The 72089-nt window shown below is 34.3% G+C and overlaps 4 protein-coding genes across 4 annotated transcripts; 2 read left to right on the top strand and 2 right to left on the bottom strand.

The window, feature by feature from the left end:
* Positions 1 to 21872: 21872 nt before the first annotated feature.
* On the top strand, positions 21873 to 27820 carry LOC123713292 (allatostatin-A receptor). The gene is made up of 7 exons (XM_045666895.1): positions 21873 to 21950; positions 23026 to 23329; positions 24814 to 24992; positions 25368 to 25490; positions 25766 to 25960; positions 26533 to 26706; positions 27608 to 27820. Exons 1-7 carry the CDS (start codon positions 21873 to 21875, stop codon positions 27818 to 27820), a joined length of 1266 nt encoding a protein of 421 aa, XP_045522851.1.
* Positions 27821 to 29714: 1894 nt separating this feature from the next.
* On the bottom strand, positions 29715 to 33358 carry LOC123713783 (SET domain-containing protein SmydA-8-like). The gene is made up of 3 exons (XM_045667628.1): positions 32011 to 33358; positions 31692 to 31876; positions 29715 to 29900 (listed from the first exon to the last, which is right to left on the bottom strand). The coding sequence occupies exons 1-3, from the start codon at positions 33314 to 33316 to the stop codon at positions 29760 to 29762; spliced, it is 1632 nt and encodes a 543-aa protein (XP_045523584.1). The 5' UTR covers positions 33317 to 33358; the 3' UTR covers positions 29715 to 29759.
* Positions 33359 to 34180: 822 nt separating this feature from the next.
* LOC123713569 lies at positions 34181 to 57567 on the top strand. Its single transcript, XM_045667294.1, has 6 exons — positions 34181 to 34240; positions 35937 to 35967; positions 37090 to 37274; positions 37851 to 37976; positions 42516 to 42638; positions 57353 to 57567. Exons 1-6 carry the CDS (start codon positions 34233 to 34235, stop codon positions 57384 to 57386), a joined length of 507 nt encoding a protein of 168 aa, XP_045523250.1. The 5' UTR covers positions 34181 to 34232; the 3' UTR covers positions 57387 to 57567.
* LOC123713568 (transmembrane protease serine 9-like) lies at positions 44649 to 51595 on the bottom strand. The gene is made up of 6 exons (XM_045667293.1): positions 51454 to 51595; positions 47963 to 48140; positions 47260 to 47376; positions 46489 to 46655; positions 45694 to 45845; positions 44649 to 45186 (listed from the first exon to the last, which is right to left on the bottom strand). Exons 1-6 carry the CDS (start codon positions 51515 to 51517, stop codon positions 44983 to 44985), a joined length of 882 nt encoding a protein of 293 aa, XP_045523249.1. The 5' UTR covers positions 51518 to 51595; the 3' UTR covers positions 44649 to 44982.
* Positions 57568 to 72089: the final 14522 nt, after the last annotated feature.

Here is a 72089-nt window from a genome sequence, read left to right as displayed (position 1 = left end):
TGTTGTACATCCTTGATTTAATGGGACAGGATAGTGTCCAATAAACAATGTCCGGACAAGTCACGCTGTTCACCCATCACACACGGTGGCCGGAGGCGCACATGACTGCATGGATAAACCAGGAGTTAAACACGAAACACATTTTTAATCGCAATTTCAATTAATGCAACAAGATATTTTTTTTAAATTACAATGATATATTCATTAGTATTCAATATTGTTTCGTGTCATACATTTTGGTAGTTATTTTCAGTATTTTAGAGAATAATAACTCTTAGACTATAACTAAGAACTGTCGTACAAGTGCTTCGTGCCGCATGCCTGAGGCGGATCGCAAACGCAATCTTTATAAGGTGGTAAAACATATATTTAATGCTAAACGCCTTACACGAACGTTTTGAACGCAAGTATTATCTAAAACTGTGAAAGTCGTTTATACATTATCTAATCTACTGCATGGAAAAACTAAACTTTTTAAATTTTTTAATAATTATTTTTACTATCTAGGTTAACATAATAATAAAATATGTTTATTCATTCCAAGTTCAATTTCATTACAATGTGTAAGATTTGGTAAAAAATATACCTGTGTCAGGGTTTCCAGCTCTTTCATAACAAACTTAGTTATACATTCCTTAAAATATTTAATTTATATATAATTTAGTTACATCTTCTATTAACTTTTTTTTGTTATTGATTTTTAACTGTTATCAACACACTGGAGTGCATAAGTGAGTGTGTGAGTGCAAATGTGTGAGTGAGTGAGTGATTGAGTGAGTCAGTGAGAGAATGAATAAAGTCTGTACTACATACTAGGCCTCAGAAGAAGCTCTAACTCTGCGTAGGGTATGTTCATGAGCCAGTCCTTTAGTCGTATTTTTAGATTGTAGACGGTAAGCGGGTAGATGTTAAGCAGCCTATTTAATTTATTATAGATGTAGTCTGCTTGCATATTGCGTCTCGCAAAGTCAGTCCTAACGGTCTGACCGACGACAACATCCCCCCCCAACAATATTGTAAAAACTGATTATTTGGATGGTTAGTTACTATAACCAGAGAATTTCTACATATTTATGGCCTATTTTTGACCTAAAATGTACCTAAATTTCTAGGATGACTGAATAGTATAATAGTTTTTTCTTGCAACTGAGGCAAATGTAACCTGCTAGATGCACTGTAATTGATTTCACGTTCTTGACTTGCTTAGAATTTAGATGGATTAAATCCGGGAGAAACATTATAATCCTGTAATCAGTAAGAACAGTATGTCTGCCCAATACCATATACTCTGGGACATCATGGTACCAGATTTTGGAAGAGACTGGTCTTACGAGTATTTTGAAGATGAATATTGAAATGGAAAGCGCATACTGGCTGGGAGAGATTATGAGTATGTTCCAGCCAATTATCACCGCTGCTGATAACTTCGTCTGAACTCGCAGTATCCAGCATCAACAAGCTCTTAAGAACGCCCCATTTTTGAGGCGTATGGCAATATACTGTAATTTATTTATTCAAGTTTATCACATCATACATAATACTATACTACAGTATATACGTATATTACATACTTTGTTATCTATAATATATGACAATTAATGAAAATATATACAATTTTAATATATACAAGAAAAAATAAAACTACCCGAAATTTTTGTTAAGCAGAAAAACAATTACTAGCAACAGCACATTAGGTATGATTATAGGCACTTAACAATGTTTACTTTAACATTGATCAGCCCACTACCGAATATATTCAGCTTCGGATATGTTCTGTTAAATCCGATACAATCGCGAAGAATTCGAAAGAGTCGATGGCTGAACTCCAAGGTTGGTTTTTGCAGACGGAATTTGGAAAAGTTTGCTAATTTAAGACACTTAGTTTTATATTATTTTATGTTAAAATTGGCTATACATAAATAAATAAACTGTTATTAAATAGGTTTTAACAGAGAGTCGAAAGGAACGGTAATAAATATTTGTATTTATGGATTATTGATTATGTATTTATTGGTTGATTATTTTATAATTATATAACATAATGTATCACATATACATATATATAATACTAAAATATTTGAGTACCATGTGTCTACATAATAATTTAGTTATCTGCTGCATTGTTTTTTATAACACCATGTGCCTTTTTGTTTTAGTATAAGAAGTTTTTTTCTAGGTCCTAACATAGGTATAATTATTAAATCAAAGTACACAAAACACTGTAAAAATTATTTTGAATAAGTAAGTATGAAGTTTCTTGTCCAGTCTCCATATAAACCTTTTGGAACTAGTCAACTAATCATATTTTATTTTTATTTTTAACCTGAAATTATTACTTTCAAAAATGCCTATTATACAGGTCTAATTGAAATAAATGATTTATCTTTGACATTATTAGAAGTCAAATTACAGGCGAACAATACATCAGCATTATTAATAATGGACATTGCTTTATTAATAGACACTTAATTGCATTCTAGCGTACTATTTCCTCTCTTTTTATCAAATTGTTTTTACGCTACGATGAAAAGAGACTAGTTTAATGGTAGGCCTAAAGCTTTTGACAAAAATGCAGTCAATTCAAACAAATATTTTTCATTATACACCTCTATTGAGACAGAGTATATGAAAATGACGCATACTTGGCTGAAACAGGAAATGTGCTGTACAGATAAGCCAAGCGGACTCTGCGATGTTCACTGTCCGCGTGTCTCCGCTTACGATGGCACAGTATGGACTCGTAGCCGACTGTGTAGATTAGTTATTGAATACAATTCCAATGTGTATATTAAAGCATTCTATTTTCACTTACAAAAATAGAAAACGTATGTATATATATTTATTTTAGTATTATCTTTATCGTCTCACTGTGAAAGTTGAAGTTGACACATGACAATCAAATGTGTGACGGTTAATGAATTTGATTAAATTTAAATGAGTGTAATAATTAATAAGGGATTTATTAGTACTTAATAATCTTTTAATAATTTACTAGGAATAGGAAATTGTTCTATTAAGAACGTGCGTTGCTGAAAACAGATATTCAGATCAGTCAAACAAATTAACACATCCAAACCGAATCCAATTAATTAACTGTATAGCTGTTACTAAGTCTTGATTGCCAGGTATCAACATCAACTTTCAAATACAGACTATACTAAAATAAATAAAAGTAATTAAAAAAATCTTTACTTGTACGAGAAAAGTTTTTTTAAATTTAGAATTCTGGCAGAAATTTTTTAAAAAATAACATGTTACTGTACGAGATTTTATGACGTACAATAACAGTGTTACTAATGACGTCATAATAAAAACATGTTAATAAAAATTACAAACAATTTGTCGTTTTTAACAGTGTTCACAAATAGATTTCTTATAGAGGATATATTCAGTCGAAATATTTTTATTATATTCGCAAAAAAATCATATCCATACAAACCTATCCCCAGCAAATTGCATCTAGAGAGCGCATTGTTGCACTGATTTAGAACGGCAGACATCTCCAAACTAACTCGAGCCGTTCACGTATTAATATATTCTATTCGATTCTATAATTCGCAGACGATGTATCGATTGCGATTAGAGTTTTGAGGCTTTGTTTCAAAACTGTTTGAAATCGAATAATAATCTAGTTGTCTAGATAATAGTAGTCTGTGACATAGGACAAGGCCACAGATTAAGTACATTTCTTCATTTTAATTCGTTTTCCGCACGTATTTTAAATTTGGAAGACTTACATTAAATTTGGAACCTGGTAATTATTTTTTACAAAACACACATTTCATTGAAGTCTAATCTGATAGAGAGAATATAAAATATAAAAAAATAGAGATAGAAGGGACTTAAGACAAAATCACTCTTCGACTGTGATCGACATTACCACGTGTGCATTTTTATACAAATTCGTGAGTACCGTCGTGGGTTCACTGACATAAACATAAACATTGACGGGTGATCTGGCTCAAACCCAAGTACGGATACCGGCAAACATCGTGAACAAATGTCCTTGCCTGCGCAGATGCGTTTTTAAGGTATCACTGGGAAGGGGCGGCGGGAGGCGGCGGAAGAGTGACATGTGGATCGCGTGATTTTTGTGTTTGACATTTGACGTTTGTGTCCCGCGCTAAGTACGATGCGCAAACTTTCTTCCACTCCCTTGTTTAATGCTCAAGAAGTTTTACGGTATCTGTATGCAGAGCTACATTTCTTTTAGTACGATATAAAGTTACAGTGACTGATGTTCTAGTTCTTCGTCCAAATACGAACCAAAAAGCTCATAATTAAATAGAGCTCAAAGTCGTATAGCAAAGTGATTAACATTTCACTCTTGTCCTAGATATTGTCTTCCAATATAAATCAATATGACATAGGTACCATTTGTTGACTTGACATTTTCTTTACATTCCTCATAATATACTTTCATGCCGTTTGCGATAACCCTTAATACGTTAGCTTAAGAATCAACATGGTATAAATATGAAAGGTCTGAATCTGTCAGATAACATCGTGTGAGGTTTGGTTTCAATATATTACGATTACTTTGTATTAATATTAGTAATCAGTTATCGCGTTGATAGCATAAAGACTCATTAAATATTTTTTTAAATTTTGATTCTCCTAACAGTATATTTCACAAAATTGAAAAAATATATAATCATATAAAACTTTGAAATAAAAATATTTCTTATTTGCATTGATTAATTTGATATTAACCAAAAGTTTAATATGAAGATATAAGGTACCTTGTAACCTATAAAAATGAAAAATATGTTCCTAAGCGCAGGCAGCCAATTCAAGTCTTTTTTTTATTATTCCTTGAATTCTGAGGCTTTTTTGAAGAGAAAAATTTGAAAAGTATAAAAATAAATTGTTTCATTCGTACTTAGATATATGTTGGTATATGTATAACTACTAAAAGTAAGGCTAAGTATAAACTAATAAAATACATAAAAACCCCGCGCTTTAGGCCTGGGTCATCTATTTCGGTATCATTTGTTTTTTTGTCAATAGGCAACCTTCAGTGCCTGACCTACGCCGTCGAGCTTTTGGTAAGATTTCCTCAGGATGTTTTTCTTCATCGTATGAGTCTCAAGTGCGCACGAAGACAAAAAAAATGGTGATTTAATTAATATCATATTATACCGTATATGGTATACGGTGTACAGTACGGTATACGGTATACAGATTCTTTTGGGTATGTTTTTCGAAGTCTGAGCCAAAAATCAGCCATCGTCAAGCGTTTAGTAATACATTTAAGTATTGCCTCACAGTTGAAGTATGTGCATGATCATTTATAGTCTGTACCATTAATTATATATCCATAAAGATTTAGTCTGTGGTCTGACATTAGTATATGAATAGTGAAGCGCGTGGGAACAATCAGGAGCGAAGCGCGCGTGAACGAACGATCTTTGATATGAAAATGTGGTTTGTTTGCAAAATGGTGTTTCATGTGATTAGTACCAGTTCATATTTTAACAATATTATGAATTTAAAATGAAATCAGTCATTAAGTCTGGGGCTTTCTCTTTCAATAATTGAACACGAGAAAGACTATAAACAAAATGCTTAAATCAGGTTCCACAGATAAAAAAACACTGTTGCACATCAAGGCAAACGTCTTGAATATGCATAAGTTAGTAATTACATAGTGTAACTAAAATAAGTCACTAATAGCTTAAATTGTATAATATAAAAACTAAAATGATCTATATTTTCAATTTTCTACAATTAAAAAATCTCTTCAAAATCGTTGCATTTTGAGATTCGACTCCATTATTTATAAATACTACCTATTGTCAATTGAGACTCTTGGGCCATGGGGTTCAAGTGCACAGGCGCTAAGTAAAGATTTAATTTGGCGCTTGGTAGATAGTAACCCCAGAGCTGGTGCTTTCCTCGCTCAACGAATAAGTATCGCAATGCAACGAGAAAATGCTGCCACAGAGACCAAACCTAATTGTTTTATGTTATCTATAAATTTTTAATTATTATTTTTCACCATATTGGCGAAGAATATTATAAAAACTGTATATTAACAGTGGGAGATAAATTATTTCTATAACTTTTTGTCGAACTAATTTATTTGAAATCATTTGTGTCCATTTATTTTTCTCTTTGTCTATTCCATTTACTATGTACGCCAATATAGAATTAAAAGGAATGTTATATTCACTATAAAATGTTTATTTTATAATAACTAAAGCAGGTGACTTGGTAACTTTTACAATAATACCAAATAAACGTGTTTAATCAGGCAAAACATTTTATCACACATTCCACGGTACATCTACCTTGTTTTTAATTAGGACTATGATCTTGATTTGAGTCGGTAATAAGACGTCATCACCTTCACAACATTAATAAGAGGTATTGTTCTGCAATCGTGATAAAATGATAAACGGACAGATGTTAATTGGCTCTATATATAATTGGAATTTAGATTGATATCAAAAGTATTTATACGTTTGTAACGTCATCCGCATTTGGAGGAAAATGTTAAGTGTCAGTTGACAATGACATTGCCATGTCAAAAAACATATGTTATCTGTGGTCTGTGCGAGTATTATTTCATGACAAACGTCAATGTTAATCGCGTATTACATTATTAAAATTCTAGTCTGACATCCCGCCATTTAGTTTTAAAGCATATTATCTTAATATCAGATTTAATAAGTATGTAATTGGAGTTTACAAACGTAAAGAAAAATTTAAAGCAGATATCTCGAATAATGAACAGATTTTTATATCGAAATACGAAACATACCTGGATACCTGTAGATATTGAAATTGATAGCAAATTTGAATGCCTTTGTTTTAGAAAAATGTTCGAGGTTTTTCAGGTTGTATTTGTAATATCCCCGATTATTAATATCATTTTGTACATAATAGACGAGGAATTCTTGTTAACTTTATTCGTAAAAGCGTTACATTTTGATATAGGAGTAAGAATTTTTTTTTAAATTAGTAACATAATAATCATCTATCGTAATAAAAAAGGAGTTGTATCGAATGAACTACGGGTCCAATTCGTACTCATTAACTATTAAAATGCCATATTCTATTAGTAGACAATACTTTATTAAAAATATCAATAAGCAGTCGTGTGAGGTCGGAGGCAAAAAATATAGGTAATTGATTCTGGAGGTAATAATTAATTGATTCTGGTATGTACATTGATCGCGTTGTTAAATTTGTATATTGACCAATCTTTTATATAAGATACTAAAATAATTAATAAAATTAATTATATAATACTCATTCGAAGGGCTTAACAAAAAAATCCATAAAGCTTTAAGCATTATGGATTAACTGGCTCCATCTAGCGTCGAGTAGCGTAAATACAAAACGGTAAATTTTTCTGTGACAAAAAACGAATTAGAATTCTATTGTTGTAATGTTAGTACTTTAATGAAACTCCATTTTACGGTGTAATGTAATGCATGTATCACTTTTGTTTTCCGATTTGAATTTTATGTATTTTTATTACGTTTCCTTCCATTGCTTTCTGGCATGCTACTTGTTTGGTTTTTATTTGGTGGTTCACGTTTGGCAGCCGTGTGTCAGAGTAGGTAAGATACAAGTGTCCAAGACAATTTTGTTTAGGTGAAGGGCCTTTTGCCCTTTTAAGATTACCTTCTTGGACCAAATTTTTTAATAAAAAATTACTATTCTAAAATAAAATAGAATGTCCAATAGGTCGCCTTGACTTATATTTTTTATAGCTAACAGTAGTGTCACTTATATTTACGAACTCTTCAATAGGTCAAGTTCTTTTTTTTTTGTTAATCAAGTGTTGCAACTCCACTACTTATGTTATCGTAGTTATAAGCTCGTGTTTGAAACAATTAAAGCCAGTTATTACCTAGCTTCAAACAATGTGTTTCATTTAACATATATTTGAAGATCCTTACAACATCCGCCACCAAACTCTTGTAATCTCCTTAATAATATTAAATTTATTTAACATAATAATTATATTACTTATTAGCCATAATTATTGTAATTCATGTAACATCGCACTCTCGTTTGTGTTTCATTCTAGGAAACGAAAACAATTAACCTTGTCGAATTTTATATAATCTCTATAATTCCATAAATTCATATCCAACACACAAATACAGTATGTACAATATTCTTAACCTACATTGCGATACTTATTCGTTGAGCGAGGAAATCACCAGCTCTGCGGTCACAGTGACTATCCACCAGGCGCCAACTTAAATCTTTAATTAGCGCCTGTGCACATCACGGCCGAAAGGAAACAAAATAATATAATTACTGTTTGTTCTATAAATTTGTTAGAATACATTCAATGCGTTTGGATGATTGTTTCCTAATAATATAATAATATATAAGCAAGCAACAATATTTTTACGAACTTTAAAAAGCTTTGTTAGTGATTATTATATAACCTTTTTAGGTTTGGGTCTCAGATTTACGTATCTTATTCATGATCATTTGTCAATCTAATAGGCAAGTATGTAGTCCTTTGCCTGACACACGCATTCGTATTTTGGGTCTAAGGTAACCCTTTTCCTTTACCGTTCAAGCAAATGTGAAATTCGCATATACGCAAAAAATCCATTGGTGCATAGCCGGGGATCGAAACTACGATCTCATGTACTAGAGGCGCACTTGGCTAATTCTGCTCTATAAAATCAGAAAATTTCAAATAAATATGTATGTTAACAATTGAAATCTAAATTATATTTTGTCGGTTCGATATTCTATTGTTATAATTCTCAAGAACTCTTCGTAATTCCACCACAAATTGTGACGGTTAGATGTGCGCTCACCCGTTTTGAATACATCTTTGATTCGCGATTAATATACACAGGCTGTTCTAAAATAGATTTAACTAGTATTAGTATTATATCTTAATATAAATACATCTTATTAATTAATAGTGGTACTGAACTACAAAATGAATACCCAACAATCATGACTGATTTTAGGAACCATAGGTCAATTACTTTTTAGTTTTTCAATCAATACACTCTGAATATAAATTGTAAAACACAAACGCATACATAGATACATATATTTAAAATGTAAAAAAAACATTCTTAAAAGGAAATTTATAGACATTACCATTGTAAAATTGAACATAAAGTACAGAACAAACTGAAACAAATTTTCCTCCAAAGCCTTCTGAAAAATATGTGGAAGCGGAAAATACGTTATTTATTTGTTTAACGGAATGAATTTAGATCACCCTGGAGCGGGTGTTTTCTCAGCATTAGCGTGAGACTTTAAATCGCGTCTACGTATGATAGGGTTGCCATAACGTGTTTAATATCAAGAAATTATTGATATAGCAATTATGATAAAAATATTAAAACTAGCTATTCCATTTACGATTATGTGAAATGAAGATGAAACAGGTATATGATTAGAGATAAAGGGAGTTTAATCGTAGTCTTTTGTGAAGACGTGACCACCATAATAAAAAGACTGCTGGAGCTCACGAACGTGGTGGAGCCAACCTGAATGTCGACGCTATTCCACTCTTTGACACCACGGGCCTAGTAAGAAGACTGATACGGACAATTGAACTAGTGAATTAGTGTCAGTGCACGTTCGTCGTAAGTGATAAACAGTGGTAAGTGACAAACAAAATAGAACACAAAAACTAAGTGTCTTCCATTTATTAGAGAGTAGTGTTATTTTACACTTTCTTATGTTAATGATGTTAATAAGCATTTATTAGTAACTAAGTTCGACTTACTTATTAGTTTTAAGTTAGGATAGATCGTAATGATGTCTTAGTAAAGACACATGTATTAAAAGTAAATTGAGGGTGGTGCGTGACAGAGAGAGAAAGTCTATGCCAAATGCTACATTGTACAATGCAATCTTCAATATGTGGTACTAACTGATATGAATTCTGCTAATCATAAAGCTTCTCACTGTACTGTGTTCTGTTATTAACACTATTTATTTCCGAATTACATCTTTCACATCGAAAATCAGTCAAATTGCGTTTTAAAATACTCATCTGTCAATTTTTAACACAATTTGTCAGAGAGAGACAAAGAGATAAGACTATTATTAATTAAAACAGTGCAATAAGTAACATTGTTTCACTATTGTTAACTTTAGTTATTATTAAAATAAAGCTTCTGAAACATTAACGTTATATATGAAAATATGATATAGACAACCCTAGTGAAACTCAAATTTCGCCACTTATTCCGCGTCGCCTCCCCTCACAATACCACTGTATGTTATAATTTTTGCTTTCCCCAAATATATTTGAACAAAAGAGGGCTTAATGAATGTATCGCGAAAACCATGATTAAGCATTCTATTGAACGCGTCTACTAAGATACTTTTATTTGTCTTTTCTTATCTCTACGTATACAATACAAATCGTAATCGTACAATACAAGTTTTCGTAACTACGATGGTTTTGTGTTTCGATATTAATATATGCTTTTGTATTATAATATGTGTCTGTTATTATTTTTTACTAATCACACACTTTGATTCATATATTTGAAATGGAGAAAAAAACGCAACTCGAATCTGATTCCTGGTGAAGATATTTGCCATGCGCCGTTGGGAGGTTACGGAAGTTCAGAAAAAAAATCCTCGCTGTTGAAAACATAACAATTAATCACTCACACATCCGCGTCTCTGTCGGTACCTCTTTCTTCACTCAACAAAACTCGGTAAGAGTAATACACGTCCGTAACTTGCGATTAGGGTGAGTATAGTTTATGAAAATCTAATTTCCAATATGTCAACTAAATTGTTGCAAAAATAATACTTAACTCATCAACTTTTGGACGTGAAGGCATATGGGATATTATGTCAACATCCGTCGTTCCACAACTGAGCATTTTTAGGGCATTTTTGGCTCACTAAGCTCCTCACTAACGTATTTCTGAACCAATTCGACTTACGGTCCATCAAGAAAAGAGTGTACCTATACTTAAAAGGCCGGCAAAGCACTTGCGAGACTTTTAGCAATATGGGTGTCCATTGGCGGTCACTTAACGTCACTTAATTAACAAGTTAAAAATTATCTAACCTTAATTCATCACCATTAGCACCAGCTACAACGCTTTGACTTTTGGCGTCAGATTTTCGTATCTGTTACGTTTCGTATTTAATTTTCATATCAGTGAGGTAACTTCTTCAATCGATTTTGGTGTCCAAGACATTCCAGCTTCCCTGCCATATTTTCCTTCACCATGCGGGCTTAGCTGTGATTTGAGAGCAACACTGCGTCATTCATCATACTTATCGTAAATGTTTATTCGAATTTTTTAGAACCATGGTAACCCTAGCCGAAGAAGGCAATTGTTCTCAAGATTGGTTTAAGCCTCCGCATGTGATCTTAATTAATGAATACGAACGAATGACTAAGCTTATTTCGTTTTATTTAGAGCGAATGGAAGGGAACCCACACAATGTGTTAAATAATTATGTACGGTTTGAGATTTTGATAAGATTTTAGGCGGTTTCGTTATGGTAATAATAAATCAATTTATGTTGTGAAGGTAATTTCAAATATGAAGATTTTGGTTTGTTTCAACGCACGCTCAGTAACCATTGGTTAGAATTAGCTGTGTTGGAAAGTCCATTTATCGATAAATTCGAAATAAGAGTAATATCTAATAACTAGGTAACACTGAAAATGTTTAAGAATGAAAAACGGCTTCATATAGAAAGTTGCCAATACTTTTATTGTTTTTCGAAGTAATCTCCGTTCCTCTCTAAACATCGTCGCATTCGATGGAACCACTGAGAAAAGCAGTTGGCCCATTCTGCCATAGAGGTCTCTTTTATGAATTTTTCGTACGCTTTCACCGCATCTTCAGGGCTGGATCTCGACCCTGACATAGTCAAATATTCACCAGTCTATGCGAAGGTGCTTCTGGTCGTCGGTTAAAGTATGGCGAATCCATCTGGTACAAAGTTTGTGTAATATTTTTTGAACTTGACTCATACCAATGCCTAGGCCTGCCCGTATCTGCTGTTAGGTCACTCTCTTATCTACCTCTATCATACATCGCACAGCACTCATGTTATCTTCAGTAGTCGCTGTTAAAGGACCTCCTTCGCGCGGATCATCCTTGAGATTGCTACGTCCACGCTTTAACTCGTTAAACCAATTATTGTAAATAGTGGCACGAGATAGGGCTTCATTAAGAAATGCTTATCGTAGCCTATCATAGCTTTCTTGTTGAGTAAGCTCAAAACGAAAGTCATAATAAGTTATTGACCGAAAATTTTCTCGCGTTAGATTCATTTTCTCGGATAACAAGATTTGCCGCCAATTCACAAAAACAAATGACAAATGAATGCAATATACTATATTAGGTTACCAAAGAGTTCTAAATGCATCATTAGCAATGTTTCTAACTGGCCCGTTCTAAACATTTTCAGTGTTAGACGAAGAACCAGACAACGCTTTAATATTGGTCGTTATATGTCCGGCGCGATACAAAACTGAGTTTTTTGCATAGTTAGCGTTGATGTGAAACATAAAACAAAGCACGACTATGGGTATTCTAGACAGGAACATGGTAGGTCAATTTTTCTAGAAGGAAGTAGCAATAATTTTAAATTGAGATGGTGTCATGTTGTAGTAATAAATCTAATTGTTTTCGTTGAGAATCAAAGTATCAATTTGAAAATGTTCAGACGCGTCCTTATAGGTATTAAACTTATTATAAGTTTTACGGAGATAAATTTAATAAAGTAGTTTTTGATATTTTCAATTTCATCTTTGTGTACTGTGTAACTAGATGACCAAACCGAGCAACCATATTCGAGAAAACTTCTCAAATATGTGTATATATATAGCACTTTCATATAGACACGTCTTTACAAAAAGCGTTAGAGTTATAAGATCCTTATTATGCGGTTTTGAATGAGGCTTAGTGTCCTCTCATCTCTATAAAATCAACTTGTATCTATAACAGTAATCAATACAACAATCGCTCAGCTTATCTCTATAATAGTTTAAATAAAACCCTTAGCTTTCATAATCTTACATACCATAAATGTAAAATAACTTTAAACCATTGGCTCGGTACACTTAACTACAACAATACAGAAGCATTGTTAAATCATCTAATATAATTTTTTCCTTAATCCATCTTTTCATGCAACACGCGCACACATTTGTTTCGTCTTTCACAAACACATTACATAGTCATCATAATATATTCATATATTTGTTTTTTTTTATTTATTTATTTATATTTTTTAAACCAATTGTGTTGGTTGATTTAAAGAAGAGCGAAGCTTCCCTGTCACAGGTCTCTGACTTACTAGGGAGGCCTCTATCTGAATTGTATTGTACATATATCTGAACAAATAAAGAATTTTGAATTTTTTTTTTGAGTAATAAATGGGAACCTAGTCTACAATCACAATTCTTCAATATGATTATACTCCGAGGAACGCTAATGCTCTGTACTTACGTATGAATATTTCAAATGAACCTGATGTGCCGATAATATGAACCATTTTGTAACGACAGCATAAAAAACATTAATACCTGCATTAATGTTTAGCGACACTAACACGGCCTTCGGAAATCGAGAGCAGGCCTAAAGATGACTGCCGTATGTCCAAATACAATCACCAGAGTCAGTCTTAGTGCTATGTATGTTTCTGAATCTTACCCTAGGATCCCAAAGTTGCGACATCAGCACGGGTCAGAAATCTGAACAGTGAAGTTAAAACTATACTTTGGGTAACTAATTTAATTTTTTTATAGAGCAAACGGGCTCACGTGAGCCGGTGGATACCCTCAATGCCAGAGGGCTCGCGAGTGCGTTTCCGGCATTTTAATAATTGTACGCTCTTTTCTTGAATAACCCCAAGTCGAATTGGTATTATTATTTATCAGGTTCTACATTCATGCTGGTCGATATTGGAAATACGATGGATCCACTATTACACACATTTTTAATAATAAACTATACGAATAGTTTTTTTTGCTGTTCGTACTTTGGCCAGACTGCGCGTCTGTCGATAAGAACTGCACATACTCACAATCCGCTAATATTCAAATATTACTTAGTTTATGTTTTATATCTAAGATGTATACAAAGAATATCACATTGTTCCTTTACGCGCCATATTTTTCTGGTCCGTACCACAGTTAATTCAAAGCCATTAATAACAAAAATATATAATAACGATAACAATGATAGTAATAATTCTATTAAAATTCATGAAATTCTGTTATAATCTTAGTAATAACCAATTTTTGTTAAGTTGCATATAGTAGATCATTTTTCGAAAAATAAGGTCATAAAGAAGATTCACTTCTTACGTGTGTACACTCACACATTTATTTTTATTTTTTATTGTAGTTGCCTGCAAAAAATCGCTCGAAAGCAACAAGTTGCCATTCTCTCCATTTAATTATGTCAGTTGTATTATATTTCTGTATGCATGGAAGTGTAAATGAATTAATAAACAACGTTTTTGCCGTGTATTCGACTCGCAACATTATAGTTTTCTCGTCTCTTCGGAAGACCACCAATTTGTAAAGAGTATAGGGATTTTACTTGATTTAAAAATGTACTTAGAAACGATAAATGGAAAGCAAATGTAATTGTATATTGATTACGTAGAAATAAACAAACACGCTACACCGTTACAAGTAAAATACTATCAATCTCTTTTCGTCACAGCGTAAACATAATTTATCAGAAAGAGACGAAAAAGTACCTTAGTTAAAATGATTAATGTAAATATATATATATATATTAATTTAACTACTAATTTTAATATTAATTTAACTCAGTCTACAAGTCATCTTTCTTTTTACTTTACTTATTACAAGTAAATAGTGCTTATCAAATTAATCGCGTACTGAGAGAGCAAATCTGACTATCTCGTACCTAATAATGTATAATAAACACTTATTCAAAAGGTGATCAAATTGTAGTTACGCTAAAGAATTTTTTTTTAAATTATTATAAAATTAATATCTAATAATGATATTGTGTTATCTTCTAAGCGGACTAGATTTTGACTTTGTCTATGAACACTACAATGAGGGTTAATTAAATTTGTATATAGAATATTGTTATTAATATATAGTTTATTATAAGAGCTTTTGGCACAGATTAAAAAACTCGAAGTTTATAACGAAATAAGGCACACAAAATTCCGTCGTAGAATTAAGAAAACTATCACAAATAATCACCATTCGCAAATATACTATACTAATCATTGGAGTCGGTAAAATTTTGTAATCACGTATCCTTATATAACAGCTCCATATTTAATATTAAGGATGCGCATGCGCTTAACTAAATTAAAAAAAAAACCGATCATAATATATGCATGTTGTAAATTATATTCTGTCAGTTTCCAGTGGGTCAAAGCAAATGTGAAATGAAATGAAAAAAATTGTACCTTTGATTTGTAATTCTTTCTTTAATTTCACTAATCATAACGTTTTAATCATGCACCACATTATTGCATGTAACACCATTGCCGAGTGATGAATATACGTAGAAAAACATTTCGAGCTGTTTTAAGGGAACCATGATTCGACAAAATTACCAATAAGTCAAATTGGCAAGAATCTAAACAATTTTAAATGCTAAATGCAATAAAAGTTTTATCAAAAGCACAACGAAATGCAAAGTTATGTCATATAATGTGGCGATCGTGTCATAAATTATGCATCACCCTCAACAAAATAAAACAAAAATATTAATTTCAAACAATCGCCATGTGTCCGTGAATGAGTGATAATCATATTTCAAATATTCGTTCATGACATGGCTAGAAAAAAATAGATTAATTATCAAAAGTAACGACAAATTAACATAAATTCATACTTATACGTATATATCATCAATACTGCGTCAAAAACATCGCCACACCTGTCAGACAACAATTAAAATATCTATTTTTAACAATAATTGCTATATGAGTGACAATCATATTTCAAAGAATAATGCATAAACATGTGCCTAGAAAAAAAATAGATAAGTAATCCAGTGTAATGATAAATTTATAATATTTCGTTACTTATATATAACTTCGATACTGCGTCAAAAACATCCCCACACCTGTCAGGCAATTTCAAAAATCGAACTCTTGAAAATCAATTCAGAGCCAGTCTTCAATCGTACATCATTTCATTCAATTAGCTTTAATTTCTCGTTCCGTGTGTCTCAAGATTTTTCCATTATTAGATTCCAGTCTGTGGCTCCGGGAAATGTATGTGCATAAATATTACGCCGCGATTCATATTTTATTGTCATGCTTCATTTGTTTAAGTCTTTCTGGCGCGTGGCTAGGTTCGAATTGAGTTTGAACGTATTGAGCGGTTTTAAAGTAACATTTTTAAATTTCAATGAATATACAAATGAAAGGGCTGAAACATAATTTACATTTATTCTTCACTTCGTAAGTTTTATGCAAATGTTATGTATCGAGCATTAATAAATAAAATATACTAAAAAATAAGTCTTTGACAAATTAATTTTTTAGAATCAATGCTACCACTTTGACAGCCTTTTGTTACTAACTGCATGATAGTTACCATCTCATTAATGGCGCTACAACCCTTGGTCTTAAATTTCAATATCTGAATAGTATAAAACTTTGTCTTAATAGTTAGTTACGTGCCTGACACACGCCATTGATTTCTGCAAACATAAGTAATAATTACGCGCCATTGATTTCTGCAAACATAATTAAAACATTGGTGCATATCCGTGATAAGAACACAAGCCCCCGGAGTCACACGATAAGTCGAACACTGCTCAAATTTTGGAAAAAATCACGTGAAATATACCTGAAGGAAGCTTGCCATGAAATTTTCATCAAAGTGTTTGCCTGATCCAGCTGAATGTTTTTATAGTTAAAGGAGTTATTTTAGTACTTTTTAATTATTCTAATAAAGGTTTTTTTTAAAGTATTAGTTTGTGTTATATTTTTAAAAACATTAGTTTGGTCTGAATGGAGTTTTGTGTTTCAAGTATTTTCACTTGAGGCACAGTTGACGCATGAAGCGTTACCTATATTTATGTCTATATAAATCTGTGTATTTGTATTTATAAATTTGTTTAATGGCGTAAACATTATGTTTAGTCAGTTAGTTAGGAGCTGTAAATCTTTCTCTATAAATAAAATATAACATGAAACTCCTCCTAAACTCCAGGTCGGTCCAATTGATGTTTTTTATTCAAGTAAAAGTAAAAAAGTTACAATTATATATTTTTTCGTAAAGTTCATTTGTGCACAGCCGGGGTTCGAACCTACGACCTCAGGGATGTGAGTCCCACACTGTTAGTATATATATACTGAAAATAACTCGTTATACAATTAATTTGCGTGTTGCATATGCGTTGCATTTGATGTGTGGAAGAAGAAAGGTGTTCCTTTTTCTTCATCCTAAAGAGAAGATTATCGACCAGTCTAACCCCTCAACTCGAGTACAATCCTTAGTAATCAGCATTATATTTTGTATAAATTAAACTATATTTAGTGCCTCACATTTGAGCCACTGTCTTCGATTTCAATGTACTGTGTAACAATATGTAGATGTTGAAGCTGAATCCCAACCACTTTGCTCACAAAGAAATGGAAATCACGACATGCTGAATACATTTAACGATTATAATGTATAGACTCATGTAAATTGCAGAATGCAGACAGCTGCGGTTTGTACGGGCTTATTCTGGTTTAATATAATATCTATTTTACTTACTTTTTCTAACTTTACGGACCGAATGAGCGTCTAAGTGCGGAAATGGGGTTTACTTTTCTATTATATCTATGTAAATCTAAGTGAGTGAGAGCAGTGACCAGTGTTGGCCTAGTGGCTTCAGCGTGCGTCTCTCATCCCTGAGGTCGTAGGTTCGATCCCCGGCTGTGCACCAATAGATTTTCTTTCTATGTACGCATTTAACATTAGCTCGAACGGTGAAGGAAAACATCGTGAGGAACGGTTTCCTTAAGGCAACTTTTTGGGTTTAAACCCAAAAAGTTTACGGCGTCAGACACAGAAGGCTGACCTACTTGCCTATTACTTTAACAAATGATCATGAAACAGATACAGAAATGTGAGGCCAAGTCCTAAAAAGTTGGTAGCGCCATTGATTTATTTTATTTTTATTTTAAATCTAAGCTAATCTAATCTATTTAATATTTTTTTTTCTTTACTCACAGTGGTTGCCTGGAAGAGATCGCTCGAAAGCGATAAGGCCAGTTGCCCTCCTTTTGATTTAATTATGTTCAATTTTTTTGTATTGTAATGTAAGTGTTAATAAATAAATAAATAATAATAAATCTATATTCTGATAATGAGTTGAGAGACTCTGTGCATCTTCTACCGCATTTACGATGGAGAGTGTTCAGAGGAGTTGTTCGGACTAATACCTGAGCAGATGAGTTTCATCATCGGACGTCAACCAGCTGCCCACTGAAGAACTTTCGAAACATTTCGCTTTGGGTAAAAATAATTTTAGTTCAGTATTTGTCCACATTTGATTTACACTTTCAAAGATCTCCTATTATAAAAAAGAGACATTTTCAATGCACCAAGCTATATTAAAAATGAGTGTTTCCACAAAGATCTTAATGTGGATTCGGTCGTTATTGCGGTGAAACGGTTTGGCATTTATCCAATCTAACTTCTTGATAAAGGAACAAGACGCCTAAATAGAACTATTTTTTTTGAGTTATTAACTTAGTGTAGTGAATATAAGTGCAAGTGCGGTATCTCGTACACACGGACATAGTGTCAAAACATTACAGAACACTAAGGTTGTTAATGAACATTACCTTAGTTTAAAATATTCACTAGTGTTGTAGAAAATTAAATCAAAATATTACTTATTAGCCATAATTATTGTATAAGGATTGTAATTCTTATACAGTCGCATTTTGTTTTGTGAACTGTATTGTAGGAGAAAAAAAAATATAAGGAGGAAACTTTTGTTTTGACTACTATACGTATTTAACTTTACTGTAATCAACCAAATATTCTTTTTAAACTTAGTTAATACATCAAAGATAGTTTTAATTAATTAATCTGGGCTCAGAATGTGTATTTTTCGAGCTCATCTGATATTAAGTAACCGCCGCCCATGAGCACTCAATCCCAATGACTCGCGACAGCCGGCCTTTTAAGGATTGGTACGCTCTTTTCTTAAAGGTCTATAAGTCGAATTGGTTCGTAAATAATGTGTATCTATAATGCCCTTCTAAACTTATTAATATAATCCAAAATTTAGCCATAGCATTTAGCCATTTAGTCGTTTTGGAGATTAACTTTTATTGCAGTCAAAATATTGATAGATTCAATTAATAACAAAATTTCTTTACAGAATAGGATTTCTGTCAGAATTACCCACAGCGTGTGTTTTATTAAATTACAAGGTAGAAAAATTAATAAAGCAAAATAATATTCACACCGTTAGTGGTGAGCGTGTGAGATTACGGCTGTCGCAAATTAGCTCTGTGATTACCAAGTGAAACATTATTTAAACCGACAACAAAAGAATGGTTCATAGACTCAAGAAATCAAGTTTAATACTTCGTTTTTTAGAGCACGTTCAACATTTTATTAAACGATGACTTTTAGTCTCGACAATGTTAATGGTGGTTATTAGTATTGATAATAAACAATATCACAAACGTAGACAAAGAATTTCAATTTCGGCTACGAGTGGTTCTTCTACACATTGATGCAGGATGTTGCAAGGCCTGGGTCTCGTGTTGCTCCATAACCGCTACCACTTCCTTTAGATATATGATGGGTAAAACCCAGTCTAAAGGGCGTGATGTTGGAAGACTGTGTAAGATTAGGGAATGGAAGGGAAATGCGACTGCAGAAGAGTTGCGGCTTCTGGCACAAGAAAGATTGTTCAGATCTTCTCGAACTCTTACCATTCAATGTTCCTACCAGATATCTACGGTCGCACAGAACCTTTAACCTTAGAAAATTCACAATAGCTGATTGTATTACCCCCTAACGTGCTAACCACGTATTGACCGTCCTAAAAACAAAAGAAAGTTACTTAGATCAACCAATATTTGATTATAATTTAAGTGGTGATGCGTAAAAATGGTGTCATAACAAAAACATTAAAACCGTTGGCTTTAAAATCACGTCAAATGTGACACGATGTGATTAAAAATTAAAGAAAATGTTTTGTAATTTATTGTTAACCGCTGTGTTGTTAAGTGTTTTTATTTATTGGCTTTTAATTATAATATACACACAAAATATTGATTTTATTGTATCCTATACATATAATGTATATTTATAGTCAGTAAAGTTGAACATTACTGTACAAAAATATCCAACTTTTTGTTGTATAAGTATAAAGTTGAAAGACCGGCTAAATAGGTAAGATTGAACATGCGAACAATAGATCTTTTAAAAACAGTTTAAGTAAATTATAACTCATAGATTACAGATACGTTACTCATACGAAATTAAATAGACATTAACTTAAATTTACCGGACATAAGGCATTTTGATTTTTATCTATGATAATGTATCACTATTGTTTACAGTCTGATAAAGGTGCTTACAACAGCGTGATCCTTATATTAAATTTAATGGTATTAATATAAACGCTGAGAGGTTTGTTTGGCGCTAATTTCAGGTCAGAACTTGTTTTTATAGTCAATTTATTGACGAATGCGTCACGTTACCGCGGACCACAGTATCTCCAATGATTTACAAAATATAATATTACAAGGAATAAAAAAGTATTATCCAAGACCAACAACATTGGTCAAGACGTTATAAGAAGACGTCATCGTACTTTAAAACTAAAAATGTAATAATTTAATTGTCTTTCTTGTCCGTTACAGTGTCATCCGCCATGCAAAATTGGTAGTGTAAATTTACGCAAAACTAATACCAGTTCCAGTTAATGTAGCTTCCTTTATTTTACAAAAAATTATACTGTACATTTTAAATTAGGGCCATCTAGTTTCCTATTGCAACAATTTGTAATGTTCATACTTACGGTTTTTGTTCTTTCAGGAATAAGTAAGCAGTACCGCTCTACCCTAACAGATGGCAGTATTCACAATTATTAATAAAAATAATAAAAAACTTTATTCATAACAATATATTTACTTATTTCTGCAATTTTATGTTTTTGTATATAAAAACTCTATTTGGCTTATCAGATATTCGATCTAAAGTTGAACTTAATATAAAAATTCTTACCTTAACCTTCCAAGTCTTAGGACCATATAATTTATATCTCAAGTCACAATATCGCCTTTAGGGCTGTCAATTTTCTAAGAAATCACTTAGGATTATTCGACCAAAATCTTTTAATTCCTGATTGTAATATAGTAAATGTATTATGTGTTCTACCATCTGTGGTGAGTACGTTTTCAAACGCTTATTTTTCAAATAGGGCTTCATAAATAATTCATAATCAAACCAAAATAAATTTCAGAACAAAAACTTAATTGTTGTCACCGAACCACCTCAAACACACCGATCAGTGTCCGTCCCGATGTTTCATAAAAAAACTACCCTCAAAATATTATATACAAATTTTTCGTTGATGTAAAAAAAGAGAAATAAAGCTTTCCAATTCCGGAAAGACCGGCAACGCACTTGCGAGCCGTCTGGATTCCCTCTGTACCTTGGGGATATAGGAATTGATGTTACAGTGAGTTAAGGGTAGACCATAGGAGGAAAGATTATTAACCTTCAGTTGTTATCTTCATAAAGGCAAAAGATTAACTATTTTAGCATAAAGTTATCAATATTTGGATGTTGCAATAACACTGTCAACATAATCCCACAGATAAAGCCTTTCATGCTAATGGACTTCTGTTTTATCTGAAGTGATTTTCACTTATGCGTTTTATTTTCGAGGCCAGTCTGTTTGGAAATGTTTCGTGCGGACTTGTATAACATTGACGAGAAATATTTAACCAATTGTACGGATCTAACAGCAGACTGTTTGGATGTAAGTAACTTATTTACACTAACTGAGAACTATATATATCAAACTATTTATCAGACTTGCACATAAAGAATGTCTTTTTTAGATATAAGGTATGCTTTGAAAGAAAGTTGAGTGTGGTCGTTACTGGTTGTTCTATCCAAAGCCGTGAAATTGTTTTGATTTTTATATATTAGAGTACTTATTATTTTGGTTTTCTTTTTTAATTTTAAATAACTTTCATAACGGTATGAGAGCAGAAGTACACTTTAAGGCAGTGTTTCCCATCTTTATTCTGTAGTGTTATCACCCACCTTAGCCTTTCTAAAATTCTTAGGTATACCCTTCTTCTCCTGTGTTGTTACACTTAAGAAACTCTTACTCGATCTCTTGTTAAATGATAGGACACAGTAAGTAATTTTTCAATGATGTGAATTTCAAATACCAAATAACTTTAAGAAATTCGATTAGCCGCCTTCACAATCAAATTGCCTCAATGCGGGGTGTGGGCCCCACATTCGGAAACACTCCTTTATGACGTATGTATATTTTGATATATTTACTTTTCACTGTTTTTTATTAATGGAGTTGCGTGGAAGAGATTGCATGACAGTGATTAGTACTCCCGTTTCACAATGTTATTTTTAGGTTTCCAAATTTTATTATGTGAAAGAAACTTTGAGACATATAAATAAATATTCGTCATAAATCTCGGTATCAGACAGAATTAGAACCTACAAATCTTAACCTGGATATTATAAAATATTTCCTTAAAATTGATTTCACCATGGAACTCGACACTCAATGTCTATTCTATATAAATTTTTTTGTATTCTAGTTAGGTATATCAACAACAGGGAGCAGTGTTGTCCAAATGGCTTCAGCGTGCGACTCACATCCCTAAGGTCGTAGGTTCGATCCCCGGCTGTGCACCAAATGACTTTCTATGTGCGCACTTAACATTTGCTCGAACGATGAAGGGAAACATCGTGAGAAAACCGGCGTTCTTTAGACCCAAAAATGATCATGAAACAGATACAGAAATCTGAGGCCCAGACCTAAAGAGGCTGTAGCACCACTGATTTTTATTTTATTTTAGTTAGACACATCACAATACCCATTCCCGAACACACTATGGCTTCTAAAACCAGCTCGAGAAATCGCCTTCAAAAGCTCAGCCATGGTCGTCGTTGGAATTATTGGTATCTTTCTGAACTCCATAATTTTCATAATTCTGATGAGGAATCGCTGGTTATGGACGCCCAGCAATATTTTGGTTGGGAATATGGCACTTGTGGACATGCTGACGTTGCTGATCTGCCCCTGGTTCATGCTTGTTAGAGATTTCTACCAGAATTACGTATTGAGAAATTTCGGGTGTAAATTTGAAGGGTTTTTGCAAGGTAATATAACTATATATAATCTAATATGTAAAACTCTTACGTCACTGTGTTTGTAATTAAACTCGTCTGAAATGGCTCGACCGAATTTTCGTAAAATTTTGTGTGCATATAGGTTTGCATATCAGGCATCATCTATTTTTCATCTCCTACTATCTGGTCGGGACGAGTGGTCGGTTCAACCCTAAATATTTTTTTTAGGATGCAGTATACGAAAATACATACAACCCTTAATTTTCACCCCTCTACGACCAACCTCTATTTTTATTATATTAGTATTATATCTTTACAAATGTTAACAATTCACGGTTTAAATTTGTTATAATCATTTTTTTCTTTGTTACTCGCTATCCTAACCTCCTTCTGTACTATTGATCGGAACTTTCCAAATTTCTCTATGCTTGGCTTTCTTACTCCATTCGCTTCCTGCTAACGCTTCTAGATCTTCTATTATTTTTCTATGGCCTCTGCTTCACCTTGGTCCCTTCCAAATAGTTCTTTTGCAAGGTTCGCAAGATGAAAATAAACTGAACATATATATAATTCGTATAAATTGCTGGATTAGTGATAAGTCTCTGTCTAGTGAAATGCTTAACAAATGTCAGTAACGATTGCTTCCAACGTTACTGACCCTGCATACAGCGCATTTGTCAGTCGCTATTTTCTATAATAGAATCTACTACTTGTAACAGTTGCGACTGGAAATTTCAGGGTTGAAATTGTAATTTTACTTTTGTTGCTATTTACTCTATGTTTCTGTTTAGTTTTTTGGAAGTGAAACTTCTTTATCGGCGCTGGAAAAAGTTTAGGTCACATTTTTGGGTTACGCGTCACATTTTACTGTTATGCGCCAAGTTTTTCTTGTTGATTTGAAGAGATTCAAACCCATTAAGAACAAAAATATATAATAACGATATCTATGATATTAATAAATCAATTACAATCAATGAAATTCTGGAATAATCTTTGTAGTAATAAGGTTAAACTGAAATAAATGTATTATTTGTATTCATATCTATGATAATACAAGCCTTTAGTTATAGTTTATCTAATTTAACTTTATTTTACTAATTTATGTATAGTTACAGTAGATCATTTTTCCAAAAATAGGGTCATAAAGAAGTTTTACTTCTTACGTGTGTACACTAGTACATGCACACTTTTTTTCTTTCCTACTAGGGTTGCGTATAATACATAGCTTGTTAGCTATAAAGCTGCCCATTGCATCCTTAATCATGCATATTATTTGTTATCATTTTATTGTAACGAAATAAATAAAATAAAGAACTCTGGAACTGCAGGGTTTATTAATAAACAATAGATATGGAAAACACAAGAACTAATCAAAAACTTTTTGTGTGTTTTAACGGAAATTACTGGATAATAATTAATTTCTATTGTAAAACGATATTCCAGCTATTGTGTGCGTAATTTATCTGTTGTTCTATTCCCTTATTGAAAACTAAATGTAATTTTAAAATTTTTAGCAACTCTTCTCTTAGCCAGTGTTGGATCAATAATGCTGGTGTCATACGACAGACTGGCAGCTGCTTGCTTAACTGCAGAGGCAAGAGTAACTAAGCACTGTGCACCGAAGCTTATTCTGATTACCTGGGTTGCAGCAATGGGTCTTTCCCTACCTTGGATTATTAAGAGGCAGTATAAAGTGAGCAATTATAAATCAGTAACACAGATAGTAATGGCTGTATGTGTGTGTGTGACCGTGTTTTTTAGTATATTTTTAGAAAAATATTAGGTTTTTTAATATTTGCTTTAAAGGATTTTTTTAGGGTTTTTATATATTTGCTACCTAGAATTTAGAAGCTTCTAAGATTGCCAACTCAGGCTAAACTCAATAAATATTGGAAAATGTTGTCATTTCAATTTTTTTATTGAAAGTTATTCACTTAGTTATGGAATTACGTATTAAGTGTATTAGGTATCTTTACTTAACGTATTCCCAAATGCATTGTAATGCATTGATACAATAAATAAATACATATTATTATTTTGTTTATATTAAAACGATATTTTTTTTCAGGAACGGCAATGGCTAGATTTCTTAGAGATGTTTTGTGTGGAGGATGTGAGTTTTTTAGAAGTTTATTGGCATTTTATTTTGATGCTGCTTGTCTGGCTTCCACTGGGCGTAATGATAGTCACTGTAAGTGAATTTTAGTTATTATAAACTAGAAGATTGTATACTAATAAAACTGACTAAACACTGGGGTTCATTAGACACAAAAAATAGTTAACAAATGTATTAAATGTTTTTGTTTATTCCATAAAAGCGTTGATTTTATAGACACACACACACAAATATATAAGTGTGTATATTAGATGACTTTTATTCATTTAATATCTATAATGATTCGATTTCGAGCGTACTAGTAATTTATGTACATACATGTGTTTCACAAATCGCTGGTATTTTTTTAGTACGGTGGAATAATATGGCGTTTGGAATGTAGCGCTCGTGAACTAACATCACGGGGTGGAGGTAAGGTTGTGGTGAAAGCGAGGGGAAAGGCTATGCGCGTGACTGCTATGGTTTTAGTCGCATCAACTTTGTGTAGACTACCCTACACTGTGCTTATTTATTGGAGGAATAATATGGTTAAGGAAATTAATGCGGTATGTATGCGCATGCGTTTTAGCAAAATACTAATAGTTACAATCATGGCAATTAATGCTAAAAATTATATGTTTTCTTAGTAATTATAACAATGAAATAATTAAAAATCAATGAATGGTAGTGTACCATTAACGCTAGCATATTATTATATAGTTAAACAAGTACACTTATGAACGTCAGAAAAGAAGTTAAATTAATTGTAAACTTATATTTACTACCAGTTCGCAAGTCAAGGGCGTAGAGCGGGCAAGAAGACTAAACTTTCCGCCACTCTTTTTAATCTCTAAGTTTTAAGTAATAAAAGTTGTTTAAACTGGAGCAAATCAATCCCAAGGTTTAGGATCATTTAAATATTCGTCAAATTTATAAAAAGCTTTATTGATAAATTTACGTTTAACGAGGGCTTTGAATTTATTAGTGGTGACAATTCTCTAATTTCGCTTGGGAGTTTGTTGTAAAAACGACTGTAGTTTCCATCGAGTTGTTTATCTTCTGGAACTTGGTTGTGCGAGGAAAGCACCAGCTTTCAGCGGTCACGAGGATTATATATTTAATTCTAAATGTCTTCCAGGTGGAAGGTAGTTATGAAATATTATGGTTTACTGCGAGTTACCTGATGTATCTGAACTGTGCTCTCAACCCTCTGATATATGGCTTCACAAACCTGAGATTTCGAAGAGCCATGGACAGAACTCCAGGCTTGGCCTGTTTCAGATTCGGGACTTGGTGCTGTGTTTGTTGTTTGGTATGTATATATTCATCCAGTGGCGATACTCTTTATACCTTTTCATTGACACTTTCCTGTTATGATATATGATATTTCATATGTTAATAAACATATTTAAAGTACATAAACGCTTATACACAGTCGCGAAAGAAATTGTATATGTTAATAATGTATAAAACAAAACCGCAGAATAACATAAATATATTTTTACTGTTTTCTTTAGATAAGTTTGCCTGGAAGAGACCGCTTAGTAGCAAGGCTTTGTTAAGTTTATTATTAATATTATTATTTAATTGTGTGCAAAAAGTGTAAAAAATACCATCATAGTTAAACGAAAAGTTCGATAAATTTCCTTATGAAAACGTATTGTTTATCTTCTGGAGCCCGGTTGGTCGTTCACTCAAATTTCGTCCATATTAACTGAGTGTTCATATGGACGAAGCCACAATAAAACCGACCAAGGTAACACCTATAAGAATTGAACAATGTAACGATGTATGAATTATATATAACCAATAAGTCCTTTTCAAGAGGTACATAATATATTCGCGTTTATATAAATAATAAGCAATCTCCTCCAGGCAGATTTATTTTAAATTAAGCTTCCACGTATTGCCCTTATAATATATGAATTACGTGAACTGTCATGATGACTGTCACATTTTAAATCGAAAAGCATTTTACCTGTTTGTAACAATATGTTAGATAATATTCCCTATAAAATTAATCTTTAATGATGTTTCTTAATAAATATTTATTTCAAAAAAGTTGACTACATATCCCAAATATGGTGTTTACATAAGTGATATAAATGTTATTTTTTCTTATCAAACTTTGTTAAACAACATATAATAAAAATCCCGGCTTTGGAAAAGCCAAGATTAGTCAAGTCAAATTTATAATATAGATAAACTTTCAGGTTACCAGAAAGACTAAAGATCTTGACAGTGCAAAAAATGAAATATTCGTTATTGAAACATCTCCAAAACCAAAGAAGAAATTATCTAATGCTATCAAAAATATTCTCAATATCAACAAGCAGACTCTAGAACTGAGTGTTCATATGGACGAAGCCACAACAAAACCGACCAAAGTTACGCCTATAAGAATTGAACAATGTAACGATGTATGAATTATATATTTTCGTTATTAAATCAATACAGCAGTTACAGATACCGGCAAACTTTTTGAGCATTAAACACTCCCTGTGAGGGAAAGTTTGCGCATCGTACACAGCGCGGGACACAAACGTCAACTGATTTACCAATCACGCGAGCGATACGTCAGTCTCCCGCCGCCGCGCACCACAGTAGTGATACGGGATACCTAAAAATCGTTTTTGCGCAGGCAAGGACATTTGTTCAAGATGTTTGCCGGTATCTGTACAAGTGTGTTTATTTAAAATTGTTTTAAGTGTGGGTATTCATAATTTTTTTTAGTAAAATCCTGATTCAAAAGTAGGCATTGTTACCATATTCAGCTTGGTCTGAAATTATAGAATGTATTCGATTTCAGAGTGTTGCCTTCAGTGTCTTCAGTGAGAGAATTTTATTCTAGACGTCGTAGGTTCGATCCCCGGCTGGCGTTAATAGATTTTCTTTATAAGGGCGCATTTAACATTTGGTCGAACGGTTGAATGGTTTCCTTCACAACCATCGTGAGGAATCGTGCTAGACCTAAAAAGTTGACGGCGTATGTCAGACACAGGAGGATGACCACCATTATTTCCTATTAAATTCATAGATGATCATAAAACAGATACAGAAACCTGAGGCCCAGACATAAAAACGTAACAATGTTTTTTGAAATTATACGTCTTTTGGCGCGTTAAGTAAAAATTATGAGAGTAAATTTTTACGATGCGCGCGCACACCGTCTCAAAAAACCGACCACTTAAAGTAATCTATAGCTTTTTATATTATATATTTTTATTTAACTAGATAATGCGTTATAATAAGAAAAAATATTTTTAATGTAGTTTTTTCTACAAACGTAGGCTAAATTAGCCTCAAAAAAGCCTCCTGGTGTGCTCACCAAGGCGAGACGGTAATTACTTCACTCCCAGCCACCGCTTGCAACTCTATAAAGTTGCAAATTCGGCCCCACATTAAATACTGTTCTCACCTCTGGGCGTGAGCTCCCCAGTTCCAGCTTCTTCCGCTTGACCGCACTCAACGAAGAGCGATTCGAATTGTCGACGACTAGTCATTTTCCATGCAGCTTGATCCCTTGGCGTTGCGTAGATATGTGGGATCTCTCTGCATCTTTTACCGCATGGAGAGTGATCAGAGGAGTTGTTCGGTCTGTTACCTGCAGCTGAGTTTCATTATCGGACGAAAACAATTTTTAACCGGATTAAAGCTATTTGTATTACTAAGGATAAACAATGTTAAGTTTATAATAAACTTATAATTATTTACATAATTTTAAATTTAAATTTTTCCGACGGTGGCGTGGTCACGGTGACTGAGGACAAAAGTGTTAACCAAAGACAATACTTCATTATCGGACGTCAAAACAAAATACCATCCGTATCACCTCCACATCTGTCGTTCCACAACTGAGCGTTTTCTAAAGCAGTTTTGCCGCGCACCACCACTATGTGGAAACAGCTGCCCACTAAAGTATTTCCGAACCAATTCGACTTAGGGCCTTCAGGAAAAAACGTATCAATTCTTGAGCGATCCTTCTGGCATTGTGAGTGTCGATGGGCGGCGGTATCACTTAACATCGGAGCCTCCTGCCCATTTGCCTCCTATTACATTAAAAAAAAATGTAGAATAAAATTTTTGAAAAGATTTTTATCTTGTTACGTCAAAGAAGTGTAACTTTTTGCTTGTACATAAGTACACGTTATTTTTTCAAAAAAAGGATTTCTGTTAGCTTTAAGACTTTTACTGTTATAAATTTTATTAGCATTTAAAATATATATAATTGCCAGTTATAATAATTATCGCAGTATTTTATATGTCATATAATATTTTTAGCATATTTAAGAGAAAACTCTTGGTCTGTGTAATCTTGTATTTAATAAATTATAACAGAAATACATTTATTAAAACAGAATTTTTTCAACTAACTTCAATAGACGTTGTTTCCATTAACGTTGACAATTCTTGAACCTTCTCTTCTAAAGCTTCTTTCATATGTGGTTCAACTTTTAAAATATTCACCGCTTCTTGAAGTAAAACCATACTCTCCATTAACTGCTCCTGGAATAATTAACACAAAATTCAAGAAAATATGTTTTTATTTTGTTCTATAATTATATAATTTCTAAAAACTAATATAATTTCAAAGTACTATGGATAAACAATGTTAAGTCTGTCCATACGTCAACAATGAAATGGATTTTGACGTAATATGGTAACCATAGTTTGCGGTGACGTTTCTAAATCTCATTCTAAGACAGTATTTCCCAACCTTCATTTATTCCACGCCCATCATTGCCTTTCTAAAATTCATATGCTGCGTAACGTATACTTATATGTATACATAATTTGTAATTTAAAAAATTGAATTGTTCACAACAGGAAAAACGTCGAGTACATGTTCGAATTGTCCCCCTTAATAATGCGTGGCGTGGTCTCCACGTTGTGAAACACTGTTCTAAGGCTCCTCAATCTATACTAATCATTTTTCTATATTAGGTTTAAACGTTTTTGACAACAGGGTCGACATAGTGGCTTCACTTGGGGTAAAATACGAACAGAACTTCCATAGGCCATTGCAATGGATATTCTTAAAAGGCCGGCAACGCACTTGGGAGCCCTCTGGCATTGAAAGTATCCATGGGCGGCGGTGAGCCTCCTGCCCGTTTGCCCCGAATAAAAATAAAATATACTTTAAAGTCAACTATTAAAATAAATGATTGTCTGCTTGAATTAATAAATTATTAATATCACGTTTTGGTGTTTAACAATTGTTAGCTTCTAATATTTATTTAAATATATTCTAAACATTTTTATGAAACATATTCTTAACTACTATTTTTTTATTATACTTTTGAGGGTACATTAGTTACATTTTTTATGCTATCAAAAGTAGCTTACGAGTATAAAGTTCTGTTCCTTTGTTAACGGAAGACTGTGCTATTGCGTAGGGAGTGTGGAACTGTGCTGTTTTAGGATTTCTAAAGCTTTTACCAATTATAAGCTCTCGGCCCTGTCTTGTCGTATTACTTATATCGATAAAAATCAAATCTTCCCAACTGAAGGCCTTCATACCTACATAACATAATACATAAAAGAAAAGGAGGCCTATACTAGTATAATTTCTTGTTTAATTGTAGAATTGATATTGAATTTTCTGATTTCTTTTTAACCCTCTAGAACGCAAATAACATTTTACGTTATTTTTATTTTTAAAAGCTGTTACATTACATATTTTTATAATACTTACCGTTTGTATGAAATCGAAATAAATTTAATAAGTATATAGGAAAGTTTATAATCTTTATTTATAAGAGGTAATTAGGGTAGTGAAGCGTTTATTTAGCTAGATAGAGGCGCTATGCGAACTAATATATAGTATTTTTCACGCCTTAGGCTGCTATAGTAATTTGTAAAAATATTCCTTAGCCTATCTTCATCTGAATCAAATCTTGTCTTCTAATAGTATTCGTATTTTTTTTTATAATTTTCAGAATTTTTAGAGATTCTTAGGTGAGGTAAATATTTTTATAAAGTTTATTTTTTACAGAAAAATTGATTTTAATTTTTTTTTTATTAATTTTAACCATTATTTTAAAATTTACCTTAATTAAATCTATAATTTTTATTTTTAGAAGTTACTTTAATATTATAACAAGGTTCTTAAAGAACTAATTTATATGATATTTTATTTTAATGAATATTTTTGTATAGTCTTATTTTTACAGAAATAATAAATATTAATTGTTTTAATATATTTTTTTACAAATTTCATACCTACCCTAAGAACTAGATCAACTACCGCTAACTCAATTTTAAAGTTTTCAATGATATAAATCGTTTTATACACACCTGAGCACCACTTTTTGTAATCTTATCGGCTTCAAAGTCTCGCTTAGTCTGCATCACCATAGCACCTTGGAGTTCTAGAAGTATAGAGCCTCTGAACTTGGACCAGCCTGGCTCCAACTTATCTGCTATTTCTAGAAGTTCATGGCATATCTCTACTTTTCTTTCTAGTAACTCATCCGATAGCTCTGAAATTTTAATAAAGTATTTAAGTTCAGTATTCGTCCACATTTGACTGACTCTCTCAATTTTTTTATGCTGTTTCGAAAAGAGATTTTTCTTTTCAAATAATTTTAGCATCTATTTTAAAATAACAGCTTACCTGACAGACTATACCCTTCGTAACTACCATAAATCTGCATCAAAGCAAGTTTTGCTTGTACAACCAAATGATTTTTTTGATGTAAAGTATGGCTATATGTTTTGATAAATGTCTCATAGTCCTCAGGCCTTTTCTTATTCATCTTATTCAGATCTTGTTTCAAAGCATTGTTCCCCCAAAACATTTGACGACTTTCAACACAATGGCCGCAACTTCCACACTTCCAAGGTGCTGTTTCGTTTAAGGGATCTGTAGACACCATCATCGGTTTTTTTTCCACTGCACCCGCACCCCTGGCGCATAACGAACAGTAAATACTTCCAAGATAAGTGTCAAATTCAGTTTCATCTTTACACCTGTCGCAGTCACAATGAAAGTACTTGGTGGTATATAAGTGTTTTCTTCTATCTAATGTACTCAATAGGACTTGTGTGTACGTTGCTGTCAGCGTCTCCCCCTTTGAGATTGGCACAGTTGCGATTAATGCCAACGTATAATCGTCACCTAAATAGATATGCCTAGTATTAGGCGTACAATTATGGTTCATCATTGCAGCTGTTGTATAAATTGCTCTGAATCTTCTTACACCATCCGGCGATCTCACATCAAACGAATTCGTATCTAATATTGAAGCTATCTTCAATATGGTGTCCTCGTCAAATGGGAGTTTGAGCACTTGAACGATAAACGTAACAAGATTGGTTTTTAGAATGGAATATAGTTGTGTATTAATTCTCTTCTCTACGTGTGATTCTAGACTTATAAGACTGTTGTATTGTTCTGGATTTGATGTTTTCAGTAAGAGCGTTCTCAAAGGCGCAATTACACAGTAAGCTGCCTCTGCTTTCTCGGGATTTTTGTATGTGATAGTACTTTTATAGTTATTACTGGACATAAGCTTACATTCCTCTTTATGAACGCTTGATTTCTCACATTTAAGACCACACATAGGCCAGTTACATGCTGAGCATTTGTAATAATCTAACGTTTCATCCACATTCATGGGTTCCAATTTTTTATTACACGAAAGACAATGAGCGGTACATGCCGTCCTTGGTCCACTTACAGCAGCCTTTTCTCTTAGTATAATTTCTCCTTGCTTAATGTCCCTTGTAGCCACCAAATATCTACCAGCTGTATTTGAAAACTGTATTTCGAATGGGCGGCATTGGAATTTGTGTTCTCTCCATGCGGTCTTCTGATGATTTCTTGAGCAATAGAAGACGGATTTGCATCCACCACATGTTTGATTTGCCGGCTGTTGGCATACTTCACAGGCGGGCATTTTCCTTTTTTTGTTATCCATAGTAAAGATTAAGGCGAGTGCTCGGCTCCGGCTCTGACACAATACTCGATAGAAATAGACACGAGTAATTATCACAACGAACTAAATGTAACATCTCGGACGACTGCCAAAAATTGGAATATTTCAAAAGTCGTTCTCAGTTTAAATGTTAATTCATCAACTTTGTATTGTTAATCAATCCTGCTAAATAAAACATATATAAATGCAAATTTTATTTAAATCAATAATTTAATTTTTAAATAGGCACACTAACTAAACATATACACAGAAAACACACGACATACGCAAGTGTGCACAACATTTAAAGGGAAACATTACAATGATAAAAGAGAAAATAAATCATACAATAAAATTACGAGAAACAACTAGAACAATAAAGTAGTTTTACAATTACAAATATGCAATTGTTAATATTGGTGACGGAACAACAATGGCTGCAGCATGATATGTCTGAAGACATGGAGACTGTCATTGAATGGATCAGCCTCATATGTACTCAAAGGGTCGTTTAATGCGTCTATCTGTATTAAACGTCGATTGTAATGCTTCTCTGTTTAGAGGACGACGTTGGTCCTCACTGTCTGAAAGCAAAAAAGGACTAACATTTTTCATTTGTTTATAGCTAGAATAATTTGTTAATGAAGAAAATTTAGTTTTAAGACATTTGTATACTATTATTTTGTACTTTATTCTCTAAACTACATAATAATAGAGGTACACAAGTCTGATACAAATTTAATTTATTTTTATAATTCCATTTAATTTAGTTACTTAAAAATCTATGAATGAATTTAGGCTAAACACGAAAACTTCTGAATGAATTACGCAACTCCGAAATGATGCCATTAAATCACTGAGTGTTCAGTTTTCAGCTGGAAAGCTTACAGTGCGCGCGCGCACCTAGTGTTATTGATATATGACCAAGTAAGTGAAATAATAAAGAAATGCGAATCTTTTTATTGTTTAAAATGGTACTTACAGCTGTACTCAAGAGTCGTTGATCAATACTTAACCCAGACTTAATCTGTTATGAATCGGAATCTGAAATAGGTATGCCTCCTCAAATTAGTCGTTTAATCTTAGGTAACGTGCCTAAGTTGCTAGTAGAAATATTTAAACAGGGACTCTGCGTATCCATGTAAAGAAATTGTCTAGTTGATTGGTTATCATTTAGACGCTTTTAACACCGTGCTTGACACGGTATAGTGATAAAAGTATTTGTGCCTTTATAGTGATAAATGTCTGATAGTTGCTAAATTATTTTGAGTGAACTTAGATTATATGTGTAATTATAAAAACTTTTTAATTAACCAACTAGACAGCTATTTATTGAATGCTTTATAGTAAATTTTGTTAGTTTTCTTGGGCCATAAATTAGGTTTATAAACAAGAGATAAAACTATAAATTATATGAACTGTGAAATAGAAGACTATTTGTTTAGTTGTTTCCTTACAATATTATAACTGTAATTCGATTATCTAACTCTCTAGGTTTAAATTTAAACGCTGGAATCGTGATTCAGGGCAATGAAGCAATAAATCAAGTGTAGACTAAAATAATGTGTATTGTTGGTAGGGAGATTTTTAAACATTATATTTAACTTAAAAAAAATAACGAACAACAATTCAATTTGTCAAAGAGAAAATCATCATATAAAATACACAAACATATTTAAAATATTCGTTACCTACATATGAAAGTATTTGATTGTTATGTAAGTCATAAAATATTTAACGGATTCAACGGTTCAAGTGCCCGGATAAGATTAGCCCTGGTAGATTAGATCTGATGGAGACACCAGATCTGGTGCTTTCCTCGCTCAACAAATAAGTATCGGAACAGCGAGTAAATGCCAGCATTAAAGATACACTGCCACGAACTTATTAAATTTAATTTAGTTTTCTATTTATCCATTTTTAGTTATTATTTATACGTATTATATTCATATTTTATTTTAACGGCTACGTGCTTGCTAGAAATTTAAGGCATAATTGACCTAATTAAATCTTTCGGTATAGAGACAATTTTTTTTTACTTAAAAAGTTTTTATTACTTAGTCTAAAATATAAAACGTGAAAACACCGAGTATTTTTATAGAGAATCTTACCTATATCATTTTATAATTTCAGTATTTTAATTGACTTGTGTGATTTGGAAATGTCCTCTAGTAGACTTTCTTGTACAGTATTCCAGACTTTGGCAGGCTACCAAAAGATTTAGACTTACCTTTTGTCCTAACTTTGTGAGTTTAAGAACAAAATAAAGATTAGATGTTAACAGAAAATTTAGAAATTACTACAATTCAACTGTTTCTTTGCACGGCAATTTGGTAACGCCGATATTAAATAATATGTTTAATTTAATGATTTTTTTCCTTTTGTGCCTTCTTAAAATTACATTAACCGACTCGAATTCCAGTTTTCTACACCTTTTCCCCATTAATTATGTTCTTTTCTTGTCTATTCTTTGAAAACGAAGTAACTAATTTTGAATTATAATCGGAACCATAAATTATATGTAAAATATTACTTCGTATCTAATCTACTTCTATAAATAAAGCTATTTAATAAATATATTTTAAGTATATTGTGTTTATGTAACTTTATTATGAATTTTCAGAACTATGGATTCAGTAAAATTACCGTATGAGGCAAGTAAACATTGTTATTTACGCCATCTAGGAATATATGCTTCAACTAAAACCACTAAATTGCCGCGCTTATTACGAACATCTGGTTTACTGTAAAAATAATAGATGGCGCTTTAAATACTTCTAATAATTCACGATCTTGTACACATACAAGTTACGTCGTAATAACGAGGAGCTTCGTAAGGACAGGTTGAGGAAGGAAAGTGCTGCTTTTGCCTATTTGTTAGCGCGATTCAATAGACTAATGTTATTGTATTACAGCCACACATGGCGCCACACACAATAACGGGATTCCATTATAATATTTGGAATTTAGTAAAGTTGTTTTTAATTTAATGGGAGGCAAAGGCAGGAGGCTCGGCTCATCTGTTGTTAAGTGTTACCGTCGCCCATGGACACACTTGTAGAAGCGGCCTTTAAAAGTAAAACTTAAAAAGACGTGAAGCAAAATGTTTCGATAAGTAATATTTCCGGAACGTACATAAGCGCTCAAATAGATATTCACTACTCATTTAAAACTAGTTTAATCCGTTAAAGAAGATTTAAATAAAACTTTTAAAAGTTTCATAGAACTTTATCGTAGACGTTAATGCTTTTATGTTGCTCATTTGAATTTAACTATACTCGTATAAACTTTTAGCTTAGTAATGTCATGTTAAATTAACCCAAATTTAATACTATTCGAAATTTATACTCCTTATTTAAATTACAAAAATGATTTACGCGGTTTAATTAAGGTTTGAACGCAGGACCAACCAGTAGTCTAACACAATATAATTTGATTTATCGAAAGCCGTCTAGGCAAAGCTCAAGTGCCTTCTACCGTGACACATAAGAATAATATAAATACCTAAATCAGTGGCGCTACAACCTTTTTAGGTCTGGGTCTCAGATTTCTGTATATTTCATGATGAATTATCAATCTAATAGGCAAGTAGGAGATCAGCCTCCTATTTCCTCAGCCACGATTCGACACACGCCGTCGACTTTTAAGTCTACCTTAGATCTAACCTTTGGAGCGAATGTTAAGTGCGCACATAGAAAGAAAGTCCATTGGTGCACAGCCGGGAATCGAACCTACGACCCAGGAATGAGGATAATATATTTTATTAAATTACGCAGATTCACGCCTCGGAAGATCTAGGAAGGTACCTGGTAGCATCAAGAGACTTGTCACCTGGCGATATTGTAATAGAAGAGTCTCCAATAGTATTTGGTCCCAAAGCAATGGCTGACCCGGAATGTAAAATGCCTTGTGTGGGCTGTTATAAGCCCATCTTTACGGATGTTGGTGAACGATGTTCCAAGTCAGTATATCAATTAGTTTCCAAAAGTAACAATCTGCCTAATAATAGTAATATAAATAATATAGTAATAAACAAATAAAAAATAATTGAAATAGAAAGTCATTGAGCTTTTAAAATGGGCAAAAGTCTTATAAAATGAACCAAATTATAATTAATTTAATTTTTTAATGTAAATTACATAAAATATTTAGGATTTACATACAGTATAGAGTTGAATGAATTTTGTTTTGGCTTCCTTAAAATTTGAGTAGTAGAGTAAATTACTACTTAATTTTTAACGTCAATGAGTACGTAGGCATCTGGCGTTGAGTGTCCATGGGCGGCGGTATCATTTAACATCAGGTGAGCTTCCTGCCCGTTTGCCTTCTATTAGATAAAAAAGAATATTTAAACATTTGAAAGAAAAGAGTTTAGTAGATTAATTATTGGGATCCAGAAATCATAAATTTTCCTACCTGGTCGTTAGTCATCAATTTTCTTGTCCCCTTGTTCCATAAAAAAATACTACTTTAAAATAGCATCTTTTACCATAATAAAGAAATTGATAAAAACTGCAGGTTTTCCAAAACATTTCTGATGTGGCTGGCCAGTGTGTTCTGGCAACTGTCCGGGCCTCACAGACCCAAAACATCATGGCGTGGAGTGTCACATACTGAGTTCAAGGCCGCACTGCGTTTTGGATAATATGGCTGAATACTACAGGTATGTTTTTTTTTTATAAAGAACATAAGGCAAACGGCCAATAGATACACTCAATGCCAAAGGGCTCGCGAGTGCGTTGCCGATTGGTACGCTGTTCTTAAAGGACCCTAAGTCATATTGGTTCGGAAATACTTCAGTGGGTAGCTGGATATGGCGGTGCGCGGAAATGCCTTAAACACGCTCAGTTGTGGAACGATGGCCATCGAGGTGATACGGGTGGAATTGTGTATGCTGACAAAACTCAGCTGCAGGCATTTAACCGAATAAAGTGTATGTACCTTCATAGAACGACAATGTGATAACTCACAGTAAAGTTTCACATTACATTGACTTACTTACTTGACTTAATGTCCTTTAACCCCTAGGTGGGGCAGAAGGCGTCCACAGTGAGTCTCCATCGCGTTCGGTCTTGAGCCTCGTGTTTCACCTCGCTCCAAGTCTTTCCGGCTCTCTTTGCCTCGTCCGCAACTGTTCGGCGCCAGGTTTGTTTGGGACGGCCACGCTTCCGCTTTCCTTGCGGATTCCAATCAAGCGCCTGCTTGGGAATATGATTGAGATCCCTTCGGAGTGTATGGCCTATCCAATTCCATTTGCGTCGCTTGATCTGCTGGCTGATCGGGTTTTCTCGACAGCGCTCCCAAAGTTGCTCGTTAGAGATCTTTTCAGGCCAGTAGATGTTCAGAATACGGCGAAGACAGCGGTTAACGAAGACTTGGAGTCGGTGCGAGATGTGTTTGGTGACCTTCCACGTTTCACACCCATAGAGCAGCACAGATTTGACGTTGGATCCGAATATTTTAACCTTGATTCGACGCGTCAACATCCGTGACTGCAATATAGGCCGAAGTTGTGCAAAGGTTGCTCTGGCCTTGGCAATGCGCGAAGTGATTTCCTCTTCTGTACCTCCAGTTTCAGACACGACGCTTCCGAGGTAAACAAATTGTTGAACGCTTTCTATGTCCTCTGCACCCACCCGCATTGGGGTGCGATTCTCAACTCCAACACGCATTTCTTTCGTTTTCCGGGTGTTGATTTTGAGTCCCGCAAATCCCGCCTCGCGTTCCAGGTCGTCCAACTTAGATTGCATGTCGCGGTGCGTGTGACTCAGCAGACAGAGGTCATCGGCGTAATCTAAATCTTCTAAGATGTTGGTTAATCCCCACTCTATTCCGCGACGCTGGTTCTGATGTATGCGATCCATAATCCCGTCGAGAACAACCAGGAAAAGTAGTGGCGAGAGTAAGCAGCCTTGCCGGACGCCTGCGTGCACTTGAATATCGTCTGAGACGAGACCATCGTGAATCACTCTACAAGAATAGTTCCTATAGCTGGCCTTAACTAGGTTAATTATCTTTGGCGGGACACCAATGTTAGAGAGTCGCGACCATATGCTGCTCCATCTCAACATGTCGAAAGCTTTTTCGAAGTCAACAAAGGTAAGATAAATCTCTCTCTGCCATTCTGATGCCTGTTCGAGAATGATACGAAGAGTGTTAATTAGGTCGGTACACGAGCGGTTATGCCGGAAGCCAGCTATGTTCTATGCGAAGGAGAGGCTCGACGGCTGCAGACAACCTGTCCAAGATAATTCTGCAGAAAACCTTGGAAGGGGCCGAGAGCAAGGTATACCTCTCCAATTGCTGCATAGGCTTAGATCACCTTTTTTGGGCACAGTAATAAGAAGGCCCCTATTCCAGTCCTCCGGAAGCTTCTCGCTGGCCCAGATTTTCCCAATCAAAGGTGTCAGCGTGTCGACGGTAGTAGCCAAGTCCGCTTTTAACATTTGTGCGGCTATTAAATCAAGCCCTGGTGATTTACCAGTCTTAAGACCCATGACCGCTCTCTCCACTTCATCACGTGTAGGTGGTTCGATATCGATGTCTAGTGGTCTGGGTGGTGGAAATGTGTCTTGCATGCCTCCATGCGTAGCTGTGGGACGAAAGGTTTCCTCGAAGTGTTTACGCCAGCGTCGTAGTTGCCCTTCTGCTGTTACTATGAGTTGACCGTCTTTTGATTTTAGAGGCTTTTTATTCTGACTTATCTTTCCTGCCAAGATTTTAGTCGCTTTATACAGTTCTCCCATGTTGCCGGTGTTAGCGGCAATTTGAGCGTGGTCAGCAATACCGTCAACCCACAACCTTCTGTCCTTTCGCGAGCTGCGATAGATTTTCTTACGAATCTCCCGATACTGCTGTCTGAGGTCGGCTTGTAGTAGTTCGTCGTTGGTTCCTAGCAGTTTTAGGTGGAGTTCCCTACGGTCGTTTATCAGCTGCTAAGTAGCTTGTGACATCCAATCCACGCGCGAGTGCTTAGTATGACCTAAGACAGAAGAGCTGGTCTCTGTGTAGGCCACTTTGATGCGTTTCCACTCTCCGTCTAATGAGTCATCGTCGGCGTGAAGTCCGGTGAAGCGGTTACGAAGTTCAAGCCTGAACCTGTTCAAAATTTCAGGATCTCGCAGTTTAGTGACGTCAAACCTTCTTCCAGCTCCACCAGGGGCACCAGCTAGTCGCGCAACTGCAATCTTGAGTCGCATTTCGGCTACAACCAGATGGTGGTCGCTGTCAATATCAGCGCCTCTTCGGTTTCGGACATCGAGGAGTGACGAGCACCACTTCGAACTGATCGCAAGGTGGTCAATTTGGTTTTTCGTGGAGCCATCAGGGGAGTTCCATGTGTACTTATGTACATCTCTATGAATAAAAAGTGTCCCACCGATGGTCAGGTCATGGTGTTGGCAAAACTCTATAAACCGTTCACCATTCTCGTTCCGTACTCCGAGTCCATGTTTGCCCATGTTGCGCTCACAGTTACTGTTTTCGCTTCCCACTTTTGCGTTAAGGTCTCCCATGACGATCACAATATCTTGTTTCTTAATACCTTTAAGTGTGGCATTTAGAGCGTTGTAAAAGTCATCCTTGATGTCCTCCGCAGACGTGTTGGTGGGAGCGTAACACTGCACAATGGAGATCTTCCGTGCAATCTTCACATTACATTAGGTAAACATAATTCTTTGACGAATAAAAACACGTTTAATGGCTAACGCAATATTCAATTTTAAAGTACTTTACGACTTTAGTCCAAGGTCCACCGGTCTTGCAGGTCAGTATTTTCTATATCACTAAATAGGAGTTATTGAGAGAATTATTATAATAATAATAAAGCCATTTAGTTCCGAAACTCTGTGATCTCTAAAATATTTTCACTACGATATATCTCGGTGTTCGGTGTGCAAACTCTCTTGGCCTCTCTAAAGGCTGATTTACATTTGCTATAAATTCCGTGCTAATTAGCATGGTTTTTTTAGCATGCTAAACTAAAGGGGTGCTAATTAAGTTGCCGATATACATTTGCTATGCAATTTTCATCACAAGTTGTCTCAAAAGCGACGAAGGCACTCGCATCGGAAGTAGAAAATATGGAATCTGTAATTATTTTGCAAGCGGTCACATCATTTATATGTATGTTTAAAGTTTTTTCAATGTCTGCATATGCATTATCTCTAAGAATTTTGTTTTTATAAGTTTCACTGCACGAATCCCATAAGCAGGCATGTTTTTCGGATTCTGTTAGTTGTCAGATCCCGTGTCCACTCAGTCAGTCAGATTTTTTAGCGTGCTTTATAGCATAGCACATTCACATTTGCGTAATGCATGTCTTTTAGATTTCTTGGAAAAAGAATGCTAAAAACGTATTAACAAGTAGCAAATGTAAATCAGCCTTAACCCTTCCCTTTGCGACTCTTCTCCAGTTAGAGCCTGCTGTTAGAGTTCGTCCTCCCTACTGCGTTGTCGGTTTTCGTCTGTAGCGTAAAATTTCGTCAATATTTTGCTCCATTTTTCATGGATGCTCCGTTGCATATGACCCGTCCATCTCCAATAAGAATATTAGTATATAATAATCTGCAGTGATGGCCTAGCGGCTTCAGCGTGCGACTCTCATCCCGGAGGTCGTAGGTTCGATCCCCGACTGTGCACCAATGGATTTTCTTACTATGTGCGCATTTAACATTAGCTCGAACGGTGAAGGAAAACATCGCGAGGAAACCGGCTTGCCTTAGACCCAAAAAGTCGACTTTGTGTGTCGGGCACAGAAGGCTGATCACCTACTTGCCAATTCAATTCACAAACGATCATGAAACAGATACAGAAATCTGAGGCTCAGACCTAAAAAAGGTTGTAGCGCCTTTGATTATTATTATTAATAATAATCTTCCACAGGGAGCAAACTTTTTTTTTATTTTTTATTTTCTATTTTTTAATTATTACTTTGTAGCTTAAGAAAATTTAACATATTGTTTAATTGTATTATATATGTAATAAATATTACGAACTGAAAAAATATATTACATTATAATCTGATTTAGCGGAATTGTGGATTCGTTCAGCGCCTAACACATCTTTAAAGCGCTTGCTTGTGGTGCCACAAAAACGTGGTGAAAATCCAGCATTTTTTGATTCACCGCGCACTTTTGTATTTGAAGTTACTCGCGTGAAATAAAGACAACTTTGACTTAATATATTTGTGACCTCATTACAGACATGACGCACTTCTGCCACTCCGCTGTGTTCTACTACAAAAAATTGATCCTGAGAGATGGAAACAAGTGATGAGCATGCAATCACATATGGAGAGTAGAGCGCCTGGCACTGAGGCTTATGAGTAAATATATACTTCTATTTATACATATAATTCTCATTTTAAAAAAGTTTTTTTTTTCTTCAATTAAATGTGTATAATAATGCTCTGAATGAGTCGTAAACTGTTTTATATCCCAAGTAATAAGGGTACTTCAAAACTTTTTTAAATATTATTCTTTGGATGTACAATAAATTGTTTTTATAATATATATGTCTTCACTAAGACATTACAATCAAGACTAATAAGTAATTTAAAACTAACCTAGCTTGCCTAAGAGGATATTTAACAAAATAAAGTGTCTCGCACAACTTACAGTCTCTATTAAGGGGAAGACAAATTCACATTTTGCATTCTAATTTTTTACTTACCACTTTTACACCTTACTATGGTAATAAGGTTTGCCGCTGCAGCTAGTAGTATTACAAGATTATAAATAAGAATATATTATAATTATAGGCATCATTTTTGTGTTCCTGATATGGGATGGCCTAGTCCCTTGGGCGTTCGTCTCACAACCCCGACGTACGATGCGTTCGAAATCCGCATGTGAATTTCTGTCTATGGGCACATTTAATACGCGCTCGCACGATAAAGAAAAACAGTGCGGCATGTCTTACAGCCAAAAAGTCGACGACGTTTGTCAGGCACGGAAGGTTGATAAATTTTGAATATTAGAAAAAAAACACAGATACAGAAATCTGAGGCCTACACCTAAATGTTTGTAGAGCAACCGTTTTTTTTTCACTATCATATAATTTGTTACAGCTAAAATAAAAATAACTTTAACATATATTAACATAAGAGGATTTGTTACAGTGAAGCGGACGAATTTATAGTCGACTACCTTATAACCAACTTCATCTCACGATTGACCGGTGATGTCAAGACGAAATACCTTCCAAACGCCTCAAAGGACCTTTTACATACAATTTGTGGTATAATTGATACGAACGCACTAGAAATACGTCTACCCGAAGGATCGGAGCTAAACGGATTATACGGAAAAACAAGTGTCATGGAACACAGCTGTGTACCGAACACAAAACATACTTTCAACATTGAAAATAACCTAAATATTTGTGTCAAAGTAGTTGTACCGATATTAAAGGGCCAGCATATAGCCACAATGTATAGTCACGCTTTATGGGGAACTCAGGCAAGACGGCAACATTTAAAGGAGACAAAATATTTTTCATGTAAATGCCTTAGATGTACTGACCCCACAGAGTTAGGGACATACCTAAGTGCTATGAAGTGCATGGGTGATGGAAAGGAACCATGTGATGGGATCCATCTACCAGAAGACCCTTTAGATGATGAAACAGACTGGGCTTGCAGTAAATGTAAAGTTAAAGTTGGTAATTCACAAGTCAACGCGATAATTTCTCAAATGGGGGAAGAGGTTGATGGAGTTTTAATGATGGGAGGTGCTGTACCAATGTTAGAAAATATTCTATGCAGACTAACAATGTTCCTGCATCCGAACCATTATCATCTGTACTCAATAAAACACTCACTCGTTCAGTTATATGGTAGACAACCTAGCTATTCAACGGAAGATATTTTGGACAAGAAAATCAAAATGTGTAAAGATCTTATTTTTATCACTAAAACTTTGGACCCAGGAAACGCTAGATTGAGTTTATACAACTCAGTTTTACATCATGAATTACACGCAGCTTTAGTACTAAAATCTAAAAAGGTTAAAAGTTGTTTAAAAACACATGGTGCGCTTTTAAAGGAGGCTAAAGATGCAATAGAAATAGCTTTAAGCTCACTAAGTGACGATCTTGGAGAGTCATCTGGTAGAAAACTGTTTTCGGTAATTGAAGCGAGTCATAAGGAATTTAATGTGTTTTGTAAGGAAAATAATTTCACTTTTTAAACAATTTAATTTAACAATAAATATACTTAAAATAATATCACAGTTTTCCTATTTTAATTTAAAAATTACAACTTATCTATAACATAACATAATAGAACACTTAAATAGGTGTCAAATAGGGATCAATAGGTGTGAATAATAAAATAGACTAATATATCACAAACTTATTTATAAAGAGTTAGCCTGAATGAAATACCGTAATATTTATAGATAAACCTTATCGACAAAAAACAAAAGCACTACGAAAATTGAAGGGACTAAATGGAAATCGAAATCGCTATTGAGTATAATATAACCAGCTCAGGTAGAAAACGATCCTAGAGGCCGGCCACAGCCCATGGACACCCATGAGAGTGATTGCGTTGCCGGCCATTGAAGGTGGAGGAGGGTGGTGGATGCTGTTTTTTGAGTGGTAAACTTGCAGTAAGTTTACCAGTAGATAATACAACATCTATTTGTGGAACTACAACAGATTTAGGTCTAACGTGTTCTTGAAAACCATCTTAAACTAGAACGTGATGTGTCTTCACTAACACTTGTCTGTATCCATTCTGTGTATCGAGATACTCTTGTGTAGATACCAGGCATCTTCGCTCTTGCGCATCCACTACCAGTTGAAACAACTCCTATGAGCATAGTGTGACCATTTTCATTTTTTGTCATAAGGGGGCCGCCGCTGTCAGCCTGAAATAATTTTAGGGTTGGGAGTCACTTATAAGTACTTAGGGAATCTCTTAAAGATGCTCTTAGAATTAAATTTACCACTGCAAGCTTTTTATTTTATTTTTCTGACATGCACAGAAGCTTAAGGCTTTTAATTAGAATATATCACTCTCTTAACGGAAAATACGGATCTCATTCAAAGTAGAGTTGGGAATAAAGTGTGGTCCTGTCGCTCTGGGTTAATATCACTAGCACAAAGATTTTCGGCTTCGTTTTTTGTTGTTGTGAGCAGTTATGGCTTAGTGGGTATAACGTGTGACTCCTAAAGATCGAAAGCTCGAATTACGTCTGTGAACCATTTTTCGGTGAAAGCAACATCGCCAGAAAACCATGTCTTACATCCAAAAATTTACGTCATGTGTCGCTTGTCTTGGAACTTGGAAGGAAGGAAGCAATCTATGGCTAAGCTCTAGATCTATGGATTGGCCCTATGGTATGACTCTAAATGATTAAAATTCTGTATCTTACCCAACAAGAATCTCTACCACCACTCTCATGTCCTGCGCACATCTGGGTACCAATTATCCGAACTTTGCTACCTTGCGATTTATACCAATCGTTGCAGACATCGTTGTTAACAACTAGAACGTCAGTCTTCTGAAGAACATTGGGCCTCTCACCTAGAACAAAATGCAATTAACAATTAAATAGAAATTTGATTAATCTTGTATTAGGCTACTTTTACGGAGCAAGAATAGTGTACACTAAAAGGAGGATTCGCCTGTCTAACTGGTCCGCCCCAATGGCTAATGAAGAGAAGTAGTTTATATCCGATTAGAATAACTTTGTTTCAGGGTTACGCTAGTATTGGTTGACAATTCTAATAAACGTTATAAAGCACTTAAATACAAAATGTCTCGATTGAAATTGACCTAATCTTAAAGCCTAAAGTAATAATAGTGATTAAAAAATCTGTGCTCTGCTCATCCCTGAGGTCGTAGGTGCGAACCCCGGCTGAGCACCAATAGATTTTGTTTCTATGTGCGCATTTAACATTAGCTCGAACGGTGAGGGAAAACATCGTGAGGAAACCGGCTTGCCCTAGACCCAAAAAGTCGACGGCGTGCGTCAGGCACAGAAGGCACCTTGCCTATTAGTTAATCAAATGATCATGAAACAGATACAGAAATCTGAGGCCAAGACTTCAAAAGTTTGTGGCGCCATTGATTTATATATTTATTTAAAAAAATATTAGCGATGCTCATCCCTATCAAGTGATATATAAAAAATATATACCATAAAAAATTAATGCATCGAACTTACCTATACCCCTATCTTCGTGAGTGAAGCCCCAGCCAGCTACCGTGGCCAACTGACCACTGTAGTCTGAATCCAAAGGTTGCGGTAGACATGCAGGTCGAATAGAACTACTCCATATTAGCTGACGAATTGTTTTAAGTAAGGCAACATCGTTGGTCTTCTTCTTGCATCTGTAAAAATATAGAAAAATCTCTATTTTACATAATTCTTAAATTTCTAACCATTTAAAGTTTGTTTCATTAATTTTAAGTAGACAATATGTAACAGGCTGTAATATTTTGAGTCGAATCAAAACTTGTGCAAAGCACGTACGGGGACCATAGTTGGCGTTAATTTACGCTTAGATATTATTTTCTTTTGATGTTAGCGCAGTTGCGTATAGAAAGAAGATTCGGACGGGACACGACAGACTTTATATTTTTTTAATACAATTGGGGACAAAGGGCTAGAATTCTCACTCGATATTAAATGATAACACCTCCTATAGACACATTGCCAGGGATCGCAAATGCATTGCCAGCCTTTCAAAAATTGGTATGTCTTTTCTTGCTTTTTAGAGGCTAATTTAGCATTTGCTTAGAAATTACCGCGAAACCGAACGTCATTAGATATGTGAACACCCAGTATTCCGATACTGGCTGTGGCTTTAAGGAGAGTGTCTTTGGATGCGGAAAACGCGCAAACTTGAGTCATCTTGGCGTTAAATTGGATTAGATTTACTCGTCGATTTAGCGTCAATATTGATCCAGCATCGCACTACTGTACAATACTTACCTGTAGTCGGGATGTGGAACTATGCTTGATAACGCTTCATTCCTATCCGAAGTTGATATGTCCGTGAAGCCCACGACAGCTGTTAGCTGTTTCGCCTTATAAAAGGCATCGAATACACTGAAATATGAGAATTGTTCAGAGTGTGATTAGAATTGCTATTGTAATAGAAAACTAATGACAAATTTAAAAATCCTTTGGCCATTTTACAATCATTTTATATTATTTATTCATTTATATTATTATTATGTGTAATAATAATATAAATGAATTGTGTGGATAGGCGGTTGTTTAGAGCTGTCAAACATTAAACACATCGTATTTTAATAGTATTTAAATCATAGTACATAATGTTAAATCCTTAATTATTTATTTTTAATTGTCATCATAGTTTTTGTTTTATTACATAACATCATAACATGAAATGAACATTAAATTAAACTTAAAAAAAAATAAAGTTTTATAATATTTTATTCATTGTGAAAGACATTTGCAAAGAGATGGGTTTTTAGTATCATACGTATTATACACTTGATACACAAAAACTCACAACAAAGATTTATATGCCAACGAAACGATTCTAAAATATAATATTTACACACGTTTTACAATTATTGTAGTATTGATCACGCATGCAGAGACTCGACTCTATAAATATATACGTAGTACATAACTTCCATGTGATTTTGTATATAAACGATCTTACTTGCAAACACAATGTCCAGCTGTGATCAACCAACGATCACTTATGACTGTGGCTCCACACTGATGGGTGCCTTGTCTCCAGATGCTGGCAGCCCATGGGAACTCAGCTGGCTGACTACTCGTACCGCCCACAATACGTGCATTCCTAAAGCTTTGGGCTCCGCATTCTATATCTGCCACTGTAAATAACCAGAAACAATTCATAAATGAAATACTAATATTCACCAATTATTGGCGCAACTTCTAACTTTCGGACCTGTGCCCTGTTCACTTCTTGTGACTTTAAATTTTGTCGTACAGAAGATGTCTCAAGGTAGTTCTTGCCGGGTACCACCAATATCTGGAACCAGCTGCCCATTTAAGTAATTCCGAACCAATTCGATTTAGGGTCCTTCAATAAAAGAGCGAAGACTAATTCTTAAAAGCAAGCCCGCCTTTTGGCAATGAGAGTCTGTGGGCGGCAGTATCACTTAACATCAGGTGAGCCTTCTTCCCGTTTGCCTCAGATTATATAAAAAAGTTGCTTTTTATAGGCATTATCCAGCTCTACAACTTTTCTATAGAACTCGATCTCTTGTCGTTAAATCAGTACATTCATCATTTTCGTACGACCTTTCTTTACAAATCGGACTTCCACGAAAGTCGTTCGTTTTCGATCTTTTACTCGTAGTAATAATGTATTTCCATTAGTAAAAGAATTTTCAATGTATAGCAACTTCCTGCCATTCCTAGATTGAACATCTAAACTACGCTTCGGTACGGTTTTCATTAATAAGAAACTAAACAATTTCTACGTATGGTTCTAATAATTTTGACGCGATGTAAAACACGAAGGTAATTCAAATTTAGTTTTCAGTCTGCTTATCTGCATATCTGCTTGTTATTTTAGGAAGACCTTCACATGTTAAATGTATAAAATATGAAGGTATATGAATATATGTTGAATAGTTTCATAGTTTAAAAAGGGTATTCTTAAAAAATACGAACGAGTCTAACTGCACCGATAAATAAAATTGTAGGCATATGCACATGGATAAGACCCAAAAGCTTTTTGGATGGAACTAAAGATTATCTGGCCGCCCACCAACAAGATGAAATAATGACATCACAAAGCATACAGGCTGCAAATGCAAGCAAAATCCGCAATACCCGTTGAGTTGGATATATATATTAAAACATGGACCCAAAATAATGGCTGATGATGAACTGCACTTTAGTACTCTTTCACTTTTCAGCACAACGTAAACACAATTTGAGTGAAAGAGACAAAACTGATTTAATTGATGAATGGAGGATTATGGAATTGATATGGAGGTTACCGTAGGAACTATAATTTACAAGTTTACGATTTAAGAATATGTTCACGAATGGTCACTGTAAAACCTGCAAAGGACAGCCTTTGGGCTGGCTGAAGTCAAGATGCTGTATGTATGATTAGCATGATTTCAAAAGTATTTCTTACTGGATATAACTAGTTATAAGTATTTTAGAACCAAATCGATTTAGAGCTCTTAAAGAAAACAGCGAACATTCTGGCAATGTTACTGTCTATGGGCGGCGGTATCACTTAACATCGAGTGAGCCTCCTATCCGTTGCGCCTGGTATATAAAAAACACTAAATTCGTAACTGGTTTCTTAAGGTTTCGGAAGTTATAGCCATATCCAAGTTATTTATTTATTAAAACGATCTAAAACAATTTGTATGCCTAAGAAAATACAAGAAAATATGACATCACAAATTTAACACACATACATATCAATTACAATAGAACGTAAGTAATCTAGCAAAGGAAAAAACAAACAAACACAGTAAAAAATGATAAAGAACAAAATAAAACCTTTTACCTTTACTGACAAATTTTATTTACGTTTTAATGAAAATAGAAATATTGATTTATAACTTCGGAATGAGACTTATTTTTATTCCGCACGTGTTACTTAAGAGTGAGTTGTAGGTATATAATTATAACGCTCTACGTATCGTTGTAATTATATTTTTTTTTCAAACAATTCATATAATTGTGCATACATCGTGTATTAGTAAGAACAGAATATTATAATGACAATGTATTAGGTCTAATAATATTATTTTAATTACGAAAAATACTGTATGAATTTACTATATCGAATCGAATATTAATATATTTTCACATATAAATAGTTTCTTGTAATTAATGTTTACAATAGATACAAATGTATCAACATCTTGTTTCGAAAAAAATATTAAAAAATCAATGGCGCTACAACCTTTTTTTCGGTCTGGGCCTTAGACATTTGTATCTGTTTTATGATCATTTGTTAATCTAATAGGTGACTAGGTGATGAACCTACTATACCTGACGCACGCCGTCGTCTTTTGGGTCTAAAGTAAGCCGGTTTCCTCACGGTGTTTTCCTTCACCGTTCGAGCGAATGTTAAATGCGCACATAGAAAGAAAGCCCATTGGTGCACAACCAGGAATCGAACCTACGACCTCAGGTATGAGGGTCGCACGCTGAAGCCACTAGGCCAACACTGCTCATAAGTTTCATAATAAAACATTGTTTAAAAAAATTAACCGTTAAAATATCAGTGTTTAAAGTCTTTTACTTCCAAATTAAGACGAATGTTTGACAAATATTTGTACATGTAGTTTGTAGGTGTGTTCATCTAGGCGTAAACAGAGATATATACTAAATTGAACACACGTAACTCAAAATGTAAGTGAACGATAACAGACCCTAATAATAAAGTATGAAGAGCGTCAAGGCTTCGTATGCAAAATTTTGTTTTAAAGAAGTAATTATATAGTATAATATATATATATATATATATATATATATATATATATATATGTATAATGTATAATGTTATATATATATAACATTATCCTTTGTAATATTCTATTCATATAACTAAACTTATGTATTTAATATTAATTATATTTAGTTATATATATATATAACTAAAATTAATTAATAATTATTATTAATTTTTTGAAGTGGAACGTATAAAGTATTATCGCCACATTTTTCCGTTAAGCACCATCTTTTTCGACCTTACCACGGTTGATACGAAAAGAATCGAAGCCATTAATAACAAAAATATATGATAACTAAATATATAATAATAATTCTATTACAATTAATGAAATTCTGTGATAATCTTAGTATTAATAAGGTAAAATGAAATAATTGTGTTATTTGTATTCATGTCTATGATAATAAAAACATTTTGTTAAACTTTATCTAATTTAACTTTATTTAACCAATTTCTTTAAAGTTTTATATAGTAGATAATTTTTCGAAAAATAAGGTCATCAATAATTTTTCACTTCTTACGTGTGTAGTACACGCACACATTTTGATTATTGTAATAATAAATACTGTGTGTGTGTTGGAATTAAAGATCTCCACATATTGATATTAAGCCAGTGTAATGTGACATTATCAGATTATTATGTCGCATCTGAATGTAAGGTCTCGTGGATGTATAATAATTTTCATACTTACGATTAATATAACACAATCCAAAATCGAAAATCACAAATAAAACACACAAAATAACACGACCCATGTTCACAAGTTTTTCCTATTATCTGATTATGCTAATGCAGTGTATGACTATATATTTCCTTCCTTTTAGGATGGCATATGTTACAGACATACAATGATACTATACGTCCGATTGTCAAACGTTTAATATTTAAAGGATTCTATGATTTGAAATAATCCTTCTCAAGTATGAAGGCCTCACCCCTATAAGGTGAATAGTGAATTGCGCGAGCGCATAGTTATCGATAGTTTTGAAAAATGTGAGTTGCAACAGCTCACATCACAAATTTGGAGATGTTTATCTATTTTCGAATAGAACGCTCAACGTTTTTGACGTGCATCAACTACAATGTGGAAACAGCGGTCAACTGAAGTATTTCTGAACCAATTCGACTTAGGGTCCTTCAAGAAAAGAGCGTACCAATTCTTAAAAGGCCTACATTGCACTCACGTGCCCTCTGGCGTCTATTGGCTCTGAGTGTCTATTGGCGGCGGTATTATTTAATATTTGATGAGCTTCCTCCTCGTTTGCCCCCCACCCCCCCTGTTCAATAAAAAAAAGAACGGATATGGCTAAGTTTCTTAAGCTAGGGTGCAAGAAGTAAGTTATGTCATTTAAGGATATAGTCTATTGAAATTTATTAAAATAAGTGTAGTTTACATTTTAGTCTTAAACACGCATAAAGGGGAGGATGGTGGAACATTAGTTTGACCCATTTTTGGACTCAGTTTCATTAATCAGATATTGTAACAGTCCTAGGCGATCAGAATATAATATAAATATTTTGAAATTGATAAAAATGCTGGCAGGACAAAAAAGGAAACATTTATTTCACTAAGTACAGTATTTATTCTAGTTTAAAGTTCTAGTATTTGGGAGTTATTAAGAAAAAATCCAAACAAATGTACTGAAAGCTATCGATATCGATAGATGGAAACAGCCATCTCTATTAAAATTCATTGTCAGGTTCGAAGCAGCCTCGGTTGATAAGCTGATAAGAGTCGCGGAACCACTCATTACACATAAATGACAATACATTATCGAAATATTTCTCTACAATGTCAAATACTGCACCGGACTAGGGTGAACATGTTTTAAGTAAATTTCGGACATATATTTAATCATCACTATGTACCATAGCTGTAAATTTTTTCAAAATTTTTGAAAAATATTTTATTACAAAAATACACGAGGATGTCTACGAAAAGTATATTATTACAAGGTTAGTAATACTTTTTTATTTATTTATTAAAACTTTGTTACGTTACAATATAAAAAAAAATTGAACGTATTTAAATCAAAAGGAATCACTGGCGGCCTTCCAGGCAACCACTGCGATTAAAGAAAAAAATATATTAAATTTCATACTTAGGCAAGAAGTGCAAAAAGACATATTACATATAGTTATAAAGAAGAACCTAAACAGGAACAAAAAATAAACTAAACTGATACTGGACGAAAGGAGTGAAATCATGTCTGTCTAAAGTGACAAACCACTCGATCGGCTGCATCAAAAAACCTGACAATACATTTACAAAAACAGATGAAGAAACTTGTGAACTACTTCTGGCAACCCACTTTCCAGGCTGTATAATTGCTAATGAGCAGTCATGGCAACCTTATTCGGAAAGAGCCACGGTCAGCTCGGACTGGCAAGTAGCAGACAAAATGATCACGTATGAAAAGGTAGCATGGGCAATCAACTCGTTCCTACCATTTAAAGCGGCCGGCTTGGACGGCATTTTCCCTGGTCTACTGAGATGGTGTGGGAACTTAATAGTAGACTATCTTGTCTCAGTCTTCCGAGCCTGCATAGCACATCGCTATATACCTCTGAAATGGAGGGAAGTAAAAATAATATTTATCCCGAAACCAGGAAGAGATGACTATACCCAGGCAAAATCCTTCAGACCCATTAGTCTCACCTCATTCCTTCTTAAAACGCTAGAGAGGTTCTCCAGGTCCCCCACCTGGAGATACGCAGTCGGGTAACCTTATCAAAATTCCTTCATCCAAATCAACATGCCTATAGTTCCGGCAAATCAACTGAATCATCACTACACAGCGTTGTATCTCGCATTGGCAACTCCCTGAAACTAAAGCAGTCAACCCTAGGCGCATTTATTGACATAGAGGGTGCTTTTGACAAAACGAATTTCACAAGCATTACCAGAGCACTCGAGACATGTGGAGTACCATCGACCCATACAGAATGGATCAACAACATGTTAAGACAACGAGCTATACAATTTACCGTGAATACCACCACACGTGGTATTGCAGGAGAGGATGCCCACAGGGTGGTGTCCTCTCGCCGCTCCTGTGGAATCTAGTGGTAAATGAGCTCATCATAAAACTCAACGCTATCAATCTCTACACTGTGGGGTATTCGGATGACATAGCAATCCTTGTATCGGGGAACTTTGAAAGTACCTTATGTGACCTCATGAGGAAGGCTTTCAGATTGATTGAGAGATGGTGCAGTCAACATGAGCTATCTATCAACCCATCAAAAACAGAACTGATCCTTTTTACTAACCGAAGAGTCCTTGGACCGCATAGACTACCAAAACTCTTCGACACAGAATTAAAACTAAAAGAAAACACGAAGTACTTAGGTGTAATTCTAGACAGTAAACTGCTCTGGAATAAACACCTGGAATACAAGCTAAGCAAGGCAATGCTAGCTTACGGAGCCCTGGTTTGGTGGTCGAGAACAGAGCTCCAAACGGCAGTAATCAAACTTGGACGCTTCCAAAGGCTTGCGTTGTCCGCTGCAAGCGGCTGCATGAAAACAACGCCTACTGCAGCTTTGGAGATAGCCCTACAAGTTTTGCCTCTGGACCTACACATACAGTAGGAGGCGGCACTGGCAGCCATCAGGCTGAAGGTGCTGGATCTATGGGGCAAAAATCACTACAGCACACACACAGCGATTCTTAACAGGGTGATAGAGTACCAACCTCTATTAGCCGCTCCATGTGATAGGATCGCAAATCAGAACATACTTAACAGAAGATACCATGTGCAAATGAGAGAAGAGGAATGTGATAGATCACCCCTGAATGAGCTGCGCATATACACCGACGGCTCAAAAACAGGCTGTGGCTCTGGAGCTGGCATATTCTCTCTTGATCTCAATATCAACATGCACCTACCCTTGGGCACATACAGCTCGATCTTTTAGTGCGAATGTGTCGCTATGACTGAAGCAGCCAGAGCCGTGCAGCGGTTAGGAATTAATAACTTTTGTATTAAGTTCGTATCCGACAGTGCGTCTGTGCTGATGGCGTTGGTAAGCAAAAAGGCCAACAGTAGACTGATACTGGAGTGTCACGATGCACTGGAGGCAATAACCCTGACAAACAGAGTTACCCTGCAGTGGATCAAGGGACATAGTGGATCACTTGGCAACGATGCTGCCGATGAGCTTGCGAGAAGAGGTTCGGAGATGAGGCCTGCAGGTCCGTATCCGCTCCTTTTCTTATCCTTCTCGCAGGTGCGAGCCTGGGTATGCCAGAGATCCACAGAGCTCCAACATCAACGTTGGTCACAAGGTGCGGGCTGCAGACAGTCCAAAATGGCTCTGCCAGCAGTCAACCGACAGCTTACCAAACAACTTCTAAACTTGAATAGAATAAATCTGAAAACAATGATAGGGACAATTACGGGTCATTGTCTCCTTAATAAACATCTTTATGTCCTAGGCGCGACAGACAGCCCCCTGTGCAGAGGCTGTTTCAGCGCAGAGGAATCAGTCACCCACGTAGTCCTGGAATGCGAGGCTGTGACTAAGCAACGTGTAGAAATCCTCGGAACAGTGAGGTCGCTCCGTGAAGCCTGCGAGGTGCCCAGGAGACTTCTGTGCTTCTGGAAGGAGTTAGGCTGGCTTAGTTAGGACTTTACGCACAAGGGACCTATTGAGCGTCTAAGTGCGGAAACAGAGTCCACACATACATACATACATACTGGACGACAGGAAAAACAAAAAGTAAAAAGTGAAACGTTTTCCCCTTATTTTATTTTTCTGGAATTGATAGCAACAACCATAAAGTTAGTTGAAGTTTAGATTCTATCAAATATAACAGTTTCACCAACGCCACAATATTTCCGCAAAAAGGGTTATACATATAAAATGTGCCAATGTGCAATTACTGTGTCCGTAATTATGTTTAAACAGTGAAACAATCGTCAAACACTTTAGCTTGAATAAAAATACATAACAACAATTTTTAAATCGTCATATATCTATTCAGAACTCCTCTTGATACTGATTTGACGATGTAACTTTCATTTGATATATATAATTGTATATGTATATAGGATGAATGATTAGAATAGATTTTGCTTTTACCACTTTGTGGGGTACAAGCGAAATATACTGTCATAATTGTTATATTGCTATAAAGTCAAAATTATTCCGCTTTATTTATAAAACCTTAGTATTTTTAATAACACTGTTTTAACAAATTATATTTTATTATTTATAAAGAGAAGAGAACTAAGAGACTCTATTCGAGACTAATTGTCTCGACAAGTTAGTTAATTAGTTAATTATAGGGAGGAGTGATGGCAGGAGAACTCGGGATCGATCGTCTTCCCGTTGGTCTGACCAGGTAAACAATTATGGGTCTCAACATCCCTAATGCACTGAGAAAAACTAAGGATAGAGTGGTATGGATGTAGCAAGTCGATGTATCGCTTAGGTCTTTTCACAGGCACGACCTTCAAATGAAGTTGACATGAAGTTTACAAAGAAGTAGAAGATTTATGTTATAGAATAAATACAATTTGATGAGAGGTAGAGTACCAGAACAGTGTAACTACTAATCGAGATTATGACGAAAGTCTTTCGCATGCGTTGAAACATATTTTTGATTACATTTAATTGATGCATCGTAAATAAATAAAGTTTGGTTACCCTAACACTGATTACTTCCACAACACATTACTCGGCCAAGTGCATAGCAAAGTGGAACAGAAGCATCTTGGCCTACTTAGGACGAAGATGTATTAGATACGAGATTTAAAGACAACATTGAGATTACTCAATAGGAATAAAATTTAAAATAAACACGTCATTTTATTCGTCTTTTGGAGTTGATTGAACAAGCTCAAGAACACACGTCGGGATTTTCAGGGAAACTGTCGCTTGTAGAGGGATATGTGGAGTATCAGCACCCTGGTTCTATGTTAGAGGATCGGGTGTATTTAAATTTTAAAAAGATAAGGAATTATAAGTCGAAAAAAAGCAAACAAAATACACATGTTTAATACTTTAATATTACTTAGATTTTCAAAATGTTAAAATTTTTATGATTCCCGTGCCTGGAACACGTGCCTACTAAAATCAGTATTTTTTTATGTACTTAACAACGAATGTGTGTAATAAATATTGGCAAGCTATACATATGTCAAATATTTTTATCAATAATAGACATTGCGTCGTACATAGCATACGAAACATCAATTTTATTTACATAAATCCGAGGAAGGTAAGGCCTCCAAATTCTTCCATTTGTCTGTCATCATACCCTTTTATTTTGCAATCTTTCTATTTCTCTTATTTCATCTTCTCTATTTTATTCCCTCTGGACCAATCTTGAGAGGTCTTTAATATAGGAAATATGAACGGCCCATTTCCACTTCTATCTATCACACACTAATGTGTTAGGAGGTTCCTTTCAGTACCCTCCTAATTTCATTTCTATATCTATGTATATGTATATATTATATAATTCTACTGTACGTGCTATTGAACTCCTCTTAAACTGCTGGACCGACGTGAATTAATTTTAATGTATACGTTTGGGTGACGCCCCGGATGGCTTAGATTCACGAATTTTTAATTTACAGTCTGATTGCAGATGGCGCTGCATTCGGTATCTAGGAGATTTACCTATACAGCAAGTAACAGCTGGCAGCAGCAGCTCATGTATAAATCTTCTGTGCCAGTGTTTCTCATTTAACTCCTAAGCGGACAGATTTTGGTGAATTTTTTATGAGTCAATTGGAGTCGAGAATGATTTACATTATTAGATATATTTTGGTATTAAAGACGTGTCTACTAGACAACGTCTGTCGAATCCGCTAGTTGTTTATATAATTTACTAATTACGGCAACCAATGTTTCATGTTGTATATATATAAATAATAAAGCTTTCTGAACATTCAAGTAATTTATGTAAAATAATATATTGTTACGGGCTAGGGGATCGGATAGAAAATGCCGTAGATTTCTTCAAATGTTTATTTCTTGGTAAATCAATGAGGAATTTATGGGCATAAATTAATTGCAGAAATGCACTAATAACACACAAAAACACAGTCACTAATTACTTCACTTATGCACACTTCACACAGTACTTTATCACTTATATTCACTTTATTCGCACTTTATCGCTTCGGTGTTTCGCTCTTGTTATCGCATTCAAAACTAAAGGCCATTAGTCGCGTTTCGGCTCGCTTATATATCCCTGGGAATAATTCTAAACAATATTCGAGAACTTTCTAGGCGGTCTTGCTACTGAGTAGCGATTGCACAATTCTAGAACGTTCGCACTCTTTGTCTCTTTCGCACGTTGCTCCGTCCTTGTCGTACGGCGTTCTAGAGTGCTCAGTCTAGTTTCGAGAAAGTTCTGATCTTCTCTCTCTCTCTCGTATCATTTCGTCCTTGTCCCACACCTAGAAAGTTTGGTCTAGAATATTCCTTCATCAAAGGGGTATAACTAGGCCTGAAAACGCCTGAAAACGGGTCTCCTGAAAACTGCACTACTCGACTACACATGTTCTGAAACCGACTGAAAAAAGGTTTCAGCTTCCTGAAAACTAGGGTAACATTATGAAAATTACAATTTTCTAATATGTGATTCACCCTCTCCTGAAACGGTCAGAAATCATATTACAGCCTGCTGAAAAGTTCTCTAAGTAGTGGAAAAATCTAGAAACATGGCAGTCGACCCGTCTTCGTAACAATATGCATATTTGTTAGAACAAATTGTAAATCTTAATTATGATTTCTGTATATCAGGAACATGACTTCTTAATAGTCAAGCAAGGCGATCATCTTGATACACGTTGTCGAAGGCATGACAGTTTCCCCACAAAGTTATCCCCGTTATAAAGAAAACTTCACTACTCGTGCAAGTGTATAGCGCACACAGAAAAGTCCAATCCAACGCTGGGCCTACATCATCAGGTGTTCTTTAAATTAATCAAATAAAACCGTTACAAAAACGATAGTTTACTACCTAACTTCTACACTTTTAAAATGTACAATTGTACAACGATTTGCTTATTGTCATCCTAAGAAAACAGTTTTTAAACGGATTGAAGCTATGTATTATTATTATAAACTTATAATTATTTACATAATTTTTTTGACGTTTCGCGTGCGTGCCTGGTCACGGTGACTGAAGACAAAAGGTGTTAAATGTCAAAACTATCACAGCTGTAGAGAAAGTTGTGTTATCTGTATTTATTTCCCTGGTGTTGGTATCCACTAAAAGATGACGGGTTTTTGCAGAAATGGCTCACGGTGTCCTCTATTTTCGCGGATTGTTTGTTTGGGGTTTTATTGGATTGGTGTTTGATAATTTTAGGCCGTCTAGCTATGTTAACAAAAGACAATACTATTGTCATCCTATTCGCCTATTTATAGATTATCATTCGAACACATTATCGTCCTTAAGATATACACACGGAAATGAAAACCGGAAAGGATTTCGTATGGCAGCGATAAGACGGCAAAGGTCACTCGAAGGCCTGTGTCTGCTTTGCAGTCTGAAGTCGTAGCGATGCGGGTGCGCCCACATGACGTATCGTCAAATTGTTACGAATTCACTAACCGAAATATACATTTGCGTATTATTAGAGATGGCAGGCGGAGAGAGGAGTAGCCCTCATCCCTGAGGTCGTAGTTTCGATCTCCGGCTGGGCACCAATGGACTTATTTTTTCAGTGCGCATTTAGCATTGAATGGTGAAGGAAAACATCGTGAGGAAACCTTGCCTTAGACTCAAAAACGATCGATCAACGGCGTGTTTCAGGCACAGGAGGCTGATCTACTTGCCTATTAGATTGACAAATGATCTTGAAACAGTTACAGAAATCTGATGCCCAGGCCTAAAGAGGTTGTAGCGCCACTGATTTATTTTTTACTAGGGGAGCCATATATCAAAGGATATAGGGTCGATGAAAAAAAATGTGTGCGTGCACTAGTGTACTCATGAAGTGAAACCTATGTAGTATGAGTATATGTAACTTTACAGAAATTGGTTTAATAAAGTTAAATCAGATATAGTTTAACAAAAGGCTTTCATTATCATAGACATGAATACAAATAATACAATTATTTCATTTTACCTTATTACTACTAAGATTATTACAGAATGTCATTAATTGTAGTAGAATTATTACAGTCATTATATATATTTTCGTTCTTAGTGGCTTCGTATCTCTTCGAATCAACCGTGGTAGGAACAAGAAAAAGATGGCACGTAACGGAAAAATATGACGGCAATTTTTTTCCAATTCCCATAAAGAAGTTTCACTTCAAATATTATTTTTCTAGCCTAATTTTATAAAGAGGACAAATTTTAATGTATGTTTGCATTGTATAGGTTCCATAACAATATCCTTATAACATAGAGAACCTAGCTTTTAATTCTCGATGTCATTACGTTAGTGTAACCCAATGTGAAACGATTTACAATAGAGCATAGTTACGTAAAGTTACAGATGTTCAACAAATAAAATTTATAAATTGTCGGTAATAAAGGCTTCCACGGCCTAGTAGTAAAAGGAACAGTGTACAGAAGAATTCATAAGGTGGATTTCGGCAAAAGAATTTGTATCGGTTTAGTAGGATAAGCCAGAAAGAATAAATATGTATATGTTAAGATAGAAATATGTTCCCATTTGTATTGAAAAGACTTTGTATACAAACAGAATCAACGACAGACATTTCTGTGTCTGTCGTGGATTAGCTTTTTATTATAGATTAAGAGCGGATTCAATTGAAGTGATTATGGTTATAAAAATATGTTTAATTTAAAAGCAAGTTGTTAATTTGGCAAACATTTTCCATCTTTGGTAATTTTTGGTATTTTTTTCATATTTTATAAATGTTTTGCTACACGTTTATAAATTGAAATATAAAAATAAATTTCGCTAGTAAAACAAGTTGAAATAATCACATATAGTGACCCCAATGTTATTAGTGACTAATTAGACTGTGAATGGAATGTTTATGGAAAACTATACGTTAATGTTTATGGAAAACTATACGTTAGGATGTGAATGTTTATGGAAAACTATACGTTAGGTGCTTTGCTGGGTTTAACGAATTCAATAATATCTTTTTTTCAAGTTTGGAGCTTCCAAAGACCTGCTTCCACAGTTCACCTGATCATAAAAGAACATGCCTAAAGAAGCGGACTTTGGAAGACAAAAACAACCGTCAATTGTTTTCATTGCGTAGTGTTGCCCTAGCAACGTAACACAGACTAGAGCTATATTTTCATGGTAATATGTCATTGAATTTAAAAATGGAATCATTGTTTATTTTTAAAAGCGTTGCAACTGTCAATTGTTCCATGTTCAAGCGTAAAGGTCAGTGGTACACATTATATAATGTCCATCGATGCGCTGTGAATAATGAGTTACGAATCTGTTACATTGTCATGGCTAAGGGCAGAGAATTGGGACAATGTCAGCGCATGGATGTAAATTGGTTTAATGGGTACCTACTATGGTTACTACTGCGATAACCTAAACGATTATTTATCTAAAACCTTATTAATTTATGTGTTATTTATTGTAATACTATTTATTATTCATTGTTGCTTATTTGTATTGTATCTTTTCCTTTATTGTGTTGTGTATATGTTAAAAGTCGCTGCAAAGAGAGTAATTATAGATATTTAAATATTTCTGTACGAGCCAAGACTATACAATTGCTCACACAGGCTTTCTTAGTTTAATAAGCATGGCGATTTCCTAAATGTGCCGTCCTCTGGCACCTGGCTTCATTGTTTACATAGCGATTAACGGTTAAATTTCCGCTTATATTCTATTTTCGTACGCGAGTTATTAATATAGAGTAAAACTAAAATCCTCTAAATCTAAAAGAAATAAACCACCTTTCTTATTACCACATTCCTTATTGAAGTGAAATTGACAAATTTGAAGAGGTAAAAGTTATTATCTGGTATCATGGACGATAACTGTCTTTGGTACTTAGCCATCAGATTCTGAGTCGGTCAATAAAACGTTAAGTGAGCCCCGCGTGTGTCAAAAACGTATGTGTCATGACGAAGTTAGCGCTAATCTAATAAATAATAAAAGATTTAGTATCAAGACGTTTTTTTATGTAATAGGAGACAAGCGGGCAGGAGGTTCACCCGATGTTAAGTGATACCCATGGACACTCACCTTGCCAGAAGGCTCGCAAATGAGTTGCCGACCTTTTAAGCCATTTTGATTGCATAGGCACTGTTTTGTTAAGTTAGGGCATTTAGAGATAGCGCCTGACTCCATCATCTAACAACATTTCATAATAATACTAATGTATTTGCAAGAATGTTTTGGTGGTACAATCTAATGTTCGCATATGCTATCACATATAAGGCAAATTGTCTTAAAAGGAATTTTATATAGAAGTTACATACATTATGAGTCATATATTATAAAGTTATCAAATTAATATTAATTATGCTGTTTCAGGCACATAATCATATAAATAATAATATTTATTCAAAAGTTGGAAATAAGGTCCATTTTTAAAACTCTACTAAGAAAATCCTTTAATATTGGTACATTATTATAAACATTGCCTTACAAATTTTCCAGGCATATAGCGAGGCATGTGGTCTTGTCTAAACAAAATTTTAAATTAAAATACTTGTGGTATGAATTCAAAATATATTTTTTTATTAATCACTCATAAACCTCTAATGAGGTTAAAACGAATGCGAATAAGGAAACCATTAGAAAATAGATGCCCTAGAATTAGCCTAGAGCATATATCTTATCTTTGTTATATATCTTATAATTGTTTAACTATTACCAATGCCAAATCTTTTCACAAATAACCTTAAGCTATGATATTCTTATCGCTTTGCTAATAAATAAACTTGATAACATACTTCAAATAGTCGAGGTTTATAATAATGAATATCATTTTTTTTATGTTTTTTAATTCTTTGTTTAAAGAGGTTTTATAATTCTTTGGAAATGTAACTATGTAGTTCAGCTATATAGAGCAGTGTCGCTCATCTTTAAGGTCGTAGGTTATATCCCCGACTTAACACCAATGGACTTTTTTTCTATGTGAGCATTTAACATTTATTCGGACAGAACAATCGTTAGAAAACCGGCTTGCATTAGACCCAAGTCAGTGTGTCAGGCACAGGAGGTTGGTAACATACTCGCGTATTAGATTAACAAATGATCATGAAGCAGATACAGAAATCTGAGGCTCAGACCTAAAAAAGTTGTAGCACCACTGATTTTATTTTTAACTATACGATACCCTATATAAGGTGTTAAAATCAAAATATTTATACAGGTAACAGTGTTATAAATGAATAAGTAAATAAATATAAATAATAATTAATTATAAAAATTACAAACAAACATCAGCGTCGAACGAACGTGAAGAACGGCAAATTCTACGCCACGTTTTTTAATCGTCAAGGATTTTGTTTTACAATTTTTTTTTAAGTTGAAAACATTTGCCTATCTATGTGTGCTATCGGTTGTTCTATAGGCAAGTAACTTGCCTATGCAACAACCCAAACATACAACAAAATTGTGTCCCAAACTTATCTGAAGTTATCTGTATTCCAATAAACGTTAAGCGCATCATCTCGCAGAACTAAGATCGTGTCTTGGAGTCCTTACAAAATCCAGTTAAAAGCGCCTACAAACGGCTCTAATATCAGAGTTAATATCGGGGAAGTTGTGGGGAGCACACTAAATCGCCTCCTAGATCGCTTCTTGTGTAGGCAAATGGTACCCGTGAACAATGATGATGCGGAATGGCCATTGATTTTAGGGCCGTGTCTAAACGCTTTAAATTGTTTTTGATATACACACGCATTTCTGGAGACATGTACCTATTTAAAAAAGATTTATTTTGTCAAAATCACTTATATTTAAAGCTACGAGAATATTTTGTTTAAAGCCGTGACTCGATAAGAATTAACATAATAACGCTTGACCCAGATTTTATCCATGGAAAAATGCAAATTTTCTGCTTCAGCCGTGATATTGGGTAATCGAATATTGAACATTTAGGCTACTTGGAGCCTGGTTTTTTAAGTTATTAACACCAACAATTTCCAGTAACTACATACTACAATACAGTACATACAATTTTCTTAACCTACGTAGTAATAATAAAATTAATTAAAAATTTAAAAAAAGGTCCCAGTGGCATACTGCATGACATGACATGAATACGCAATATCCTAATAAAGCATATTTTAAATATAACAAATGGGCAGGAGACTAATCTGATGTTATATATTGCCGCCTATAGACACTCACCTTGCCAGAGGGCTCGCAAGTGTGTTGCCAGCCTTTCATAGCCTTTCTCAGCCTTCAAGAATAGCTCGTTTAGCATTCTGTTTCACGAGCTAGGTCTGTATAACTGTAGTTGCCTGATACATTGAAATCAATGTTAATAAATTTTTGAATCGCTTTTTTTTTCTCTTCACGATGAACGCACCTTTAAGTGCTTCGAAGATATATTTTTTCTCTTTATATACCTATGCGTGTGTGTGCCGAGGGTTCGCCAAAAAAATTGTGTAAGCCTTGTGTAAATAAATGATTACTGACTTCAATTTAATTTCTAACAACTTCGTCGATGTAGATTTAAAGTAAAATTGATGCCAAAATATTATGCAATACAAGCCGACAATATATAATGAAATCGGCTAAATCCAAGACGGGAGGCGCTGCAAAAACTCAGCCGTCATGTCAAACAACGCATAATCTTGTATGTTCAATAAAAACTTTGTCCTATCATATTTATATGGAATCCGAAATAACAGGTTGTTTTTCAGTTGACAAGCGCCGAGGCTCTTAAAATTTAAAATATGCCCATTTTTATGTCCTGTAAGCGGGAGTTATTTATCAATGTTCGAAAATTTCTCTATAGAAACGTGGACTTTAAGACGATCGAATAGAGTTGTTTTTGGTTGTAATGGTGTGACACGGCCACGATTAATTCAGTATTAGACCAAACTGTCAATGTGCTCATCAAAAGAGATACTGTTGGCAGGTGAATCTTGCATTTTTATATGGTATAGTGACGTTGGATTTATATTTTATTGATAAGGCGAATGACGTCAACGTTGATAAATGAGTTCAATTTTTTATTCCATTGATCTAGAAATTGTAAGTGAATTAAGGCGATTCTTCATTTTGTTGTAACTTTTGTGCATACTTACCAAATGATTTCCTCATCGGACGTCGAGGCAGAATACGAAATTCCACCCATATCACATCGACGTCCGTCGTTCCAAAACTAAGCGTTTTTAGAAGGAAGTTTCTGCTGCGCACTACCACTATATGGAACCAGCTGTTCACCGATGGTTTTTCGAACCACGACTTAGAAGAAATAGTCCTTCAAAAAAAAGCGTAGCAATTCTCAAAACGCCGGCAACACGCTAGCAAGCAAGGCAACGTAAGTGTCTATGGTTGGCGGGTGTAACTTAACATCAGTTAAGCCTCCATAAAAACAAAACAATACTTGCCGATACTGTTGCATTGTAGATTACAAAGCTGCTTTCATCGAACTGTCTCCAACTTGACGAATGGCATTTATAGAGACTCTTGCCTATGTTTAATTGTTCTCTTCGTTTCATTCCATTATTTTTATTTTAAGTTTTTCTAGATTGTCAATGTATGGACATGTGGTCAAAACATTGCGTCTCTGGAGACATGAGCTTAATTGAACAGCTGGCAAGTACCTAATGATGTCGTCAGGTCTATGTAATTGAATAATCGTGGAGGTGATGTTGATATTGGAAGCTTGAAAATAATAAATTCATTTTTACGATATTGGCTTCAATCAAATTTATTCTCAAATAAATTAACTAATGGTTACACCACAACACATTGAATTACTTAAAACTAAAAAGTTGATATTTTTAAATTAATACCATAAATACAAAAAAAAACATAGACCGGGAGGAACATATGTATATCTAGTAATATAAAATTGAAGAGTTGCCACAGATTAGCAACCTAAAAAAAATTTTGGTTGCTAATCTGTGGAATGTAATGCTGCTCTGGCGGAAGGAAAATTTAAAATGACACTAAATTCATTTCCGGCAGAGCTACGTTCGCCAAAAACGCCCGCGCTATGCTGTCAAAACTCCTTAGGACAATAGCCAGATTCTAATCAATAAAAAATAGTCAAAATATCAAGAGTGTCCGTGATAGAAACTATTTTAATAAAAGTATTCGTCGAATAACAGCATTTTTTTAGTGAACAATGTACATTTACAATACTAATTTCGAAGAAGTTATTTCGTGAATATATTCACTTAAGTTTGACAAAAACAAACGTGATTTAGTTCCGAGGTCTCTGCGTCGCTTTTTCTCGTATTAATTTGTTGAATATGCCTTTCGAAGCTTATCGTATGAATTTATAAGCAAAAGATTGTATATCATATTTATTCATTAGACAACTTTTTTATTGTAAAACCAATAAACATAAATATTTTAACAGGACACGAGTAAGAGAGAGATAAAAATTGAATTGTCAAATGAGAAAAAAACAACTGAAAATACATTCTTTTTATTTACAAATACCTCCTGTTCCTCAGTTTTTTTTTATGCGTTCTGAAATATTTTTCTTAATAGGGATTGAGAAAAGAAATAAAAACCTTTTTAAACACAATTACAGGATGTTAAGGTAAAATAAAGTGTACTAGGATTCCCTGTGTTCTGGGCAGCCAATCTCTTTCTTTTGAAATGTTAACTGTATTTTCTTTATGATTTCTACATATAGTCGTGCCTTTGTTTACTACAAGAAAATTGTTTCCTAAGAATAGCAATATTCTATTACTGATCCGTTTAAGATAATAGGATTAAATTATTTGGTATTTGTTGCCACTTTTGCTTTAAAGGTATTCATTTGATGTGATGTTTTATTGCTGGGCAGCATTTAGATTTATAATTTGTAGTAGTTGATTTATTCCCTTAAAATAGCACTACATGAACGCAGTCACTAAAACGTTGTTCAAATACCTCGAGTCTATTTGATTTTTTTCCCCATGGTAGTCCTTTCATAATATTTTGAAGTCCAACTATAAATATTTGGGTGATTAAGGATCCTCTTGTTTTATTCCTCTCCTAATAGAGAAGTTTGGTCCATTTAAAGAAAACACTTTTTTGACGGATTGAAGCTATGTATTATTATAAACTTATAATTATTTTAAATATTTCCGACGCTTCGGCTATACAGCGTGCGTGATCACGGTGACTCTTGTCTTCACAAAAGGTGTTTAATGTCAAAAAGTATCACAGCTATAAGTATCCCCGGAGTTATTATGGACTAAAAGATGACGGGTTTTTGCAGAAACGACTCACGGTGTCCTCTATTTTCGTGGACACCATTATGTAATATAATTATAAGTTTATAATAATACATAGCTTTAATCCGTCAAAAAAGTGTTTTCTTTAAATGTGTAAAAGTTATGTTAATAAAAGACACTACTAGTTTGGTTCATGTCTGTCAAGTTTTACTCAACTCGTATTCTTGTCATATATTTATTTAATTATGTTTATACATGAGCGGAACATGAATTTGTGGGGCTCTGGGCTATTGCTGAAATAACCCTGTAATAGACGCACACGCGAAAAAATACACCGACCGAAACAAGTAGATTTTTTTAAAATTTCGGATAATTTTTTTTATGAATTGTTCTAATATCGCCTATTGATTTCAGTGGGGACTGGGGGACCCTTTGTATCCACGGGGCCCTGTTCTATAGCCCAAATAGACCTTAGGTAAATTCGCTCCTGTATTTATATATATATATTATATGAATGGTATGCTTTGATATATGTGTGATGCAGTCAAAAGCTTCAGTATAGTCTATAAATTCTCTCTCACTCACTCTTAATGCATTTCCACTTTTTAGATCGGAACTATTATAAACACAGCTTAACCATTTAGCAACTACATAATGTTGATACAGCAATTTATTAGTTCGACCTGTCCATCACTTAACTCTGAGAGTGATCGCATTTTAAACATAGCCTACGTGTGCATGCAATTAGCACAGCAAATATATAGGACACTTTATTTTTTAATAGTCCTTAATGTGAACTACACTTAAGGTACGACACGGTTCTTACGACTGTAATATATTATACCTATAATATTATTTTATCGCCTTTGTTAATGGAAAATACCTATAGCAGACAGAGTACTCTGTAATTTCCAATTGACTGATCACAAAGAGTTCTTGTTCCGGGCATTTCAAGCTTGTGACGTCAGCGAGATATTGACAGAACTCAAAATTCAAAATTCAAAATTCTTTATTTGTTCAGATATATGTACAATACAATTCAGATAGAGGCCTCCCTAGTAACTCAGAGACCTGTGACAGGGAAGCTTCGCTCTTCTTTAAATATATATAGTATACATAGTTTCATCAACCAACACAATTGGTTTTTAAAAAAAATATATATATGAATATATTATGATGACTATGTAATGTGTTTGTGAAAGACGAAACAAATGTGTGCGCGTGTTGCATGAAAAGATGGATTAAGGAAAAAATTATATTAGATGATTTAACAATGCTTCTGTTTTGTTGTAGTTAAGTGTACCGAGCCAATGGTTTAAAGTTGTTTTACATTTATGGTATGTAAGATTATGAAAGCTAAGGGTTTTATTTAAACTATTATAGAGATAAGCTGAGCGATTGTTGTATTGCTTACGTGCAAAGATTGTCTTGCAAATTGTGTAGCTTATTATATTATGTTGGGTCCTTTTTTGAGGTGTGTCTGTTCTATGTGGAGAGGTTGCGTGTCTCCTAAGGACACAACGGAGAATATAGAGCTGGCGTATGGTCAGTAGTTTGCAAGACTTGTACAACTCTTCACTTGGAAAACTTTTATTTTTTAGTAACATTATTTTTATAATTGCTCTCTGAGCTCTTTCAAGTGCTAGAACTTTGGTTTTCGCACAACCACCCCACACTGTGATACAGTAGGTGATAACAGATTGAACTAATGCTTTATACACGGTATATATGATGTTTGGTTCCGCTACATGACGTAGATTGCAAAAAATCCAGCTTAACCTACGTATCCTTTTTATTACTGCATCAACATGGGCGTGCCAGTTTAGATTTTGGTCAATAATCACACCTAAGTATTTAATCTGTTTCACCCTAAGCAGCGTGTCACAGCCGCAGACTTCACTACAATTGCAATTTAGTTTGTGTAATTTTATGTTAAGATTGGAGGGGGGTTGGCTCTTATCACGTATAGCAAAAGTTATGAAGTTAGTTTTAGATGGATTAATAGTTAGCTGACTGCTGGTTAAGTGCGCGTTAAGTTTGTGAAGATCCGCTTCAGCGTTTTTATAAGTTTCCTCCCATGTATCCCCATAAAAAGTTAGTGCCATGTCATCAGCATAACAAGTGATGATACCTTTATTGATTTTGGTATTGCACATTTCATTGACATATATCAAGAACAGCGTTGGCCCTAAAACCGAACCCTGAGGGACGCCGAAAGAAATCGGGTTTTCATTTACGTTACTAATTAAGTTACCTAGCTTAACTCTTTGAGTCCTATCTGTCAGATAGCTGGTCAAGAGGTTGAGAAAGACTCCTCTAATGCCAATATTATCCAGGCGCTAATCAGAGTTGAAACACAAACAGTATCAAATGCCTTTTTGAGGTCGATAAATAGTGTAAGACACTTTTGTTTCCGGTCAAGGCGTTCAACTAGGTAATTTATAACGGCTAGCATAGCATCTTCAGTACTACAATTTGACCGAAAACCAAATTGTGTTGGTGAGAGGAGATTGTATTTATTAAGGTAGGATATTATTCTTGAGTTAATAGTTTTTTCTAGGATTTTGGATATAGCTGTTAAGATAGAGATTGGGCGGTAGTTACTGATGTCTTTTTTATCACCACTTTTGAAGATTGGATGGATAATTGAACTCTTAAGAATGGTAGGGAAGACACCGGTTTTATAACATACATTGCATAATTGAGAGATAATAGGAGAAAGTAATGGTGATGCTAGTTTTAAGAAGCGGTTGGAAATATTATCTATTCCAGTTGCACTTTCTGATTTAAGGTTTTTTATTATAGCAGAGATTTCATTGGGTTCAGTGTCAACAATTCCTATTGATGTTAATTGCGTCTTATTGTTAGACTGGAAGTCGAAGTTTCTTGGGGTGGATGGTAGTTCTTTTGCTAATAGTTGACCTATATTTGCAAAATAGTTATTTATATGAGCAAGTGATGCTTCTATGGTAGGCTTTATTTGCATAAGTTCTAAATTATTGTTTTTTGATTTGTGTAGATTACTAACAAATAAGTAGTTTTGTAATTAATAGTAATTGCATTCCAGAGGGTTTTAGTATTATTGCTTGGTTTAGATAATAGGTCACGATAATACTTACGCTTCAGATTTTTGATTAAATTGTTGCAGTAGTTACGATAACGTCTGTATGTTATCTGGAGTATGTCGTTACTAGAGTCTGCTTTGAGTTGGAATTGGAGTTTATTCCTGTGTCTTATGCATTTCAGAACACCGGGTGTAATCCGGAACTACTACTTCGAACTTGCATTCAAAAACTTTAAGTACCGCAATACAAAGTTACAAACTACAGACCAAAGTTTTGGACAGCTCTTTTACTCCCGGAGCGGGACAGGTAGCCCATTGATAATAATTAAATCAGTTTAAATTTCATCGTTTAAGCTGAAGTACTCTTTTGTCTCTTTCTAAATCGTGATACTCATAAAAAATATACACATGTGTGTGTGTGAATGCTACTGACAATACAAGTATTACTTTGTTTTGTTTTATAATCTGTTCTGTGATGCAATACTTTGAATGATGCAATTCGAGGGATTTATTATTTATAAGGGAAGAGTGGAAAAGGGGGAGTCGCTCCATAGCTACTCTGCTGCATAGCGTAAGCTTGGAGAGTCAGAAAGTCTTCCATTTAAAGAAACCAACAGCAATAGTGAATGCAACTCCGACTTCCAACTATATCAAAACCATAAAAAACGTTGGAATCGCTATCACCATTGTTATTTCAAGTTACAGAGTACAACGCTGGTTCCAAGCAGCGTTAAAGGCAAGAAGTTTGGAGAACGATTTTAATTTGTTTTTTTAGCAGGCGTTTTTAATATTACGATTGAGTCCCAGATTTCTACACGATATAAGTAATTTAGAAATAATATAGTCACTGTCAAAATTATTTATTTCAAAAATAACAAAACTTTTCCCTTAGTTGGAATGAATCTGATTAAAATCAAATTATCGATTGTCTAGACAAAATATTTCGTGTCAGAGAAATATGCGAACATTCTTACAAAATTTAGCACAACAACAAAAGCATACGTATTAAACTCATAACATCCTAGTTTGAAGTTAAACTTCATAGTTAAGCCAGCCGGTCAACCGACACCAGTAAGTAGCTGTGCAACGAGTCCTAACAAAATGATCCTATAATTATTTTAAACGTTTTAGCTCAATATTTCAAATGAAAAGTGTTTTTATCGTTCGAAATTATGAATAACAGTTCCATAGGCGAGATTTTACGGTATATTTAATAATAGTGAATTAATGTTAGGCACCTTGCGCTTTACGACCTTGTAATGATGTGGTAGACTTAATATAGTAATATAGATGGCATTAATATGAAATAAAAACGGGGTCTAATTGGTATTGTAGTAGCGATAGGACGTGGCTTATATATTTTAATATCTAAAACATCACTTCACGATTATAGAGTTTTATTAATGTAATATATGATAAACGGGCATTAGGCTCGCCTGATTTTAAGTGATTTCACTCAAGGACACTCACATTGCCGGAAGGTTAGCAAGGTGTGTTGCCGGCCTTTTATGAATTGTTACGTTTTTTTCTTGAAGGATCCGAAGTTGAATTGGTTACTTGATTGGGCAGCTGGTTCCATATAGCCGTGGTTTGCGGCATAAACTGCCTTAAAAACGCTTAAATTTTTTTGTTATCTTAACAAAAGTCATTATAACTTAATATGGTGGTTAAGTATTCTTAAATTTTCTAATTTTCCCCGCAATTTTTTTGACATTAACAAACACAACAAATAAAGTATTAGCAAAATCGATCCAGCCGTTTACACGTGTTGCCATGACCAAGGGAAATATGGATTCATTTGTATATATATACTAGCTGACCCGGCAAACGTTGTTTTGACATGTATATTATTTCTAGGACACATTTTTTAGTTCAATAAAAATAATCATCTATTATAATAAAAATAGAGGGGTAAAAATTAAGGGTTTTATATATTTTTAATGCCACATAATAAAATTAAAAAAAAATGTTATCCAAA

Source organism: Pieris brassicae, chromosome 8, assembly GCF_905147105.1.
Source record: "Pieris brassicae chromosome 8, ilPieBrab1.1, whole genome shotgun sequence".
NCBI lineage: Eukaryota > Metazoa > Arthropoda > Insecta > Lepidoptera > Pieridae > Pieris > Pieris brassicae.
The sequence above is the reverse complement of the archived record's forward strand: the minus strand, read 5'-3'. Positions and strand labels throughout refer to the sequence as shown.

Coding starts and splice junctions, on each gene's coding strand:
- LOC123713292 (XM_045666895.1), top strand. CDS start 21,873: ATGTTTCGTGCGGACTTGTATAACATTGACGAGAAATATTTAACCAAT. Junction 23,330..24,813: donor ATTTGAAGGGTTTTTGCAAG/GTAATATAACTA, acceptor TAAAATTTTTAG/CAACTCTTCTCTTAGCCAGT. Junction 26,707..27,607: donor GGTGCTGTGTTTGTTGTTTG/GTATGTATATAT, acceptor ATAAACTTTCAG/GTTACCAGAAAGACTAAAGA.
- LOC123713783 (XM_045667628.1), bottom strand. CDS start 33,316: ATGGATAACAAAAAAAGGAAAATGCCCGCCTGTGAAGTATGCCAACAG. Junction 31,877..32,010: donor CGAAGGGTATAGTCTGTCAG/GTAAGCTGTTAT, acceptor TTAAAATTTCAG/AGCTATCGGATGAGTTACTA. Junction 29,901..31,691: donor TTACAAAAAGTGGTGCTCAG/GTGTGTATAAAA, acceptor TAATTATTCCAG/GAGCAGTTAATGGAGAGTAT.
- LOC123713569 (XM_045667294.1), top strand. Junction 35,968..37,089: donor CAGTAAAATTACCGTATGAG/GCAAGTAAACAT, acceptor TAAATTACGCAG/ATTCACGCCTCGGAAGATCT. Junction 37,977..42,515: donor AATATGGCTGAATACTACAG/GTATGTTTTTTT, acceptor ACCTCATTACAG/ACATGACGCACTTCTGCCAC.
- LOC123713568 (XM_045667293.1), bottom strand. CDS start 51,517: ATGGGTCGTGTTATTTTGTGTGTTTTATTTGTGATTTTCGATTTTGGA. Junction 48,141..51,453: donor TGGATTGTGTTATATTAATC/GTAAGTATGAAA, acceptor GGTTATTTACAG/TGGCAGATATAGAATGCGGA. Junction 46,656..47,259: donor GTTCCACATCCCGACTACAG/GTAAGTATTGTA, acceptor ATATTTTTACAG/ATGCAAGAAGAAGACCAACG.